General features: G+C 47.1%; 1 protein-coding gene across 3 annotated transcripts; it reads left to right on the top strand.

Annotated features, from left to right (window-relative positions):
* The first annotated feature begins 13,390 nt into the window (after positions 1-13,390).
* LOC116862997 (U3 small nucleolar RNA-associated protein 14 homolog A-like) lies at positions 13,391-32,815 on the top strand. Of its 3 annotated transcripts, none has more exons than XR_004381749.1 (15): positions 13,391-13,498; positions 14,774-14,849; positions 16,272-16,342; positions 17,451-17,515; positions 18,921-19,063; positions 19,365-19,520; positions 24,565-24,684; positions 24,783-24,877; positions 25,477-25,600; positions 25,684-25,761; positions 26,237-26,627; positions 28,504-28,910; positions 29,687-29,788; positions 30,010-30,109; positions 32,378-32,484. XR_004381749.1 is itself a non-coding variant. In XM_032850466.1 (15 exons), exons 1-15 carry the CDS (start codon positions 13,473-13,475, stop codon positions 32,648-32,650), a joined length of 2,319 nt encoding a protein of 772 aa, XP_032706357.1. In that variant the 5' UTR covers positions 13,391-13,472; the 3' UTR covers positions 32,651-32,815. The 3 variants fall into 3 exon arrangements, 2 of the variants coding, with proteins under 2 accessions (XP_032706357.1, XP_032706358.1); XM_032850466.1 differs by having other exon boundaries at positions 29,687-29,880; positions 32,378-32,815; XM_032850467.1 differs by having other exon boundaries at positions 29,687-29,792.
* The last annotated feature ends 38,267 nt before the right edge of the window (positions 32,816-71,082 follow it).

Raw genomic sequence — 71,082 nt, 5'->3', positions numbered from 1 at the left:
CAAGATGGACTGAAAGATGTTGGATTGGTATGTCCTTAATGAGTGTATTTACTGAATCTCCTTGGAGGATTATCAGTGTAATGTCATACCTTGCTCCTATAGGAAGGTGGATATAGTTAAGACCTTGTCTGTACAAACCATAAGTGACTCTTAATCTCACAAAACAAACTGAGGGTTGCTGGGGGGAAGGGGGTTGGGAGAGGAGGGGTGGGGTTATGGACATTGGGTAGGGTATGTGCTATGGTGAGTGCTGTGAAGTGTGTAAACCTGGAGATTCACAGACTTGTACCCCTGGGGGGGAAAAATATATGTTTATAAAAAATTTAAAAAAAAAAGACCTTGTCTGTAAAGATTATGTGTGATGGCACATCTGTTGAGATGTCCCATGGGTAGCCTGGAAGTGTTTGTGTCCCTTCAGAGGAAAAAGCAAACTATAGCTGAGAGGCTGTTGAAATAGATACTGAACAGAAAATGGTAGCCAAATCTATAAGAGCAAAATATTTGCCAGTTATTCACTGAACAAAATCAGTAATTTTAATAATATTGGATGTCTGGTGTAGGGGCCATAGCATAAAGATAGTAGTGATCTACCATGAGGAATACCCACCCACACACAACTCTTTTATTTTTTTTAGACTTAAGAACAGGCAAAAATGGCTATCAAAGAAGTAGTGAAGATATACACCCCTTTATTAATTAGGTTTTGTATAGTGAGTCTTAATTCTTGATCCCCCTGTTTTAACTTATATTGGGCCAGGTTAATGATTTTAACTGGGGGTCAGTGGGGTTCCATTTCATTAAGCCAATCTGTAAGCCTCAAAGACCTATTTTTTATGTTTTTTAATTTTAATTTTATTTTTTCAGTGTTCCAAGATTCGTTGTTTATTTTTTTGAAGATTTTTTATTTATTTATTTGACAGAAAGATCACAAGTAGGCAGAGAGGCAAGCAGAGAGGCAGGCAGAGAGAGAGAGGAGGAAGCAGGCTCCCCACCCCGAGCAGAGAGCCTGATGTGGGGCTCGACCCCAGGACCCTGGGATCATGACCTGAGCCAAAGGCAGAGGCTTTAACCCACTGAGTCACCCAGGTGCCCCCCAAGATTCATTGTTTATACACCACACCCAGTGCTCCATGCAATACATGCCCTCCTTAATATCCGCCACCAGGCCCTCCCAACCCTCCACTCCCTTCCCTCCAAAACCCTCAGTTTGTTTCTCAGAGACCACAGTCTCTCATGGTTCATCTACCCCTCCAATTTCCCCCAACTCACTTCTCCTCTCCTTCTCCCAAGTCCTCTTTGTTATTCCTTATGCTCCACAAGTAAGTAAAACCATATGATAATTGACTCTTTCTCTGCTTGACTCATTTCATTCAGCATAATCTCCAGTCCCACCCATGTTGATACTAAAGTTGGGTATTCATCCTTCCTGACGACTGAGTAATATTCCATTGTATATATGGACAATATCTTCCTTATCCACTTGTCTGTTGAAGGGCATCTTGGCTCTTTCCACAGTTTGGCGACTGTGGCCATTGCTGCTATGAACATTGAGGTACAGATGGCCCTTCTTTTCACTCCATCTGTATCTTTGGGGTAAATACCCAATAGTGAAATTGCAGGATCATAAGGAAGCTCTATTTTTAATTTCTTAAGAAATCTCCACACTGTTTTCCAAAGTGGCTGCACCAACTTGCATTCCCACCAACAGTATAAGAGGGTTCCCCTTTCTCCACATCCTCTCCAACACTTGCTGTTTACTGTCAAAGACCTACTTTAATTTTAAGTTACTATTTATTGTGTCAGACCACATATGTCTAAATGGAATATTTTAGGTCAATGGCTATTATAATTTTGGAAACTTAGATAAAGCTACAATTAGAGTGAAACAAACCAATTTTTTTCTTCACTTTATATTTAGTTACCTTCTTAAGATTATAGAGGACAGAATGCTGAAGTTCAGTGAGATTCCCAGATACAGCTACAATTTGAGCCCCATCTTGATTAAGTCCATAAAGGCCTTATCAATTGATGTAGTTTAGCAAATGTTAAAGTTAATTCAGAACAAAGGTTGTAGAGGCACAATAGCCAATCAGCAGTCTTTTTATCATTTACTTATACAAATTCTTTAGCATTTAATTTTGGACTTCGAACTCGATCAAATTTGGGGCTTTGTTTTAATCTAGTTTTATATATAATCACATATATGTATATATATACAATTTCTCTATTATATATTTATATTATAATCTTATATATGCATACATAATTACTTAATTACATTTCATTTTCTCCCCCTGTACCTAGAAGTTTGTTTTAAAATCAGTAAGTAATCCAGGGCTGGGGCACCTGTGTGGCTCAGCTGGTTAAATGTCTGACTTGATTTCAGCTGAGGTCATGATCACAGGTTTGTGAGATCAAGTCCTACATCAGGCTCCTCACTAGGTTTGGAGTCTGCTTAAGATTCTCTCTCCTTCTCCTTTGCCCCTCCCCTACCTCTATCTCTTAAATAAATAAATAAATCGTTAAAAGATAAAATAAGGGGCACCTGGGTGACTCAGTGGTTTAAACCTCTGTCTTCAGCTCAGGTCATGATCCCAGGGTCCTGGAATCGAACCCCGAACCCCGCATTGGGCTTTCTGCTTCCCCCCCTCCCCCTGCTTCTCCACCTACTTATGATCTCTCTCTGTCAAATAAATAAATAAAATCTTAAAAAATAAATATAAATAAATAAATAATAAAATCAATAAGGGTGCCTGGGTGGCTCAGTTGATTAAGCATCTGCCTTGGGCCCAGGTCATGATCCTGGGGTCCTGGGATCTAGTCCTGAACTGGGTTCCCCACTCCGTAGGGGTCTGATTCTCCCTCTCCCTCTGCTCCTCCTCCCTGCTTGTTCTCTCTCTCTCAAATAAATAAAAATGTTTAAAAAAATAAAATCAATAAGTAATCTAGGGCTAGCAGTATGTTTGTCAGACCTGCATTTGCTCAGTACATAAGGTGTAAAGTTCACCTTTTTCCCCCTTGTGCTTGTATCCCCATGGGCCTAAAACCATGGTCTTTTTTTTCCTCTTTTATTCCCCTGTGTTTTAGGCTTGTAGCCACCTGAAGCCACAGTCTTTAGTTTTTGTCTCCAGCTGGTAAGAGAGAAAGAGGGGAGAGAAAAAGGACCCCATGCCTCTAAGGAACCTCTCACTGGGACCATCCCTGTCCCAATTTAAGCTTTTTTTTTTTCCTTTTAAAATGGCCTATATTTCTAGGTAGCTAAAATCCCTCCCCTTTTTTTACCTTTGGAACCTACGTGTGCCAAACCAGGGAAATCAGATTTGGCCCAGTGGACCAAGCTGTCCAAGGTAAGCCAGACTAAGTGAGGAGTGCCATGGAGGCTCATGCTTTCGAGGTTCTCCTTGATTTAGCTGGAAGGTCATGGCAGCATTCAGCAGATGTATCATGAACCAGTGGCCTCCAGAGTGCCAACATGCCAAGAGCCAGCCACGCCTTCCCTGGTAGCACTCACTGTTTGGTAAAGCCAGTCAGTAAGCCAAGAGCACTCTAGAAACAAGCGCCCTCCGTTGAACCCTGAGTCACCTAGCACACTGTGCCAACCGTTCTGTGCCCAGGCCTTAATTTATAAAGGTGACTGTGTGATAAAGGAAGGATAGGTATAGTCCACTGACTTAATTGGGAAAGGCAAGACAGGCAGCGTAAACAGTTTAAGATTAGGTAGTTTAAATAATTTTGGCAGGCTCTGAACTACAGGAATGTTATCTGGTTGCCTGGTACCTGGCTCTGGGATGATTAAGGTAAAGGAATATTTTCTATTGTTTCTAGAGTAACCATAAGTAACATTAAAATGTTCTTTCAATGGCATCAATCTCTCCATGTTGCCACTCAGTAACCTTTATAAATTAAGACTGGGGCACAGAACAACTTCACACCCATTAGACTGGCTAGTATTAAAAAAAGAAAGAAAGAAAGACCAAGGAAAGAGTATTAGCAAGGATGTGGAGAAATTGGAATGCTTGTGCATTGTTGCTGAGAAGTAAACTGGTGTAGCCACTGCAGAAAATGATATGGCAATTCCTCAAAAAATTACAAATTAAAGATAGAATTACCATATAATCCAGCAATTCCACTTCTGTGTATATGCCAAAAAGAATTGAAAGCAAGGGGGGTGGGCGCCTGGGTGGCTCAGTGGGTTAAAGCCTCTGCCTTCAGCTCAGGTCGTGATCTCAGGGTCCTGGGATCGAGCCCAGCATCGGGCTCTCTGCTCAATGGGGAGCCTACTTCTCCCTCTCTCTCTGTCTGCCTCTCTGCCTACTTGTGATCTGTCAAATAAAAAAAAAAAAGAATTGAAAGCAGGGACTCCAACAGATATTTGTACACCCATGTTCACAGCAGCATTATTCACAATAGTCAAAAGGTGGTACAGTGGTCTGAATATGTCCCCCAAAATCCATACCTTGAAATCCAAATTCCCAAAGGTGATGGGCCCCAACCACGTTAGTAGGTGGGGTCTTCGGGAGATGATTAATTTATTCGGGTGGAGCTCTCATGAATGGGATCAGTGTTTTTATGAAAGAGATCCCACAGTGCTCCCTAGCCCCTTCTGCCCTGTAAGAACACAGAGAAAAGGCATTGGTTGTGAACCAGGAAGAGGGCTTTCATCTGACCATACTAGCATCTTGATCTTGGATTTCTAGCCTCTAGAAGTGTGAGAAAGAAATTTCTGCTGTTTACAGGCCCCCTAGTCTGTGGTAATCTGTTACAGCAGCCCAAATGGACAAAGAAATGTGGCAGCCACCCAAGTGTCCAGTGACAGATGAATGGATAAACAAAATATAGTGTGTGTGTGTGTGTGTGTGTGTGTGTAACACACACACACAAATGGAACATTATTCAGTCTTAGAAAGAAGGAAATTCTGACACATGTCACAATAGGGATAAACCTTGAAGACAAGTGGAAATAAGCTGGTCACAAAAGGACAAATATATGATTCCCCTTATATGAGGTACCTAGAGCAGTCAAAGTTATACAGACAGCAACTACAATAGTGGTTGTCGGGGGCTGGGAGGAGGAAATGCTTAATGGGTACAGAGTTTCAGTTTAGGAAAATGATACAGTTCTGGAGGTAGATGGTGGTAATGACTGTGCGACAATGTAAATGTACATTATACCACTGAAATATATACTTAAAATGGCTAAAATGGCAAATTTTATGTTATGTATATTTTACCACAAATAAAAACACATTCTCAGCAAAGTCAGAATGGAAGGTAAATTTCTCAAACTGATAATGGACATGAGAAAAGTCTATAGCTCACATCATAACATCATCATAGTATCAATGGTCAAAGATTGAATGCTCTCCCACTTTGACTGGAAACGGTCAAGAATGCCCACTCTTGCCACTCAAATTAAGCACTGAACTGGAGATTAGTAAGCCAGAGAAATCAGGAAAGGAAAAGAAATAAAAAGCATCCAGATTGGGAAGGAGGAAACAAAACTGGCTTTTTTGAGAGATGACAATCACCAGTATAAACTCAGATGAAATCCACAAAAAAGCACTACTAGATTAATAAGTGAGGTTAACAGGAATATGAGATAAAAGATAAATAATATAAATTTTATTTCTATATACTAGCAATGAAAAAACTGTGAGAATGAAATGAAGATAATTCTATAATACCATCAAAGAAAATAAAATACTTAAAAATATACACCAAAACATACACCAAAAATTGCTGAGGTAATTTAAAGATCTATATAAATGGAGAGAAATTCCATATCATGAACTGACTCAGTATTATTAAGATGACAATTCTCACCAAACTGATTTATAAATTAAATGAAATCTTTATAAAAATTTTGGTAGCCTTTTTTTTTCTTTTGCAAAAATAAACAAGCTGAAAAAAAATTAACAAGCTGATCCTAAAATGGATATGGAAATGCAAAGGATCCAGAATAACAAACATGACCTTGAAAGAGAGTCAATGGGAGAATTTTTGCCTCCATATTTCAAAACTTACTATGAAGTCAGTTATCAAGACTGTGATGCTAACATGAAGATATAGAGAAATCAATGGAACAGAATGGAGAGTCCAGAATGAACCTTTATATTATGGTCAGTGATTTCTAACAAGGTGCCAAGGCAATTCAATATAGAAATGACAGCCCTGGGGCATCTGGGTTGTTCAGCCGGTTAAGCATCTGTCTTCAAGTCAGGTCATGGTCTCAGGGTCCTGGGATTGAGCCCAGCATTGGGCTCCCTGCTCTGTGGGGAGCCTGCTTTTCCCTCTCTCTCTGCCTGCTGCTCCCTGTGCTTGTGTTCTCTCTCTCTGTGTCAAATACATAAATAAAATCTTTAAAAATTCTTTTAAAAAAGAAATGACAGTCCTTTCAACAAATGCTGCTAGGACAACTGGACATCCATAAGCAAAAAGATACATTTAGACCTTTATCTTACACCACACACCATCGATGAACTCGAAGGGCGCCTGGGTGGCTGGGTTGATCATCTGACTCTCAATTTCAGATCAGGTCATGATCTCAGGGTTGTGGGATTGAGCCACACGCCGGGCTCTGTGCTCAGCATGGAGTCTCCTTATCCCTCTCCCTCTGCTCCTCCCCCCACTCTCTCTCTCTCTCTCTCTAATAAATAAGTAAAATCTTTTTTTTTTTTTTAGATTTTATTTATTTGACGAGAGATAGAGAGCACAAGCAGGCAGAGGGAGAGGGAGAAGCAGGCTCTCCGCTGAGCAGGGAGCCCGATATGGGACTCGATCCTAGGACGTTGGGCTCATGACCCGAGCCGAGGAAGCCGCTTAACAGACTGAGCCACCCAGGCACCTAAATAAGTAAAATCTTTTTAAAAAAATGAACTCAAAATGAATCAGAACTAAAATGAAAGCTAAAACTATAAAAATTCTAGAAGTAACAGAAAAGTCTTTGTGACTTTGGGGTTTATTTCCTTGTATGACTGAGGGCCATACCAATTTCGCCTACCAACCAACTAAATCAAATTGACATTTATACAACACTCCAATCAACAATAGCATAATACACATATATTTCAAGTGCACATAGAACATTTACCTGTATATACCCTATTTTGAGCCATAAAAAGAATCTCAATATATTGTAAAGGATTTCCATTATAAAAAGTATGTTCTCCAATCACAATTAAACTCAAATGCAGTAACAGAAAGAATATTTGTAAACCAAATAGCACATTGCTAAATAACCCAGGAAATGAAAGAAGAAATCAAATGGAAAATTATACAACTTTTTAACTGAAAGAAAAATTTTAAACAGTATATGAAAATTTGTGAGATGCTGAGAAAGCAGCACTTGAAGGGGATTTATAGCACTAAATGCTTCTATATGAGAAGAGAAGAAGTATTTCCAATCAATGAACTCTGATCTCCAGCCCATCTCCCCTCCCCAGAGGTAAGGGCAAAGGCCTGAGAGCTCCAACCCATTAATCATGGTTGGTTCCCTGGCAACTAGCCCCCACCCTTAGGGTACTTAGGGGCTTTTCGGAAGTCACCTCATTAATATAAACTCAGGTGTGATAAAACGAAGAATGATGAAAAACACTCTAATCACTCAGAAAATTCCAAGGGTGCTGGGAGTTTTTTGCCAGGATCCAGGGACGAAGACCAAATGCATTTCCTATTATATCACAGAGGGAGATGGCTAAAGAAGGTATAAGGTTTGTTCTTGGGGTGATGAAACTTCTAAAATTGATTGTGGTGGTGGTGGCACAACTGTGTGAATATACTAAGAACCACTGAATTGTACACTTAAAAAAAAAAAGAAAGAAACTATTGCTATACACAATAATCTGAGTGAATCCCCGGTGAGAAAATCCAATCCCAAGAAATTGCATCGTGTATGATTCTATTTATGTGACATTCTTGAAGTGACAGAATTACAGAAATGAAGAGATCAGTGGTTGCCAGGGTTGTTAAGGGGGCAGTGGTGGGAGCGAAGTGGGTGTATATAAAAGGGCGACATGACTGATTCTTGCCCTGATGGAATTTTTGTGTGTCTTGACTGTATCTCAATATCAATATCCTGATTGTAAATTAGAGTTTTGCAAGATGTTACCATTAGGGTAAACTAGGTAAAAGATACATAGCATCTTTGTATTTTTCCTACAACTTGTGTGTGAATCTACAGTTATCTCAAAATAAAAAGCTTAGGGGCACCTGGGTGGCTCAGTTGGTTAAGCGACTGCCTTCAGCTCAGGTCATGATCCCGGGGTCCTGGGATCGAGTCCCATATCAGGCTCCCAGCTCCATGGGGAGTCTGCTTCTCCCTCTGATCTCCCCTCTCATGCTCGCTTACTCTGTCTCTCTCTCAAATAAATAAATAAAATAAAATAAAAATTAAAAAAATAAAAAGCTTAATAAAATATTTAATTAAAATGCCACAATGGATGTAAAAGTACTTAATCTGTTCAGGCCGCTATAACGAAATACCACTGATTAGATGGCTTATAAACAACACAAATATATTCCTCACAGTTCTGAAGGCTGGTAGTCCAAGATCAAGATGCCAGCCTGGCTGGGTGAGAGCCCTCTTCCTGATTCATAGCCTTCTTGCTGTGTCCTTACACTGCAGAAAGGGCAAAGGAACTCTCCGAGGGTTCTTATAAAGTCATTAATCTCATTCATGAAAGCTCTACCCTCAAGACCTGTTTACCTCCAAATGGCCCCACCTCTTAATACCATCACCTCAGGGATTAGAGTATCAACATATGAATTCACACCACAGTAGGCACCCTGCAAAGTCTAAAATTATATACAGGCATACTTTGTTTTTATTGTGCTTCACTTTATTGCACTTGGCAGATACCATGTTTTTGACAAATTGAAAGTCTGAGGCATCCCTGTGTTGAGCAATTCTACTGGCACCATTTTCCCCACAGCATTTGCTCACTTGGTATCTCTGCCACATTTTGGAAATTCATGGCAATATTTCAAACTTTTTAATTATTGTTATGGTGATCAGTGATTGGTGGATTCTTGAGAAGGAAACTATTCCTGGTGTAGATGCTGTGAAGATTGTTGATGTGACACAAATGATTTAGAACATTACATCAACTTAGTTGATAAAGCAGGGGCAGGGTTTGGGAGGACTGGGTCCAATTTTGAAAGTTTGGCTGTGGGTAAAATGCTATCAAACTGCATCACGTGCTACAGAGAAATCATTTGTGAAAGAGTCAATCGATGCAGCAAACTTCATTGTCTTATTTTGGGAAACAGCCAGAGCCATCCCAACCTTCAGCAACCACCACCCTGATCAGTCAGCAGCCATCAACATTGAGGCAAGACCCTCCAACAGTAAAAAGATTATGACTCACTGAAAGTTCAGACGATAGTTAGCATGTTGTAGTCCAAGTGTCTTTTAATCAAGGTATTTACACTTTCAGACATAATGCTATTTGTATACTTAATAGACTACGGTATAGTGTAAACATAACTCTTATGTGCACCAAGGAACCAAAACATTCATTTGACTCACTTTATTGTAATACCCACCTTATTGCAGTGATCGGGAACCGAACCCGCAATATCTCTGCCTAAACAAATAGTTATTACTATGCATCTTTTATGAGAGTGAATAGCATAGAACTATAATGGCTTTATTCAATCATTAATTTAAAAAAACACTTATTGAGTCCCTTATTATTGTTCAAGGACTAGGTTAGATGCTGCAGAGCATACAACAGCATGAATTTATGGTAAAATCACAATTGCCATTGTGCAAGTTTTGGCTGAGCCTGGGTCTTTTTTGTGAAATGTAAGTCAGGTAATATATAAACGTGCTTGTAAGGAGAAAACATTATTTTTATTTACTGATAATCACTAATAGCTGTTGTTGAGATCAAAGGCTCTTAACTAATTATCTTTCACAACTCCTATAGCCAACTACATACGGGGTATCTCCACTTAGGTATCTTACATTCAAACCTCAAAAGTACTAAACTGAACTTGTGATCTCACTCCCCAAATCTGTTCCCTCCATCATTAATCTTCTACATCTTAACAAATAGTCTACTTACTATACTTGTTCAGGCCAGTGATTTAAGCATAATCTTTCTCATTCCCTTACCTCCCACCTTCCTCTGATGGGTCCATCAGTGACACTATCTCCTATTGCAAACCATCACTATCTCCTGCTGTATACTACACCATAGTAGCTTCCCGACTGGTATCCCTGCTTCCACTTTTGCCCAGCCCCAACTCCCAATGCATTCTCCACACAAAAGCCAAAGCAATTTTAGTAAAATTTACATTATATCACTCTTCTACATAACCCCTATATAACAAATAAATTGTGGCCCATTTTATGTAAAATCCGAATTCTACCATGGCCTACATGGCCCTGCAAGACCTGAATCCTGCCCTTCTCTCCATCCCTCTCCATTATATTTACTTTCTTGTTCACCACCATTCAGCCACACTGGCCTTTCAGTTGCTAAAATATAGCAAGCTCTTCCCAGCCCAGACCGCCCTCTAAGTATACATTGTTTCCGTTGCCCAAAACACTCTTTCCCATTCTCCACAGTGCTGGTTCCTTTTCTTCCTTTAGGTCTCAGCTGAAATGCTGCATTGCCGTTTCATAATTCTACGTAAAAGGGGAATGGGGCAGCAATCCAGTTAGAGCTGGAAAAGGGGACTACCTAGGGAACTTGCCTCAAAGCTGCATTTGCATAGCAAACACACAGTCTTTACTTAGATTAAGTATAGATCAATAAAAAATGTCAATGTTTTCTTAAAATGCTTTTATTCATACTTCCTATAAGATTAAGAGAACATCATCTGTCCATAAAAATCTAATTTGGAGTGCCTTGGGGGAAGTAGCAAGCAATTCCAAAGAGATTAGGGAGGTAGACAAGGACCAAAGAGATTTTTATAATTTGATCTTAAAGGTGATGAGGGTCTATTTGCATCTTTTTGGTTAGGGGTGCGACATGATCAGACTTACAGGATTGAAGGAGGAGAGACTAAAGACTGAGAAGTCGGTACAAAATGATTATTATAACTAACATTCATTGAGCAGTTAGTGTATGACAGGTATTATACTAAGGGCTTTCCATTTATTTGAGTGCTTTATGTGTATTAATTCATTTAGTCCTCACAACTACCCAGTGTACTATCATAGTACACTGTGAAGAAACAAATAAATGGAGAAGTGATTTACTCAAGAATTACAAAGCTAATAAGTGGCAGAGATAAGAGTCAAATCCAGACAGTCCAGTTCACAACTCATCCTATAAAGGCTATAATGCCCCCCTTCGCTTTAACAGTCTTCAGTAGTACCACAGGCTTGAAATTGCAAGGGTCTGACGGATGATGATGGAAAGGTGGGAAGATATTCGAGAGATTCAGGAAGTAAAACCAACAATGTGAGGATCGGGGGTACCTGGGTGGCTCAGTCTGTTAAGCAGCCGACTCTTGGACTCTGGATTTCAGCTAGAGTCATGATCTCAGCATCGTGAGTTGGAGTCTCCGGTCAGGGTCCTCAGTTAGCGGGGAGTCAGCTTGAGATTCTCTCTCCCTCTCCCACTAGCCCTCCCCCTGTGCTTGTGTGCTCTAAAATAAACAAACAAATCTTTTTAAAAAAACACAATGTGAGGGGCGTCTAGGTGGCTCAGTCGTTAAGCATCTGCCTTTGGCTCAAGTCATTATGACCCCGGCTCAGGTCATTATGATCCTGCATCATCGGGCTCCCTACACAGCAGGAAGCCTGCTTCTCCCTCTCCCACTCCCCCTGCTTGTGTTCCCTCTCTTGTTGTCTCTCTCTCTGTCAAATAAATTAATAGAAAATCTTGAAAAAAAAACACACAATGTGAGGAGCAACTGTGAAGCATAAGGTAGAGAGCAATCAAGGATGATTCTCAGACTTTCGACTTGACCAACTAGCAGTTGATGGTGCCAGTCATATAGATGTAAAGTACGGAACCCTGGTGAAAAAGACAGAAGTTTATTAGATACTTCATGTCTGATGTGCCTGTGGGACAAAAAGGACTGCCAGGAAACCATCAGTGATACTAGTCTGGAACTCAAGAAAAAGATCTGGGCTAGACATACGGATTTTGGAATTCTCATACAAGTGTTAAAAGCTTAAGAAGAGCATGTGGAGGGTCACCTGGCTGGTTCAGTCAGTGGAGCATGTGACTCTTAATCTCGGGGTGATGAGTTCAAGCCCCACATTGCATGTAGAGATTACGAAAATAAATAAATAACTTTTTTTTTTTTTTTTAAAGAAGAGCATGTGGAATAGACAAACAGGCTGAGAACAGAGCCTGGGGAACATCATCATTTAAGGAATAAGTACAGGAAAAGTATCCAGCAGTGAAGACTGAGGAAGACGGCCATGAAGCTAAGATGCCAGGAGAGAGTGTTGTCATGCAAGCCCAGGATGGAGTTTCAATACCGACAAATTATCTATAATCCCACGGGAAAGTCAGTCCTATGAAGCCATGGAACATGTCTGTTTTGTGCACCAGTGTATCCCCTGTGCCGAGAGGCCTGGCACACAGTAAATGTCAAAAACATTTCCTGAGTATGAATAACGAAAACCAATCAACAGTATCAAATACCACACAAAGTTCTGGGAAGACAAACACTGAGTGAGAAGTGTCCGTTTTATTTTGCAACCTAGTGTGTCGCTGAGGATCTTGTTCAGAGCAGTTTCAGCGGAATAGTGGGGCAAAAGCAAAATGGAACCGGGTTAAAATAGAGGATGAGTGTGTTTTCGTATGTTACTTTTCCGCTTTTTAATTTAAAAAGAAAAGTCAACACTGGATGTGAAGTGAGGAAGTTGCAGCCACCAACACAGCCCATTCTTGGAAGAAGCTCTGTTACCTAGGGTAGGTGGAACTGGAGCTGCAATGACCAGGGAGCACAAGACGAAAGCGGATTTTCCTTAGGAGGGGAGGAAACTTGCTTCGTTCACCGACGAATCTCGGGGGCCTAACACAATGCTGGCCATTTCCCTGGCGTTCTAGAAAGCCTCGAGCTGGCCGGTGCCGGACTCGAAGGACGCTGTGGAACACGGACGGGCGTGGGAGCCTTTCCTTTCGGATCAGGCAGCGACAACCAAGGCTTGGCCGGTCCCCGACAGCGCAGCGCCCTCGCCCTAAGCTCACCCACCTTGGGCCACGAGGAAACCACAAGCTGGGAGCGCGGACATCGGCGCTCCCCAGAGATGACGGGGAGTAGGCGGGGGTGGGGGGGGGAGCAAAGCTCCGCCCGCTGCCAGGCTTTATAACTCCAGTGTCCCTGTCTCCAGCAGGCCCCTCCCCAAGCGTCTCCAGCCTCTCGTGTGCCTTGGGGCGGGGCGGAAGTGACGCTACACGCAGCGCGTGATTGGCGGAAGCAGAAATTGCTTTGCGGCCGGCACGGAAATTGCTTTCCTTTCGGCTTCCGCTCCTGGCCCATGTGAGAGACAGGCTGCTGAGATGAGCGAGGTCGGGGCTGCAGAAAGGTGAGGAATAAAGATCGGAGCGGGGGGGTCTGGGTGTCGTTGGGGCTGGGTCCCCCGACTTTTGAAAATTGGAAGCCGCCTTTTAACAGACGACAGTTTTTCCTCTTCCAAGACCTCACCATTCATTACAATTTCCGCGATAACATCCTTGAAAAGTCCTTCTGATTTAATTTAATTCACTCCCTCCGCTTCCCAGTTTTTTAGCCTCATCCCTGTTGGTCCTGATGCGGACTCTCCCTCTCCAACTAATTTGTTGCACTTTCCTCATCACGTGACTCCGTTTGCTGCTGCTGCCACCGAGGCGCATTTAACTCTCTGCACTGGGAGTGCACGTTATAAATTCCCCTTCTCTTGGAAACCTTTGCTAACTGGAGTCATTCGTGACATTTTCTCCTCTGATGTTTTATCCCCTCCCCCTGATAGGGGAACTAAATATAATCCGTTTAGTAAGGGTTGACTTGCAAAGATTGGTACATACTGTTAGGTAATAGAGTCTATAATTTGGTTCAGGGTACCAGTCTCCTTAGTTAAGTACCTACTTTGCCGAGGAAGCCCCAAGAAACACTGTTAACTCAGCTGCTTTCGTCCAATTCTTCCTTTCCCCATTCCTGGGAACAAGTGATCAACATGTCACTTTGGAGTAAGCTGCACCTGTAAAGTTGTCTTCCATTTGGAGGATGCTTAGAAATCTTAATGGAGAAGCGCCTGGGTGGCTCAGTTGGTTAAGCGGCTGCCTTCAGCCCAGGTCATGATCCCAGGGTCTTAGCATGGAGCCCCACATCGAGCCCCCTGCTCAGTGGAGAGCCTGCTTCTCCCTCTCCCTTTGTCTGCTGCTCTGCCTACTTGTACTCTCTATCTCTGTATCAAATAAGTAAAACCTTTAAAAAATTACCTAGAAATATGAATGGTAAAACTGCATGGCCTCAAGGGCCAGCAACAGTGCCTTCTATCACCTTACCTAGAGTCTGAGATTTTTACAGCCTCCCAGAAGTCAGTGGAAAATGCAGTACCAATCACTGAAGAGAGTTAGCTCTTTTTCATTCCATGCAGTTCTGTAGGGAGGTTACCACCTACTGCTCACCCCATGGGGATGATGCCTGACTTCATTCCAAATTTAATGTTTTGGCAAATTTCTGAAATGCCCATACTGCTTGGTTTGTACCTCTTCCAGGGGATGGGCCCATTCTGTGCTTAAATACTGAAGTTATGTTTTAGAGATTGTTGTAATAGAAGTTATTTCAATTGATAATATTTCTCTTTTATCTCCTTTAACAGCCTTCTGGCTTTAAGCCAGCAGGAAGAAGTAGAGGATTTGCCCAAAGACTACGCCTTGAGCCCCAGTGAAGATGAGGTGGGTGACAGCTGCTAAACTGCCTTCTCTGGTTCCCCTTCTGCCTCACAGGGTAGACAGCACATTCCTCAACAAAAAAATGGTGGCAACATTGTTTCTATTTTTCAGGTCTTGCAAATAAATTACAAATGGTTATTTAGTGTTTCACGTGTAAGATATTGTATTAAGTGCTATGGAAACTTGAAGACTGCATAACATACACTGTTTCCAAGTTGCCTAAGTATAGTTGAGTATATAAGACCAAAATACATGGCCTTCATTTTATGATTTCCCTATTACCCAAGCTTAGATTTTTGTAGAGGTATTTAATTACGGATCTTCCTCAATTTAAGATAGCATTACATCCTGACAAATGTATCATAAATTGAAAATATTATAAGTTGAAAATGCATTTAATGCATTTAACTACTGAACATCATAGCTTAGCCTAGCCCACCTTAAACTTGCTCTGAACACTTATATTAACCTACAGTTGGGCAGAATCATGTAACACAATGTCTATTTGATAATAAAGTGGTGAATATCTCATGTAATGTATTGGATACTGTACTGAAAATAAAAAACAGAGTGGTTGTTTGGGTGTAGAAAGGTTCTAAGTATATCAGTTATTTACCTTTATGATCGTGTGGTTGACCAGGAGCTGCAGCTCATTGCCACTGGCCAGCATCACAAGAATTATATCCCTTGTTGCTAACCTGGGAAAAGATCAAAATTCACATTTAAAATACGGTTTCTAGGGGTGCCTGGGTGGCTCAGTGGGTTAAAGCCTCTGCCTTTGGCTCAGGTCATGATCTCAGGGTCCTGGGATCGAGCCCCACATTGGGCTCTCTGCTCAGCGGGGATCCTGCTTTCCCCTTTCTCTCTGCCTACTTGTGATCTCTGTCTATCAAATACATTTTTTAAAAAAGTTTAAAAAATAAATAAATAAAATACAATTTCTCCTAAACGTGTGTCACTTTCTCACCATCACAAAGTCAAAAAATTGTAAATCAAACCATCATAAGTAATGGACTGTCTGTTTCTGACTGGAATATACATATATGTGATTAAGCTGGCTCTCCAGCAGATGCTCTAGGAATTCCAACTCTCTATTCTTTTGACAAAACTACTTAAAATGTGTTTTTTAAAAATGTTTCTGGGTCAGACCATGCTATATATTCTATAGAGAAGCATTCTCATAGCACTTTTCTTCTCAAGACTGATTAAGACAGAGGCATGACATTAGTTACAGATCACTAGGCACTATGGTCCTTATAATGAAGGAGTTTGGCTTTTAAAGCAGTTCTTTGTTTGAGCTTGAATGCCTGTACACTAGACCTCATCTGATTCCCCAATCCTCCACTGACCAGAAGAACAAGACATTTCCATGCTGTCTTTTCCTTTCCCTTATTGTTCTGGTGGTTTTTCCTTTTCTGTGTCTAGGTGGACATTGATGGAGAGAGAAAGCATCAAAAGCTTCTGGAAGCAATCAGTTCCCTTGATGGAAAGAATAGGTAACATTCTCATCCGTTTGGACAGGTTATAACTAGCTGATTTGAGCATCTGGCTCAGTCATTTGAGCGTCTGACTCTTGGTTTCAGCTCAGATCATGATCTCAGGGTCCTGGGATCAAGCCCAAGTTGGGCTCTGCCCCCAGCATAGAGTCTGCTTGTCCCTCTCCCTCCCCTCTGCTTCCCCCCCCCCTTGCTGTGCTCCTGCTGCATCCTCTCTCTCTCTCAAATAAAAATTTTTAAATAAATAAAGTCTTAAAAAAACATTTATTGAGTGCCTAAGACAATGAAGACAAAAGTGTCAGCATATTATTAAGAGCATATACTTTAGAAACAGATTGTGTAACCAAATTTTTATCCCCTCTGCACCTAAATTTCTTCAACTAGAAAATAAGATTAAAAACATTACCTACCTCAGAGGGTCGTGACATTTAAATGAGTAAGTGTAAAGATCTTAAACCAATGCCCAGCATATAATAAGCATTATGTAATTGATAGCAATTATTGTGTTAGGCCTTTGTGCATTTGAATTCTTAATCCATACTTAGAGTCTTTTGAAGTATTGACTAGGAACTACTCATTCCCATTAGAAAAGCTAATTGACTTGTCCTAAAGTCATTCTGCTCATAAGTGGCAGATCCAGGATTCAGATCTAGGTATGTTTGAAACCACGTCCAATGCCTTTTACACTCTGCCTACTTCATATTGCCTTGTGTTTTTGAGTGGCTGAGTCTACATTAAGAGATGGTTAGACGGGGCGCCTGGGTGGCTCGGTGGGTTAAAGCCTTCAGCTCAGGTCATGATTCCCAGGGTCCTGGGATCGAGCCCCGCATCGGGCTCTCTGCTCCGTGAGGAGCCTGCTTCCCCCTCCTCTCTGCCTGCCTCTCTGCCTACTTGTGATCTCTGTCAAATAAATAAATAAAATCGTTAAAAAAAAAGAGAGAGATGGTTAGGCAACCAAGTCTAGACTAGGAACAGATTTCCTGGTTTCTTTGTGACAAAACCTGATTCTAGAAGAGAAATACATGAAACCAAACCCTTGTTTGAAAAGAAGTGCTTTCCCCAGCAAAATGTGGGGAAATGTACTATATTCTGTTTTGCCTAATTTCAGGTGGAAATTGGCTGAGAGATCTGAAGCTAGTCTGAAGGTGTCAGAGTTCAGTGTCACTTCTGAAGGTAAGTTAACAAAGGAAGCAATTTATTCATGGAGCTTGTGAAGTTAAAAGCATAGTGGTCATTTCACCCCCACCCCCTGGAACTGTTTTTGTTATGGTTAATGGATCATACCATAAATACTTAACTGAGGGGGTGAAGAAAGATGGGCGTGAGTTTCTTCCATTTCTAGAAGAAAGATGTGAAGACCACAGTCAAGGTCTCCCACTCATGAGCTACTTCTGCAGTACAGGGACATGACTGAAGGCAGCTGCTTCTCACTAGCTTAATCACATTCATGATTTTATTTTTCAGTTCTTACAGTGCTTTGATTTTAGACAGGCAGATAATCTGCTGGAGCTCAGAGAAGTCAAGTTACTTACTCAAGGACCTTCACCTAGTACAATGTTTCTCAACCTCTTTTGTTTATTTTTCCCTGAGAAGCCTTTTTAGACTTTTTTTTTTTCATTGACTCTCCTCCACCCCACTCCCACCCGCCCACAGCCAGGAAATCAGATAAGGATTTAGGAATAAGTTTTGTTGGGTAGGGTTGAGCTTTGGAGGAACACAGAAGCTGGGAATATCTAGGATTTTTTTCACCACTCCCCCACCTCCAAAACCAATTTTCATCCCTTCCGTGGGTGAGAGATTTCACCCCTAATGTGAATACACAATCTAGTAAATTGCAGAGTTGGGATTTTAACCTGGATACGAAGTCTAGATGCCATATCTTTTTCACCATATTCACAATTTAGGCAGCTCCAGTGAGTTCTAGGTTTCTAGTAACCACTAATGTAACCCCTCGGAACAAATAACAATGTATTCTTCAAACTTGTTCATTCAACAAATACTTAACATATTTCTACCATGTATCAGTTTCAGGATAGCTTAGATACTGGGGCTACAATGAAGAATAAGATGGGAGAAACGCTTCATGGAGTCTAACATTCTAAGGGAACATCAAGGGGAAGATATAAAACATTGTGATGAAGTAAAGTGACTAAGTGGCCACTTTAGTTTGACTGGGCTGTGTCCTTTAGAATGATGTGGTTCTAAGTCTAAAGGGGAGCCATTGGAAGATTTTCAGCAGGATCCTGACAGCCTGTGATTTACAGTTTCAAAATACCACTTTGGCTGCTGTGTGAAGGATGAAGTACAGCGAGGCAAAAGTAGAAGCAGAAAGACCAAGAGAAAAGCAAATGTATTTTTAAAATAAATAATTTTCTCCTCTCTTCCACCCGTCAACACATTTGGGAATGTAGGAAAGTGATGGTGTCACTATGGCTGGTGGTTAAAGTAAGGGAATTATTCCTGCTTCCCTACACATTGGCCTGTCTACCAGCATTTTCTACTGAGGTGTCTCCCTATGTTATGTGGAGATTTTTGCCTCTCTTCTCAGTCTGACCAGAAAGTTTGGCCTTTTCTGCAGGATCAGGAGAAAAGCTAGTCCTTTCAGATCTGCTTGGGCCTGTTAAAACTTCATCCTCATTGGCTGTTGTGAAAAAGCAACTGAATAGAGTCAAATCAAAGAAGACTGTGGAGTTACCCCTTAACAAAGAAGAGGTTGAGAGGGTGAGTTCTAGAGAAAGTGGTCCATTAAGGGGAAGAAATCGGACTGACAAGGAAAAATAGGGTAAGAAGGGAAGGTGGGGGGAAGCCTGGAACATGGTCGGGGTGGGGGGCTGTGACTGCGACGGAAAAGATTAAAATGCACCTCCGAGGGAATGTGTCCTTAGATGTAAGCAAGAGCTACTCTCTAATGTGCTGACTCTTTCTTGGGCTAAGAACCGTTGGCTCCTGATTCCCTGCTGGGCCTTAGAGTTCAGTGCTTAATTTTGTGGCTCTTTCCTTTCGTGTACTTTGCCTGCTTCAGATCCACAGGGAAGTGGCATTCAATAAAACCTCACAAGCCCTCTCCAAATGGGATCCCATCGTCCTGAAGAACCGGCAAGCAGAGCAGCTGGTTTTCCCCCTGAAGAAGGAGCAGTCAGCCTTTGCTCCCATTGAACATGTGCTCAGTGGCTGGAAGGTGAGTGCCACACCAGGAAACTGCACTTTGGCAGGTGAGATTGATATGACTGGACCTGGTAAACCAAAACCCCAGCGCAGTCTTTAGCAGTCAAGGAAGGGAGAGAGGGGTTAGAAAGACTCATGGTCAGTCCTGCAATACGCAGAATCACCCTGTAGTCGCCCTTCATCCACTTGTAGCACACAGCGCATGGTTATTTCCATGTTTTTGTGTGAAAGCATCTGATTGCCTATAGAGAGGGAACAGGGTCATGGTTTCTTTTTCACACCCCAGTTTTCAAAAATCTTTTACAGCCACATTCTGATCTGTGGAAAATCAGGAACTCAGCAGTGTTACTGAGCCTTAGGAGGACTACATATGAACAGAGGAACCAAAGTTTGCTTATAAAGGACTACCACATTAACATATAATATATCGTGGGGCATGACTAGCAGTTTAGCAAGTAACTCATGACTCTGAGCTACAGAAAATAAAAAAGTTATCTCAGAGCTGGATTGTCCAAACACTAATCCCTGGCAAATTTTTTATTTGTCTGAACTAAAAAGGATAATTGTGAGTATGGGAGATTTAAGGTTACCAGCTCTTCTTTACTGTGAGGTTAAGCTTTCCATTTTAATAGCATCAAAATAGCTTTTATGAAATGATGGTGGTAGTAAATGATGGCACTGGCGGTGGAATGGTAGTTATGCCTTTGTTGGTAATCCTGTGTTGGTCACCAAAGTCTCAGTTTTTAGTCTGTGAACAACTTCAATTAGATTTCCTTTTCCAATATGCTATTGCTTATGGAGTCTATAACAGGATATTCTTTCTTAAGTAGGAATAATCAAGAACAGCAATGCCTTGGGGCGCCTGGGTGGCTCAGTGAGTTAAGCCTCTGCCTTTGGCTCAGGTCATGATCTCAGGGTCCTGGGATCCAGCCCTGCATCAGGCTCTCTGCTCAGCGGGGAGCCTGCTTCCCCCTTTTTCTCTGCCTGCCTCTCTGCCTACTTGTGACTTCTCTCTGTGTCAAATAAATAAATAAGTAAATAAAATCTTAAAAAAAAAAAGCAATGCCCAAACTATGGATAGATGCCATCTTCATACTTCTTCTTTGAATCTTCTATGCTTTCTAAGAATCCAGAGATAATAATGTTCTGTGTGTCAGGAACTTGAGCTAATTAGCGCTAATCAAAGTAAATGTGGCTTGCTGTCATAGCTAGACATTGAGCAAGTTGTTGCGTATTACAGGGCTAAGCTCTGTTTCAGATATTGTTGTTGAAGTCGCTATCATTCTCTTTATAGGATGCTTCCTTTTCCACATGAAAAAGAGATCAGGTTTAAAGTGGCTGCAGGATGGAAGGGAGACTTTAGGAAAAAAATTAAGAGGTAATACAATCTAGGATTCAAAAATAAAAAGTACAGAAGATATATTGTGAAAAGTCTTTCCCCACCCCTGTCCCCCATCTGCTCATTTTTACCCCCATACTCACTCAGAAATAACCACTTTTGTTTTTTGTTGTTGTTAACCTAAAAGTTTCGTTGCTATTCTTTTTTTTTTAATCAAAAGAGTAGTAGTGCACTACTGCACATTCTTCTGTACCTTTTTCCAAATGACAGTGTCATCTTGGAGATAGGTGGAAAATGCCTAGTTGGTTGTTAAACATGAGATGGTGGAGGAGTAGGTTGCATTAAGAATGGCAAAACCTGTGTTCTCCAGGAACTCCCTGTGCAAGACAGTGGAGCCCCCCCCAAAATGCTATACATAAAACTACTGTACCACTTATTCTAAGATTCATTTTTTTTAAAGATTCCATTTCTTTTTGCGAGGGGGGGGAGAGATCATGAGCAGAGAGGAGGGGCAAATGGAGAAGGAGACCCCCCACTGAGCAGGGAGCCCAATGCAGGACTCGATCCTAGGACTGTGGGATCATGACCTGAGCCAGAGGCAGACACTTAACCAACTGAGCCACCTAAGTGCCCTCTAAGATTCATTTTTGAGAAATTAGGCCAGTATGGCGCAGAGCAGTAAGGAAATGGTTAGGTTGGGGAGTGCTTTCTGGTTAGCAACTGAGTTATCTTCTTATAACTTAGAATGCAAAGTACCAAGGACTCTGGAGATTAAGAATCCAGAAAGTCTACAGTATAGTTTTGGCCCAGCTTCCTAAAATTCCATTTCACTCCAAGAATATTTAAATGGGATAATGCATGAGAAAGCATTTGTAAACTGCAAAGTACTAGAAAACGATGTAAGGTACCTTCCCAGCCCCTAGCAGCCTACACTGGCTTTACCCAAAGTGTTCTCAAAAACGCTAGTCTCTCAATATGCCCCCCAAAAGGCAGGGTTCCATTGCTAGAAAACATTGCATGCCCCTGCTGGAAATTGGCAGTTCATAATATACACTAGCATTTTAAAGGCTATGAGAAGACACTAAAGAAACCTCTTTGACTTACTCTAACCCAGAGTGTACAAATAAAAATCAAATAAATTTAATTTTAAACCTTAAAAAAAATAAAGTACATCTAGTTAGCTGATGAAGAACATGCTTTGGGAAGAGCTGGTCTCCACTACTGCCTCTCTACTCTTACCTTCTTTCCCTAACTGAATCTTGTCTCAGCGGGCTTTAGTGAGAGGCCTCTGAAATGCCAAATCCCAAGCCCTCTGAGGCTTCAGCCTGTCGGACACTATTGACACATCACATTGGTTTAAAAAAAAAAAAACCCTCTCCTCCCTTAGCGTCTGTGATGACCTGCTCTGGTTTTTTTTTTTCTTCCCCCTTATCTATCAGACTTTTCCTTAGTTCCTTTTATTATTGCTCTGTAAATTCCATGGCTTTGGCTGTCACCCGTATATACTACACGTCAGTCTAGATGCCTTCTTCTGAGCTCCAGTCCCATATTCCATGCAACCAGTAGTAGGCCTCGTCTGGGTCTCCCGTATGCACCTTAAACTTCACACACAACAAAGTAAGCTTGGCATTTTCCTTCATTCTGTATTTGAGTCAACAGCATAACTCACTGCCCCAGTCCCTTAAGTTGGAAACCTCAGCCATCTGATTCTTCCTCTTTCTACCCCTCCTTCACCTTCCCCTTTCCCCCCTTAACTGCCACCCCTCCCCAGCCCACATAGTGGGCTATTCGTGTAAGTTTTCTCCATAATAGCTCTCAGATCCCTGGTTCCTCTTCTCATTTTCACCTGTCATTTGGCCTTTACATATAAATCCTTACATGATCACCAGGATTTTTTTCTTTCCAAAACACAAAACTGATTGTCACTCCCCTGCTTAAAATCCTTCAAAAGGCTCTCTACTTAGAGAATGAAACAGAAGCGCCTAGTGTTTTAACTACACTGGACAAAACATTTTCCCTTACATATCTCTCTGTATATCTGTTTTTATTTACACTCCCCTCCATTTGCCCCCTGCCACCCTTACAGAATTGTACTTAATGCCTCAAAACCTAAATCAAAAAGTCCTTCCCCAAGCCTAACCCACCTCCTAATTAAAATTACTGTTCACGGGGCCACTTGCGTGGCTCAGTGGGTTAAGCCTCTGCCTTCCCTGCATCGGGCTTTCTGCTCAGTGGGGAGCCTGCTTCCCCCGCTTTCTCTGCCTGCCTCTCTGCCTACTTGTGATCTCTCTCTCTGTCAGAGAAATTTTTAAAAATAATAAAAAAAATTATTGTTCACTTACTTTGTGATAGCTCCTATGGACTAACATGTGGCCTGTTATATTGCCAGGGGTACATGTGTCTTCCCTCTGAAAGGCTACGAGCTCTATGAGGACACGAACAATCTTAATCAATTGTGTATTCCTAGCACCCTGCACAAGTGCCTGAAATGTAGCTGCAATCAATAAATGTTTGCAAATTGAATTGGAGGGAGATTACAACATTGTAATATAAATCATTTTGTAGCCTGTGATTGATCACTACTGCAGATACTAAAAATGGAAGAACGTGCATCTTTTCCATTCAGTAGAATAGGTTTATGGTTAAATCAATAACACCGTGTAACATGTGGTGATCTGTGTTTGTGCATTTGTCCAGATATTTGTAAATTTAATACCCACCATGATGTATTTGGCTGTTGAAGAAAACCACGTATAATACATTTGTGAGGTTTGAAAATGGCTCTGTTGCCTAGGGGTATCTTTGTGCCTTGCCAAAGTGGACCATGGCATGATCAACCTGATTGTTTTAACCATGTTCACAGTGTCAGTCAAGCAGTAACCAGCATCTTTTGCTGACGTGTGAAGTAACTGGTTCAGTCCATTCATTTCATATATATATATAGACCACCTAGCATGCAAAGTTAACTGGAAACTAAGGGATTAGAACCAAAATTAGAAAATGACTAGAGTTAAATTTGAACTGTCAGGAAGCTAAGACCTAACCGCCCCCTTTTTTCTAGAAGTATTCTTTAAAGGAAGCTTATAAGAGTCTTAAATTCCTTTTTTTAAATGATTTTATTTATTTATTTGATAGAGAGAGTGAGCAAGGGGAGGGAAGAGGAAGAAGCAGACTCCCCGCTAAGCTCAGAGCCTAATGCGGGACCCCATCCCAGGACCCTGAGATCGTGGCCTGAGATGAAGGCAGACGCTTAACCAACTGGGCCACCCAGGCACCCCCCAAGTCTTAAATTCCTGACTATACAGTAATGCACATACATACTTCAAATATACGTAATATGGGGACCATTTTGTTTTTTCCACTATCAAAACTAACAGTATGGTACTGTTGTTCCTCCATCCTGCCAGCATTTACCTGCTTTGATATTTAAGAGAATGGTATTCTGTTTTACATATTTTGATAATCTGAACAGAGTGATCCCCTTGATGATAGAGAGTAGCTTTAGAAGCCCCTTGCTGAAGTTGTCTTAAATCAGAAGAAAAGTGAGGTTTTATCTACACCGCTGAACAACGAGACTGGAACCCATTCTCTTGCTGTAACAGCCAATCCTTTCCAGTTTGTGATTCCCATTATAGTATAAAGTAGATGGTCATAGGATTGTAAACAGGGAGGCTAGGAGCATGGCTTAAGACTTGGAATGTTCTGTTACCTCCTTAAGGCAAGAACTCCCCTGGAGCAGGAAGTTTTTAACCTCCTCCATAAGAACAAGCAGCCGATGACAGACCCTTTACTGACTCCCGTGGAAAAGGCCTCTCTCAAAGCCATGAGCCTGGAAGAGGTAAGTGTAACAGGCCCTTTGATACATCCAGATGTGCTCTATTCCTCCCATCATTTGCACTCAAGCCCAGGAGTCACTGTGAATGTCATTCATTGTAGGCTAAGATGCGCCGAGCAGAGCTTCAGAGGGCCCGGGCCCTGCAGTCCTACTATGAGGCCAGGGCTCGAAGAGAAAAGAAAATCAAGAGCAAAAAGTAAGGAGGCCCCTATTGACGTGGCCGTGCGTGCGCCCTGGAAGAAAGTGATGTGGCTAATCATGAGTTCGTAGGAAAGAACCTTGGACGTAGCAACTGGGGTCATGTGGAAGAGGTCCCAAATAGGAGTGACTAGCATTTTTTTTTTCTCAGTCCAACCTCATAGTTTTGCCTGCTTCGGTAGTGCCCTCTCCTCTGGCTTTGGCTTTCAATCTTGGTTTTGCTAAAAAGAGGACTGTTCAATTACTTTCTCTCCCTTCCAGGACATCATGGAGTGGTTCTGCAGAATGAGCTCTGAATTCTACAGCTGTTGAGGCCAGTAGGGCTTCCTTCCTGCCTTTTGGCCTCTTTGGAACTTCTTCTACTCTTGCCTTGCGCTCTAGAAGCAGAGGGGACTCTTTGCTCTGCAGAGGTGTGCCCCTGGGGGCTGCAGGGACGGAGAGGCTTGCCAGTCCTCTCAGGCCCCAAACTGGTTCCCTATAGTCAGCCAGCTCTGTGATGTCCATTCTAGCCCCTGCATAGGGAAACCCCTTGGGGAGCGGGGACACTTTTGTGTGTGGCATCAGTGTTGCAGCTAAATCTGCCCTCTCACCCTGTAGGTATCACAAGGTCCTAAAGAAAGGAAAGGCCAGGAAAGCCCTCAAGGACTTTGAGAAGCTGCGGAAGGTCAATCCTACTGCAGCATTGGAAGAACTGGAAAAGATCGAAAAGGCCAGAATGATGGTGAGGCTGCCTCTCGCCCCCACCCCTTGAATCGGCTTTCCCCCCAAAAGTGGTAAGGATCTCACTCTGCCCTTTCTTTCCAGGAGCGAATGAGCCTTAAGCACCAGAACAGTGGGAAATGGGCCAAGTCAAAGGCAATTATGGCCAAATATGACCTGGAGGTAAGAGATCCTCGGGGTGAGAGAAGAGATGGAATTGGAGGACAGAAAGGAAAATCAGTCCATAAGGATGCTAGCAGAAGCAGAGTTGGGGAAGAGCCCTGAGGAAGAATGGAAAACCAGGATTCTAAAAAGGCATCAGAAAAATCTCTAAGGCAGAGAGGAAAAGAACCAGGAACAAGGTGGAAAAGGAGAGATGAAAGGGAAACAGCATTGAAGGCAAGTCCAGTTAAAGGGGAGAGGAGCTTTTTTTTTTTTTAACCTTGTTTCACGTGTTGATTTTCTTGAGGACAAAGAATTTGTCTCCCATTTTATTCCATAGCTGTTAACACAGTGGTATATGTGCAGTTTAAACAGTAGGCACCGGTAAGAAATACTTAAGTCAAATTGAGAGGAGCCAGCTTTATGAAATGAACCAGGAAAGGTGTCGTTGCAGTCACTAATGACAAGGAGCTCGTGCTGTGACTTCTTCCTCCAGGCTCGCCAGGCTATGCAGGAACAATTGGCCAGGAACAAAGAACTGACGCAGAAGCTCCAGGTGGCCTCCAACAGTGAGGAAGAGGAGGAGGGTGTGGAGGAAGAGGGTGACCTTGTCCCTGAAGCAGTGAATGAGATCCAGATGGACGCCGACGGACCGAACCCCTGGATGCTCAGGAATCACTCCAGAGGCACGAAAGAGGCCAAAGGCCAGGACCCTGAGCAACTTCCAGAACCTGTGGCCCATGAGGCTTCTGAAAGTGAGGAAGAAGAAGACAGACCAGGGGCGGAAGAAGAAACTTTGTTGAATGAATTTGAGGAAAGGCGATCACTGCGGAGGAAGTCTGGGCTCAACCAGGACGCGGAGCCAGTGAGCAGACAAGAGCCCAAAGGTAAGTTGTGGTGGACCAGAATGGAGAACTGCTCAGTGCTAGTGTTTTGGATGGACCAAGAGAGGAAAACTGTCCATGCATACGTGCAGCAGAGTCATGAGGCTTTAGGGACTTTCCAGAGAATACTGTGAGCCCCTGAAGAGAAGACAGATTAATAGTAACCGGTTTTCTTCAAAGGCATTTAATACACGGGCATCTGCATGGCTGTACAAGGTGTATCTGGACATGTTTTTGCTCTTGAGGGCCTATGGTCATCAGAGACAGAACCACTCCATCCTTGAAGTAAGGGAAGAAGCTAACATGACCGGTGCCCACAAACCAGACCCAGCTGCATGTGGTACCAGTGAGTCTGGAAGGCCGTTCGCACCCACAGAGGCCGATTTTGAGGCATTATGAAATTTCTTCGAAATACTGCTGCAGTTTTCGGTTTTGTTTGTAAAGTAGGGGTGGCATTTTTAGCACTTAATGATGTCGGTTGATATGTGCCAATGTGGGGTGAGACTTTTCTTGACAGGAATGAAGGACTCCACAGGCTACATGACAAATGAGAATTGTCACCCCGTGCTCAGACTCAATTTGTGTATTATATTTTCTGTTATCTTCAAGAGATTTTATATTAACAACCTTAGCACCCTTGAGACAGGTCAGAAAGTTCCCATTCTGGAGAGAAAATCTGCTTAGGGAACTACATTCAGAAATCGCTTGGCTGTCTGGGCAGATTTTTGGGTCTGATTTTATTCCCTATAAAAATAATGGATTCAGATGATGGCAAGATTCTGTTTTTCCGTGAAAACGATTTTGAAAGAACTGTCATTTAGAATGTATTATAGGACCTTTACTTAGGGTTCTCAGCTGGAGAGTTCTGGGATTAATAGTTACAGGCAGTCACTTCCAAGAGACCTTTGGAAAGCAGCATTGTAAGCCAAGATCGTGGGAGCAGTCTTTATACGACCCCGGGATGCAAGCCAAATCATCCTGGGCTTCCTCAAAAGCTAGTTCTCTTGCTAAATGTGTAGAGCAGTTGGTTGTGGCATGAAAGGTGGATTTGGACTGCCTTGGATGATAAATTAATAGAATATTCCCAAACGTTCAGGCAAATAGTGTCCTAAAATAGTGGGAAGTTGTGGACCCCAAATAAAATGAGCCAAGGACCTTGATCTTTGCAGAATATACGTACATGTGTCCAAAGGGCACATTTAAGTTGCTTTTCAGAGGCTTCAAGCCAAAGCTAGGGAGCAGGATGAACTTGGGAATGGAAGCAACTCAGGTCAAGCAAAGAAGAGTTTAGAAGTGTGTCACTGCCATATTTCCCTCAGGGCTGTCAGAGCCTAGTGGTATTTGCTCAGATGTTGCCGGTGACGGGAAAATGCCAAGCAACCTGACTTGGACACAGCAGATTATGAAATGCTGCCTTCAGATAAAACAGTGCTGGATTTGGTTGGGACAAAGAGGAAATGACAGTGTAAATTACAAATAATAAATTACAGCAATGTTGTGTTCAGAGGCTACCTGTTAAAACAGCTTTTTTAAAAATTTGGAACTTGGGGCCATCTCTCCAGGCGGGGTTTACTGCAGGGGGAAATGAAACCACAGTTCCAGTTATGCAGTGAGTCGCTGGCATAGCTGGGACTAGGACCCAGGACATCTGCTTCCCAACGTGCTGCTTTTAACTACTAAACTCTATTGCCTGCTACTTGATAGGCAATGATTAGTGAACTCTCCAGGAGATGTAGTGAATGGAATCTTCTCTTCCCCGTGGTGCCGAGCCCCATGAATGGGAGCACCTAAATGCTCGCTGTTGAGTGTGCTCAGTAAATGCTGCGTGACAAGGCAACTTCCAGCCTCCTTTTCTGACAGCTTTCCTTTCTTCCCCCAGATTCTAGCAGTCAGGAGGTGCTGTCTGAACTGAGGGCACTGGCTCAGAAACTCAACAAGGAAAAAAATCAGTCTGGGAAGCAGAATATGAGTTCCACGAGGACAGTTCCAGTGGTCCAGAGGGAGGGACCTCCCAAAGCAGAAGAGGAACCCCTGTTGCTGCAGAGGCCAGAGAGAGCACACACTGTGCAGGAGCTAGAAGAGCTGGCCAAAGAAGGATGTTTTCAAAATGAGGAGGTCCCCAGGCCTGGCAGGGAAGGGCAGCAGACAGAGAGGAACCCAAATACTCAGCCTGGTGTTCCCAAGGAAAAGAAAAGGAAGGAGCAAATGATTGATCTGCAGAACCTCCTGACCACAAAATCTCCTTCTGTGAAGTCTTTGGCCATTCCCACGACAGTGGAGGAGTTGGTGAGCAGAGCTGGGGGCATGGGCCATTGTGGGGGATCAGAGCTGGTGCAGAAAGTTTCCTTCTTGCACGAGGAGGAGAATCAGTGAAGTTTTGTGGTGCTGGGGCACGTGTCAGTAGTTGAAAGGCCCAGAGCAGCACGCGGCCAGGCTGGTCCCATGACCGTTCAGTAGACACCACTATGTGAGTGCCGCTGAGACTCCCACATCTTAAATCCTGAGCTACCAAACCCTCCCTGGGGCGATTCTAAACCTGCCCTCAGAGGAAAGAGAACGGCACTCAGAGCTCTGACCAGATCCCAGGCAGGACAATTCAAAAGGTGAATCACTGAGCTGTTGCCAAGGTTGTGCTCTATTCACTGGGACCTGAAATGGTCCGAGACTGTCTGATTAAGTAATTGAAACTGCTCCATTGAAGAGCCCTGGCGCCTGTGTTTTCAGGGATATAAGCTGGAGGACACCCACGTTCTGGCCAGGCCCCTTGGAGCTTCTCCTCCTAACACAGGCCACTCCTTCCTCTATGCTGCAGCTTCCTTACTGAAAGTTTAAAATTGTGTCATATGATAATGAGTTAGGGATATTTACCCTAGAGGAAAGAAAATTGGAGCATGATTGGCTACTGATCCATTTATATTGCAAGACCATCATTGTTCAGCACTTTCCCCCTAGGGGGCGCTAAAATGTCACAACCCAAAATTCAGGTGTTCTTCCTAGGAACCACCGCGGTTCCTCCGTGGCTCTTAAGGCAAGCTGTAGCTCTCATTCTTGCTTTTTCCTAGGAAGATGAAGAGGAGAGGGATCAAAAGCAGATGATAAAGGAAGCTTTTGCCGGGGATGATGTCATCAGAGACTTCTTGAAAGAGAAGAGGGAAGCTGTGGAGGCGAGTAAGCCAAAGGACGTGGACCTGACTCTGCCTGGCTGGGGCGAGTGGGGTGGTATGGGCTTAAAGCCCAGTGCCAAGAAGAGACGCCGGTAAGAACAGGGAAGAAAGCCTGTCAGAAGTGCACCAGGTTCTTCCACTTTACCCTCATGCGTCCTCCCTGCCCTTTTGACTGAGTCCTTAATGTTCTTAGTCAGACATCCTGCCGTTCTGCTTTCCAGGTTTCTCATTAAAACCCCTGAGGGTCCTCCAAGAAAAGACAAGAATTTGCCAAATGTGATTATCAATGAGAAGCGAAATGTCCATGCAGCAGCTCATCAGGTGAGGGAGAGAGAAACCCTTTGCTGCCTAACTCTCTTGCTTGAGAGGAATATTCTAGTGCTCTGTGGTCAAGAGGGATGTGTGATCTTGACCACAGAAACAAAGCTGTTCTCTTTACCACTGACTGGCTCTGAGATGGATAACTCCAGATCAATTCTGGCATTTTAATTTCTGACTGGGAAGAGGTTGAGATTTAAAGGAAAATCTTGGCAGCAATGGCGAAGCCCCCAGATTTGAGATTTTAGCTAGCACCCCAGACAATTCCAGTGCAGACAGGTCTCACCAAGCTAAGAATTACCATTCCTCAGGCTTGTATTTGTAGTCAGGATAATGTTGAGAGGTCATAGGTTTGAGCTGCATCTTAAGAAAAATGAAGACAAACCCGTACTCGTTCAGGACAGCAAGTGGAATTAAAATTGTGTTCAGTGACAAGCCAGGGATATTTACCCAAGCGAGAAGCAAACTGGAGCAAGATCGTGGTCTTCAGGTATATTGCAGGCTGTCCTGTGGTGTATAGTCACATAAAGTAGCAGTTGGGAAAAACGGAGTTCAGCTTGAGGAGAAACTTGCTGGCTCTCAGTCGGTAGAGCATGCAGCTCTTGATCTCAGGGTCACCAGTTCAAGCCCCACACTGGGCATGGAGTCTACTTTAAGAAAAAGAAAAAGAAAGAAAAGAAAAACTTTCTGCCGGTCCAAAGGGCGAATGGGTTGCCCCGGGGATATGAGCATGTGTAGAGGGGACTCAGGAGTAAGACTGGCCTCGATGACTTTTATGTTCCCTTCAGTTCTGAAAGTCTGTGACCCTGAGACCTGTCCCCAGCCAGTATAATATTGAAATGAGTTGTAGTTTTTCTTCTGAAAAAGAGGGGGAACTGTTTAGTAGGTACAAAAGAGAAGTAAGAAATGACCATTCCAGTAAACACTTTACTGATCGATCTTTGTGAACCAATCCCTGCGGAAACTGAATTGTAACCGGTGTAATTCCAGTTGTAGATCTATAACCACAAAATAGGCAATGATCACTAGGATAAAAGAGAGAGAAAAGGGTTAAAAGGGTGCTTCACCAGGACAGGAAGGGCAGTGTAGACCTCAGTAAAATCAGGAGTCTTGCCTTTGAAAAAAAAATTACAGTCACAATAAACTGACAGTTTTCCAAGAATCTCCCTGATTTTCCTCATCTTTTTAATAAGCTATAGACTGCAGGTCCCAGCATGCAGTAAAGTACGCTTCAAGCTGAAGGAAAAAAAAATCCGCCCAAGACTGAATATTTTGCCCAGGTGTTGTTGTTTTTTTTTTCCTCTTACTTTACATGACATGCACAGATCTAGGTAGCAACCCCACTAAGACATAAGACATCCCTTAACCTAAAGAAAACTGCTTCCTTCACTACCACCAGGACTGCCTGGTAGTGCTCAGCTTCTCGAGTGTTCCACTGAATATCTCCAAAGACTACTGATTGTAACTTTCTGGTTTTTCTGCTTGCCTTTTTTTTTTTTCTTTCCTCTTCTTTGGCCTTCAGGGGAAGTGTTTTAAAGATTATTACATAAATGTCTGAAGGTACAATTTTTGGAGTGGAAAAGAGTACTAAACAAGGAAAGGAGCCCTGGGTTCTATTCTCGCTCACTGCTCATAATTTACTTGGGTAAATCACTTCCCCTCTCTAAGCCAAATTCTGGGGCCCAGGGAGATGACCTTTGTCATTATGTAGGGCCTTCCAGCTCAGACATTCTGTGATGCCAAAAGAGGGTGAAGCTAACTAAGCATCAAAGCCTGGTGTAGTTCAGGATTCATGGTCAACCTCTGGGTTCCTTAAAATGTCAGTCCTGTGTATCAAGGAGAAGAAAGCAAGGAATAAAGAGCTTGAAGAGGGTAAGAGGGTCACAACGTTGACAGGGACCCACAAGTGCCCAGACATGTCTTTCAGTCACAGTTTGGTATAGGAAGACCCACTTAGGGCCAGCTGCAGTTGTCCAGCTCCCCCTGGAGCTGCGGTAGTGTTCCTACACTACAGGGCAGTGTCAGGGTGGGTTTTCAATTCCTAGATTGTTGGGGAAGCCTGGGAGGGGGGCGGCAGATGTTCTCAAGCAGATTGGAACTTCTAAGGTTAGACTGGGGGTGTTGGGGATGCCTTGACACCTCAGGAGCTTCGCTCACCACAGCCACATAGAACTGTGACTTGGGCACTAAACTCCTGGCCAGTTGCCATTAGAGTTCACCAGCTGCACTCGAGGCCTGGCTCGTGACAAGTCATTCTGCCTTCCTTTCCAGGTGCGGGTGCTTCCATATCCATTCACACACCATCAGCAATTTGAAAGGACCATCCAGACCCCTATAGGATCTACATGGAACACGCAGAGGGCCTTCCAAAAGCTGACTACGCCGAAGGTTGTCACCAAGCCAGGTCACATCATTAAGCCTATAAAAGCAGAGGATGTGGGCTACCGGTCTTCCTCAAGGTCGGACCTCTCTGTTGTACAGAGGAATCCAAAACAACTCTCCATACGTCACAAAAAACAGCTGAAGAAAAACTCTGTAGATTGAGTTGCTGGAGGAGCGACATCTTGGTTCCCAGAACTAGGAGCCCTGACCGCTCCTCCATTGGCCTGATTTGACTCCGAGCTGCAGGATCAATTACGAGACTGGCTTAGCACACTGTAAGTGTAGTTAAGCCGCATTTTAGAAATAAATGCATTTTTACCTATTTAACTAGAATGTATTCTGTGTTGTTACAAGTCAGACAGGATACCTTTGGGTGATCCCCATGGCATTTCTCCAGTCACATTTGTCAGGGAAACCTCACTTTCTCACCAAGGATTATGTAGTTAGTCCTAATTTAAAGTAGAGAGAAGTTACCAGAGCCTATGATCTGAAATACGTATCAGACACAATCCCCTAGAACACACTCAAAGAGTCAGGGATAGTGACTAAATACCGTACACTCTTACCCTCTGAACCTAAAAACTGCATGCACGAACCACGCAATTGGATCGCGCCCTGGGCTGGTCCTCCGGCGCTGCTAAAGCTGGTGTTAGCTTTAGTCCAGGCTCTTCTGTCGTTCTCGAGCCTGAGCCGCCCAGCTCTCGGGCGTTGCTATCTAGACTAGTTGGCACTTCCTTTCTCATTCTGAAGACAGTTTTTACCTTTATCTTACAGATGAGGTAGATGAGCTTCCAAAAGTAAAGCTCTGTTCCCTTTCCTTCCTCACTCAGGACCAGCACTCGAGTCCAACTGCTCTGTGGCAGTTCCCCGGGGCTTCTCAGCTCTGAAGAACCTGCCTGTCTTTGGTTGGCAAATATGTATCTATATGGAAAGAGCCCCTGCACCCGAGATTTCTAACAAGGAGAGACTTCTTAAGACTTCATAAGGACGTAACCATTACTGTGCTATACTCCCTGGCCCTTTTAGTCCAAGATGTGGGTTCATTTTGTGTTCATTTGTGTGTCTACAGAGCCCTCTGAGAATTTGATGGGAGTTAATGAACCCTCCCCAGAAAACTGCACATACATGCACACTATTTTACGTACAGTTTGAGGAACTTCACAGACATTTGGAATCCCTGGGCCAAAGGCTCTGCAACCCCACAGAGTTGTCTTTTGCAGCCCTCCCCAAATCGGTGTGGCCCTGGTTTCCAAGCACATCACTCTCCAGGTCCCTTCCACAATGTTTAGACCTCAAAGGTAACTAGTAACTACTAGTAACTACAGGTGGAAGAATGAAGAGTAGTGATCCAGGGCTACACAGTACTGACTGAGTAGGCACTAGGAACCGAGACTAAACTCCAAAGCCAAAAGGCACACCATAAATTTCTATGAAACTCCGGATGGTACCACTGCAATCCTCTCAAGAGCCAGCCCGGGGCTGGAAAGGGAAATGAGTGTGTTGTGTTTAGAGCCCAGGGTGTATTTTTAAGTTCTCCATTGGTTTGAGATCATCATCCATCTACTTGCTGGTTGACACTTAAGTAACCAGTGGGGGGATGGGGGACCTGTGCCCACTCGTGGCTCCGTTTAAGAGACCATAACCTTATCCTCACTCTTCTGTGCACAAAGCTGCCACCTCTGTCCGACCCACCCACCCCCCCAAATTGAAGCGCCCAATCAAGTGCCCCCAGTAAATGGCCAATCTTCATCTACTTTCCCGGGACCCTCCTCAGCTCCGTGTGCTCCCCGCAGCCCAGGAGTGATGCAAACGACCCCATCCTTCAAAAGGGAGGGCAGGCGCTGGAACGTGCTATAAACGACGCCCACTCCCAGCCTTTCAAGCCCCCAAACGGATTCGATTGTTGTTTCGCGGAGCTTTTTTTTTCTTTTCTTCCTCCGAACCTCCGAAGTGTTCTCCCTTCCCATTGGCCAAAGCTGCCCCTTGACGCCACCCTGGCCTTGCTCGCTGATTGGTCCATTCTGGATGTGCCCAAGCCTTTTTCCCAGGGTGTGGCCCCCCCGCCCCCAACAGGGTTCTGACCCCTGGCTCCTCCCTTCCCCCCCAAGCCCCCCTCTCTGTTCCGAATGGTACCGCCCTGGCTCGGCTCCCCCAAGGCCCAGGCCGCTGCCCTTAGGGCCCCCGGACGGGGCGGGGCACGCTGGGGACGGGCAGAGGGCGGTGGTGGCGCCTTCCTGCCGAGCCCGAGGCCGCCCCCGCCACCCTTCTTCAGGCCTCGTAGGTCCCACTTTCCCCTGGGCAGTTTTCGTCCTGCTATAAGAGCCCCGTCCCGTCTGTGCGGGTCCCCACCGTGGTCTTTTGGTCATCCCGATCAGTATTGTTAAATCCCTGCCCTCGGCGCTCCACACACGCCCATCCGCCTCCACCCTCGGGTTCCCGCAGCACTCCCCTCCCGAGCCTGCCGAAGCCCCGGCCCCCCTTCCCAGAGGACTGTCCATCCCCAGGATCCCCCTCCCTGCGTGTGGCCGTTCCTCCCAACGGCCTCCCCTTCGCGGCCTCCCCTCCCCTTCGTGGCCAGCGTGGTGGAGCACTCCTGGCCCACCCCCTCCCTTTCTCCGTACCCCCGCACTCCCTTCTTATGTTGTCCCTTCACGTCCCTCTCTAAGTCCCTCCCACACCATACCCCCCCATACACTCATACCCCTCCCTCCGAGGCGTCCCCCGGCGCCCCTCCCCTATCCCCGCTTGTGTATGCCCCTCCCACCCACCCCGTCCTTTTGTCTCCTCTTTGGTCTCTAAGTCCCCCGCCCCTCCCTCACTCCCGCCCTCTCTCTCTACGAACACGCTCTTATCTTCCCCGGGTCCCAGCGCCCCGCCCCCTGGCCGCGCCCCGCCGGCCCCCTCCCTCCCGCGGCCCCCTCTCCGCCTTCCGTGCTCCGCCCCCCCACCCCCGCCCCGCGCGGCTCCGGCCCGCCGGCCGGGCAGACCTCCCGGGCTCCGGGATCGCTCCTCCCGCCGCCGCCGCCGCTACCCGACCCTCCCTTCCCGGGCCGGCGGCTCGCGCTTCCGCGCGCTATCCGCCGCACACGCGCTCCCTCCGCCCCGCCTCGCTCGCTGGTTCGCCCGCCCAGGCCCTGCAGCGGCCGGTCCCGGAGCTGCACGCCGCCCGCCCTCGGGGGAGCCTCGGCGCACCGGGGCCACGGGCACTTCGCGGGCGGGTGAACGACCCGGGAACGCAAAACCGGGCTGGGTCGCCCCTGCCCAGCCCAGCCCGCGGAAGCCGCCCGGAACGCAGGCGCCCGTCGGAAGTGTTTCGGCTATGGGCCGGCCGCGGCGCCTCCCGCAGCCCAGGCCTGGCTGGAGCGCGCGGGGAGATGCCGGGAGCCGACCGCCCCGGGATGGTTTTACGCGAGCGTGCTCCCGACTCCCTCCCCAAACCTGTGTCACCAAGGCGCTAAGAGCTTACCTGGGACTCGAGGCCTGAGGGACGGGGTTGGGGGCGAGGGGGCTCTCCCGATAATTCCGCAAGGGACCTCAACTGCGGACTGTGAGGCCCAACGGGGCGAGGGCCGGTGACACGCCCGCCTGGCCACCCAGGCAGAAAAGGCGAGCCCGCGCCAAGTATCTGGGCCCTCGCCACCAGGCCCAGGTCTCCCTATCACGCCGCACAGACAGATGTTACCTCTGGGCCTTTGTACTGACCCGCGTGGAGGACTGGCATAAACCCTCAGTCCGGGGTTGGGGACACCGCTCGGGTAGGCAGAAAACCCAGCCATGTGCCAATAGGCACTTTAAAGAAATGTGTGTTCGATGATGCCCACGTTGACCATGTTTCTCTGCTGAACCTCTTCTGGGCCCTCGCTTAGTCTTACATATTTACCCACCAGACTAGAAGCTCTTTGAAGGGGGCCCTGTTAGTCGCTGTGGTTCAATCAATGGATCCCTTGTGACTGGCGGACAAATGTATGTGTTTGTTAACCGCTGCCTTTGGGATCTGTGTCGTTATTGTGTGCCCTAAGGTTGTAAACTTGGGAGGGCCAGGACGGGGTAGGGATTATTAGCTCGTGCCAGGCACAGCATGATGCCCAAAGAGATGGGCCATGAATGTTTTTTGACTGGTGGAGCTAATTATGCAGGAGGCAGATGCTTACCTCCTCCTGGTCCCCAGAACTCCCAGTTCCAGAGCTGGTTGTCCTGAGTGAGGAAGAAACTAAGGACCTGCCTCAGCTCACTCCCAATCTGAGACTGATTTGCTGGGGCCAGATCCTGTCGCATTCACGATCAGGACATATGGCATGATGTGACCTTCTAGTACCAGGAATGGGTTTGCAGGGAGCCATAAACTCTCCACTTTCACTCCCATCAGTTTGCAACTGGATCTGGAAGGAAGGAAGTAGCCAGTTTTTTTCTGTGTGAAACAAACTGTCCCATATAAGGATCAAACCTGTAGTTCTCTCATCCATTTCCCTCAAGGCCAGGCTAAACCCCAATCTGTCTGAGGCAGGAGGCTGCAAACAACTGGACACCATCAACAGCAGTTCACTCGGGGGGAGGAGGGGCAGTGGAAGTACCCCTTCCTCCCATTTATGGATGCAAGATTCACCCTGTACTTTGCAGTGCCTCATTTGTAACCTGGTCACTTTGAGAGTTATTCCAGCTCCCTGCCCACCTCATAGCCTGTCCCCCAGGCAGACAGGTCCTCTCTGTCTTTACTCAGCCCTACACTGTCTTCACCCAAGCCAGCCTGCTCTAAATGGACATGGTCAGTGATCCAAGCAGAAACTGAAACAGTAACAATCGGACAGTGTCAAGAGACTCGGGCAGAGATGCCTCGGAGCGCCCGGCCTCCTCCTCTGCCTTGGCACAGATGTTCTTATTGTCCTGGAAAGAAATAGGAAATTCCCTCCCCAAGCGTGGAAGGGGGGGTGCTCCAGGGCTTAGCCCCCAAGAACAGAGTTGCTGGCCCAGCCCAGCCTCTCTGCCTCCTCATTATTCAGAATAGGACTGTCACCATTCCTCTTCCTCTTCCTAGCCAAGACTGGTTCCCTGGGCCATTTGTCCCCCTCACCGAGGACATTAAGGGGAGTGGGACTAGAGCTGCATGAGATTACTAAAATCTGGGTGGTTCTCTTTAGGGACCGTTAGGACATCAAAATACATATTTGGAAAATGCTCACAATTAACACTGGGAGAAAAACAGTAAACACAGTGTCACTTTGCCAGGCTCAACAGTTTTGTTTTGTTTTGTTTTGTTTTGTTTAAATGCTAATGGCCTCAAATGGGGAGCAGCATCCATCAGTTAAATAAACAAGCCATTAGACTGAGACTAGAAGTGTCAACACATGACTAATCTACTAATTGTGAGCTGGTGAGGAGCGAGGCAGCAAAGCACGCTGGAGACTGTGGAGTAGGCAGCTGAAACACCCAGTATGTGGGTTTGCGAGCTAATAAGATCTGAGTTTGAATCCTGCCTCTACCAGTTGTTCGCTGTGTGGCCTTCTGTTTCTCATTCTGTACAATGGGGGACACCAGCAGTACCTGCATTGCGGGGCTGTTGTGTGGATGAACCAAGAGACTACAAATCAAGTTCATCGTAAGTGTTCCACGCCTATTAAGTGTTATTGATAACGACAAAGTACCTAGTAAATGGTAGACATTCAAAAACCATCAGCAATAAAGATGAAAAGCAAATGACTTGCTAGATATGAGCCAAGAAAGGTGAATGTGGACTCTCAGTGGGACTCCTGGTGTCTCCACACCCTCCCAAACACACCTGGCAAAGGGATGCTTTTGGTTGGTTAATTCCAACTTCGTAAGGCCATGCCTTTAACCTAGGATTAGCCCCAGCTCTTAAGGCCCACTGTCCTGTGCCAGAGTTGCTGGATTCTGGGGCCTTCTCTCCTGACACCTATCTGAGAAGCTTGGGTTAAGCTGGTCCTTGCAGGTGAAGAGCAGCCTGGCAGCATCCTGGGCACCCTTCCCCAGCCTGCCAGACCTGTCCTGTAAAGAATATTCTGGGGTGTTCTTGACTGCCTCTTTCCTGTTGTGTGTGGACACAGGTGGGAATCACATATTCAGAGGGGTCAGAGTGAGGAAGAAGGAAGGCAGAGAGGGGTACACAGGACTCCCAAGAGAGTACCTTGACCTGGACAAAGTGGTTGGTTTTTGCTTCCTTGCCCCACCCTCTCCTTTTGAAGCCCACTGCCTTCCCCACCACCTGCCAAGAGGGTCGGTCCTCAGCCAAATGGACTCTTGCTATTCGCTTGCCAGCCCTGTTCTCTTTCACTGACACTCCCCTCTCCCCTCATCCCTTCCTGTTCAGAGTCTTGCTCTCCCCCTGGAGGACTGGTAAGTCCTAGTGTGGATAAGCTTCTCCCCACAGGGAAAGAGTTAACAGTGGCTTCACATGCCACCTCTTCCCTGGGGCCTGTAACAACATAGTGGCCTCTTTAACCTGGAAAAAAAAAATCCTCAGGGTGCCTAGAAAAGAATGAAAACGGACCATGGGGGCTTTCTGGGCCTTCCATAGGCTGAGGTGGCTTGGGCTGGAGAAAACTTCCACCCTTCTTTGTCCATCATGCTCTATTTTGCCTGCTTGTAAGTTCTGTCTTGAACTCAGGCCCCTGATCGGACTAACCAGACCCCACTAGGCCCTCTCCTCTGCAGTTCTGCACCTGCGGTGCCCCTCCCAACACCCCCCACAAAGAGGTTCATTCTCAAGTTCCATTCTCCACCACCGACATCTCTCAGCTGAGCCCTGAAACAGTCCCCTTCCTGGCCCTGCACTTAACCAGCAGAGAGCAGGTTAACTTCATCCATGAAGCCCTCTCCACACCTGCTTAGTGAGGGCTAAGGGGTTAAAATGTGTTCTCTCTCCTGCCACGCCCAAATGGACTGCAGCTCTCAAAGCACACCAGTCACTTTCTGTCCAAGGTCTGTGTGGCTGGCACCTGTCTGTCCTCTGAGCCTGGACCACTATAACCAGCCCCCCATTCTCTGCAAAGCCCCCCTCTTTCTCAAAGGATGGGTTGAACCATGCCCCTGCCTCCAGGAAGTGGCCCACCCGAGCTGCAGGTGAGGTCACCTTTCTCTCCACCAGGGGTGCGCTGGCACCTTCTAGTCGGCTTCCAGGACATCCTTGCCGGTTTGGCCAGACATAAAAATTAGTTGCTGGCTTGCTTCTCTCCTCTGAGATAAATGTAACCTTCTTGGCCAAGGAGTGCTTCTGCTTTCTCTTATAGTTTCTTCCAATTTCCAAGCTACACAAAGAAATGGATCATGTAATGAACCCCCACACCTGGATTCCACAACTGTCAAGGTTTTGCCACATGTTTTTCCACTTCATGTTTGTGGCCCCCTCCCACACCCACAGTGCCTAGCCCTGCCTTGAACAGCACTTTCAACAAAGGAGCTGGGACTTGTTGGGAAATGGGAATTCAGGCTCCCAGGGCAGGCTCCTGGGGATGACATGGGCTGGGGGAGTGGGCAACTCCCATTAAAAAGTTGTCCCTTCTTCAGTACCTATTATGAGCCGGGTGCTTTACAGTTGATCTCATTTCACCCTCAGCACAACCTTATGGGGCAGGTACAGTGATCCCCATTGGACAGATGAGGCAATGAGGCTCAGAGAGGTGAAGGGTCCCCCAGATGGGCAGTGACAGAGCTAGGATTTGAATCCAAGTCCTGTGCCATTCTTGCTTTGCCATGCAGCCTCCCTCAAAGGGTGCCAAGCGGGCAGCCACCTGCTCTGCTTCCGTTTTACAGAGTACAAGACATGCTTTGTGTGTGCCCTTCCAGAGTAGTATGCGTGCACACACGCACGCACACCCACGCAGAGAGCCGCATGTTCACAGTAGGATTGTAAAATAATACACTGAGTTTTATCTGTGGGATCAGTCTGCTCATTTTAGAAGTCGCCCTTTAGCCCTGCAAGCATGAAGGGGGAAGTACAAGGGAGCAGAAGGCCGAGCCCTGTGTGTGTGTGTGTGTGTGTGTGTGTGTGTGTGTGTATAGCGCCCAGGGGTTGAGGGAATTGGGGAAGCCTCCCCCACAATCAGTGGGCCCCTCCAGCCCCCGTCCTTCTCAAAAGGGAAACAAAGTCTCTTTCCTCGCTCCCACCAGTGCAGTACATTCTCTTCAGATCTCCACAATGACCTTGTACCAGCACCCTCCTCTACAACCAGGCTGCCTCCCTCAACAAACATTGCTCTTTGCAGCCTTTGTTCTTCTGCACAACCCCCCACCCCACATAGATGGCTTCATGGTGTTCCTCCAGCCAGGGCTACCCTCTCCACCATTCTCCACACTGAAATTCTCTAAGTCAAGTTTCAATACTCACCTCCTCCCAGAAGTCTTCCCTGATTCTGAACACCATTCATCAACTTTTCCATCTAGTCTGATTTTTTTTTTTACCTGAATCTCCATGCTCTGGTCTCCCACCTTGTTCTCTGGTTGTTTCTTGTAAGCTGTTTCCTTGACCACACTTTAAGCCCTCTGAGCTCAGGGTTTCAGCTACAGAGAAATAAAGGAAAGTCTTTCAAGGAAGACATGTGGTATGCTTCCTTTTTCTTCCCATGGTCCTCTTGCTTCCTCCATGTTGCTGCTTGGGTTTCCAGCTTTGCTGCCACTGGCATCTTCTCTACAAAGATCATGAGGCAAAAAGGAGATTCCCGTGTTTACCTTGATCTCTCCTTTGTATATTTTTCCTTCTTGTCTTTCATTTGCCCAGGTGGGTAGAGGGCTAACTGGGGTCTGAAAAGCCTTAAACCACAGAAAATTCACCCTGAAGCTACTCTCCAGCTTTGCAGGTCTTTTTTCCTCAGCATTTGTGGGAAGGAAAGCAAAATCTATTAGGCATGTTGATGCCTGCAACACTACCTTCCACTTCCCTCCCCTGTATCTACTTCACCTCCCCCAGCTCCATTTCCTTACCTCCTTCCTGCAAAACAAACAAAAAACAACCCCACAAACAAAACAAAACAAAAACAACCTCTGCCACACACACAATTACAGCTAGAAAGACACAGCCCACTTTCCAGATTTCAGGAGCACTGAGCAGGGAAATGTTGGAGGACAATGTCCTACAGACCGTGAGATGAGGCCACCTTACGCCACCAAAGGAATTCTTTCCACTTAGCAAACTGCAGGGCATTGAGTGCTCACCTTAATCTTTGAGTGGTGTTTGAGTTGGGATAGTCACTCCTGCCAGGCCTGGGAGGACTGAGAGGCAAAAGTTGAGCTCCCTTCTCCCAGCCTAAGCTGGGGTGGTGGTGAGCAGTGTCCTGGCCCTTAAAATGGTCTAGACTAAATGCCCGGGGTCTCATCTTCTTCCCCCCTCCCCATATTTTCTGGCACCTCTCCAGCCCCTCTCAATTCCTCCCCACCCCTGAGCCCTGCCCCTGTTTCCCAAAGGCCTTTCTAAGAACAGCCCAAGGCAGGGCCACTCCCTCCCCTGGGCTAACTTGGGGACCCAGGGAAAAGCCCTGGGTATTGCCCTTTTGAGCCAACTGGTTGAGAGCCTCAGATAGCTGCATGGACTAGTGAGAGAGCTGTTCTCAAGAGAAGCCAGACTCTCCCTAAGTCAGAACGCTAGCTCTGAGCACCCTCCGTTGGTGCCATTGACTTGCCCTTGCCCTTGCCTCCCTTGACTCTTCATGTAAGGAGGTTATACTGATTCACAAATATTCTTCCCATCCCCCTTTAGAACATACAGGGTTGTATGATGGAGGATGTGAGGATGGAGTGGAGAAAAAGGCTCAATGTACAACACAGATCAGAATTCAGGTTCTGGCCAGGGTTGGAGAGATTGGTCTATGTGTGAAGTTAGGGCCTCCATGGGGGCCTGGATTAAACTGGGAGAGGGTTCAGCCTGTGGTCAGGGTTAGAACCAGTATTAGAAGTCAGAGCAGTTGTCTCATCTCTGAGGCATCATATTTAAGAATGTCCTGTGCCTGTCAGAAACTGAGATTAACTGGGATACCTTGTTCTGAGAGGCAGTGTAAGGTCCCTAGAGTGGGCCTGGTGTCAAGCAAGTCACTTCCTCTCTTTGATCCTCAACTGCTTCATCTAAACAATGGAGGAATCAGTTTTAATCTCCAGGGTTCCATCTAGTTCTGAGAATATGCTACTTCGGGTCTGTGGGAATATTAAAAAAGTTGTTCTATTGATCTTGTAGTGTTAAAAATAAGACAATGCAAGGGAAAAGAATCTGAAAACACGCAAAGTACCAAAAATAAATGAAATACTGCCTTTCCTCCATTAAAAATATTATCAAAGTATCCCATGCCCATTGTAGAAATTTGGAAGATACAGGAAACTATAAAGTTCATAAAAAATCATTTGTAATCCCACCACATAACTTACCATCATTAACATTCCAGTATTTTATTTATATTTATTATATATTTTAAATAAACATGGAAGCATACTGTGTATAACTGATCTGTAACTTGCATTTTTCATATAAAATGTACATTGCATTTTTTAATGTCAGTAACTGTTTTTTGAAAACGTGATTTTTAGAGACACCATACTATCATTCCATCCAATGAGTGTGTCATAACTTATTTACCCTATCTTTTGTTGGGTGTTTAGGTTGTTTTCCCATTTGCATTATTATAAATATAATTCCTTGTGAACATCCTTTGTGCATATCTGATTTTAGGAACAACTGGATCAAGATGTATACATATTAAAATTTTATGATGGAACCTTTCAAACATGTACAAAAATAAAATAGTATGACAAACCCCCGACTCCTAGTTTCAATAATTATCAACCAGTGGTTAATCTTGTTCCACCTCCACCCTTACCCTTTTCTTCCCACCAATGGATTATTTTTGAAGCAGATCCTGGACCTTATGTAATTTTAGTATATGTATTTTAAATATTTTGAAACACAGTACCGAACTGACTTATTTTATTTTTTTTAAAGATTTTATTTATTTATTTGACAGAGAGAGACAGAGATCACAAGTAGCAGAGAGGCAGATAGAGGGAGGGGGAAGCAGGCTCCCTGCTAAGCAGAGAGCCCGACGCGGGGCTCGATCCCAGGACTCTGGGATGATGACCGGAGCAGAAGGCAGAGGCTTAACCCACTGAGCCACCCAGGCGCCCCCCGAACTGACTTATTAAAAGATCTTGCTAGTTTACACACCCAGCAGAATACTCATACCAGCTTTATTCACAGTATACCAGTCACCACAAACTGGAAACCAACCCAAATGATGATCACCAGGTGAATGAATTTTTAAACATGGTGTATTCATTACAACAGAACATCCCTCAGTTATGGAAAGGAACAAACTACTGATACACGCAACGACATGGGTGAATCTCGAAAGCGTGATGCTAAGTGAGAGAAAGCAGACCGAAATATTACGCAGCACATAACCCTATTATATAAACTTGCAGAAGATACTAATGAAACCATAATAACAGAAAGCAGATCATTGGTTACCTGGGGTCAGAGGTGGAAGAAGACATGGACTATACAGGGGAATGAGCATAGTTTTGGGGGTGATGGAAATGTCCTGTATCTTGATTGTGGTACTGCTTTTATGGGGGGATATATATGTCAAACCTGATTCAACTGTACCGTTTAAGTGGATGTAGCTAAATATCCCTCAATAAAGTTGAGTCCCTAAACTGACAGAATATTATTTAAATAAATAATTTTTTTAAAGATTTAATTTATTTATTTGACAGAGAGACCACAAGTAGTCAGAGGGGTAGGCAGAGAGAGAGAGAAGCAGGCTCCCTGCTGGGCAGAGAGCTCTAAATAAATAAATAAATAAATATGATTAAAACAAATAAAAATATATACATATATGGGACGCCTGGGTGGCTCAGTGGGTTACAGCCTCTGCCTTCAGCTCAGGTCATGATCCCGGGGTCCTGGGATCGAGCCCTGCATCAGGCTCTCTGCTCTTCCGGGAGCCTGCTTCCCCCTCTCTCTCTGCCTGCCTCTCTGCCTACTTGTGATCTCTGTCTGTCAAGTAAATAAATAATCTTTTTAAAAACTGGTGTTTAAATATATATATATATATATATATTTGTCACCTTGATGAGCAAAAAAGTGCATGTCGAGGGGCACCTGGCTGGCTCAGTCCGTAGGGCATGCCACTCTTGATCTCGGGGTAGTGAGTTTGAGCTCCATGTGAGATGTAGAGATTATTTTTTAAAAAATGTATCTCAATATGTGATTTGTGCTTCTGTAATACTGAATATTTTTCCTAGTTCGATGCCATTGATATTTCTTGTTTTGTGAATTGCCAATTCCTGTCCTTTGCCTGGTTTTCTAATGAGATGTTGGTCTTTCTCTTGTAGATTTTAAAAAAGATTTTATTTATTTATTTATTTATTTATTTGACAGAGAGAGAGAGAGAGAGAGAATGGTGAGAGAGGGAACACAGCAGGGGGAGTGGGAGAGGGAAAAGCAAGCTTCTCTCCGAGCAGGGAGCATGCTGTGGGGCTCATGTGGGGCTCCATCTCAGGACCACGGGATCATGACCTGAGTTGAAGGCAAATGCTTAAGGACTGAACCACCCAGGCGACCCTCTCTTGTAGATTTGTAAAACTTCTTTATATCTCAAAGCTACCACAATTTTGTCATATATTTCAAGTACTCCTTGACTTTAGCCCTTCTAATTGTGCTTGTGGCATTATCATTTTTAAAATACAGAAGATATTTTTCCTCAAGCTAGACAGGGAAAGACAAAATCTCTCTTACATGTTGAATCTAAAAACAAAACAAGCTCATAGATACAGAGAACAGATAAATAGTTGCTAGAGGTGTAAGGGGTAAGGGGAGTGAGGGGTAGGAGAAGTGGGTGAAGGGGATTAAAATGCAGAAGTTTTACATTTTTACATGGCCAAAAGTATATTTTTGTGTCCTTTATTGTTTCTTGGTTTATCTCTATGCCTAGAAAGACTTTCCCTACACTCTGGATCAAAGGAATATTCATTCACCTAATTTCTTCTAGGCTGCTTATGGTCTTATGTTTTATCTTTTTTTTTTTTTTTTTTTTTTTTTTGGCCATTCTTGACCAATCTGGAGCATAGTGCATAAACACAAATTCCCACTCTGGGACCATACCTCAGCTCCATCCCTTACTTACTAGCTGTGTGACCAAGGGCATCTTCAGATTCCTCCTCTATAAAGTGGGCATAAATAATAGTTTCCAACTTGCAGGGTTGTTTTCAGGATTAAATTAAACAATATATGTAAGGCAATCAGCCCAACACCTAGCACACAGCTAGTGCTCAAGAAACACTAGCGACTGTAATCATTCACTTTTGGTTTTGGTTGCTCAGTTTCCAAACACCCTGATGATTTGAAACAAATCTCGAGAGACAAGGAAGGTAAATACATATTCCCTCTCCCTATCCACTGACAGCTAAGGTAATGGGGATGTGGCCCAGGGTCTGCCAGTCAGATGCTCTCTCTCCCTTTGGACTTTGGTACTTCAGCATACAGCACTGAAGGGGAGAGCAGTAATTATTCCTGAAGGTCTTGGCAGCCTGGCCTCTAGAAGGGCAACAGCAAGTCACTGGAGGGGACCACACACTTCTGACATCCTGAGCAAGGTTGCCTGTGCTGTGGCATGATCCTGACTGTGCCTGCTTCCCTTGTTTCCTACCCTTTTCCTGAGGCTGGTTCTTTCTGTTTCCACTCACAGTGAAATCTCCAATAGCCTTCCAACAAAATCCTTTTCTGCTTCAGTTACTATTGGTTTCTGTGGTTTGCAACCAAGAACCTGACTGATCAAGTTACCAAGATTTAACTCTGGAATTTACTTTGGTGGATGGCATGAGGTGCTAACTTCCCCCACCACACTCCAAATCATCAGATAGCCACAAATCATTAATTAAATAACCAATTCTTTCCCCCACTGATTTGAAATGGGTGACATTCTCTATTGAGTGAGCTCTTGCCCTTGGGACTGTCCTATTGACTAGAATCCCACACCTCTCCTAGAACCCCAGACGGTTTTCTATTCTCTTCCCTCCAAGAAAAGTGTCATGTTCTAGGACCCCAGGCTGCCTGCTCAATACGGAACCCTCCGGACAGGTAATGATGTCCCTGCCTTAAAAGCTGGAAGACTGTGTTGGGAGACGTCTGCTGGCTTTGGGTCTCCCTGCAGCAAGCCATGCCATCTATTTGACAAGTTCCGTTCCACTTTGGAGAAACTCAAAAAGGCTACAGTGATTTACCTAATGAGAAAAAGAAATGGCGCAAGACAAACACCCATTCTCAGCCCATCCCCTCCCTGGCTCCCTATTCTGTAATTCTCATTCTCACCTGGGGCAAGACTGAGGTGAGAAAGGACCTATTAACCTTCCTCCTGACACAGGAGAGCTTGATTCAGCTCTCCAGAAGCCTGCCAGTGGCAACATTGCTTGCCTTCTGGCCTACTTTCTTGGTGACATCAAAACTGAGTTTGTAGGGTAGTGGAGGTGCCCTCTCTGGCTGCAAAGGTGGAAACGGGACTGGCATCCAGAGAGTCCTCGAGGAACATCCAGTCGAGGCAGGCTGGGGAGTGGGGAGAGGCAATGATGTTGAAAGGAGAGAGCAGGGGGCGCCTGGGTGGCTCAGTGGGTTAAAGCCTCTGCCTTTGGCTCAGGTTATGATCTCAATGTCCTGGGATCGAGCCCCACGTAGGGCTCTCTGCTCTGCAGGGAGCCTGCTTCCTCCTCCCTCTCTCTCTCTCTCTCTGCCTCTCTGCCTACTTGTGATCTTGGTCTGTCAAATAAATAAAATAAAATTATAAAAAAAAAAAGAAAGGAGAGAGCAGGAGTCCTCCAAGGCAGTGGTTGTATCCAGTTACAACAGGGTACCTCAAGGTCTGAGACTGTCTTGTCTCAGGAGTGTATGATAGGGCAGAAATGCCCAAATGAAAGGACCAATCCCAATCAATGTCTCAAGAAATAACTGGATCTGAATGGGAGTGGGGGTGGGAAACATGTTCCATAACTGTCTTCAGTAAAGGCCTGGCCTGGCTAGGGTGGTGACGAGTAAAGGATAAAGGAGAGAGCAGGCTGGAAAGCTCTCCTTCTTTGTTTTCCAGCTTTATTGAAATATAACTGACATATAACCTGGGAGCTTTTAGAAAGGGACCAGAATCTAAACAATGGACATGACCACTAAGATGATGTTTTCAGGGACCCTTTGTGATAACATGGGGGAAATTCTTGTTATAACTTCAAGTAAAACTAAAGAGGCGAGCTATAAAATGGTAACCTGAGTTGAACCACAAACTGCATGGAAAAATGCATTTAAAAAACGGGAGGGAAATGTACCCAAAATGCTAGCAGCATTTGATTCTTTTGGACGGTAGCTACGTAACGCTACTACCTGCTAAATACGAAGAGCCTCTTATGTACCAGGTTCCGTCTTGGCATTTAACTTACTTAAATTATCACACGCTTTTGCACAGCAGCCCTGGGTGGCAATTTACAGCAGGGAGAACTGAGGCTCCCAGAGGCCATCTTGCTAAAATCCACACAGCTCAGAAGTGGCATCGTTAAAAATTATTGATTAAATTCTCTATTTTCCAAAATGTGACAATGAACATGTCATTTTTCTACCTTTTCCCAACCGTCCCTTTCTTCATCTAATTAACCCTTCCCGGATTAGGAACAAAGGGTAGCCTTCTCTCTTGCTCCATAGAACCTGTGATCTCTTTCTCAGCAGAGCAGGAGCTAATGGTGGGGAGGGACTAAGTCCCGGGTTCTGAGCACAGAGGGGTACACAGTGGTGCTGAACAGATAGATGTCTGTGAGATAAAAGACTGAATGAAGGAATACATGAGAACCAGTCATGAACAAGTTAACGGTGATGATGTTAAGCCTTGTATGTACAGGCTGCTTGGGGAGGATTCAGCCCTTTCATTAGAATGTTGAGAAGAGTACCATTAGGCTGAAAGTTTTCCTGTGAGGCTTGGGTCCCCTTGCTTTGAGCAACTTAGCCAGCTGGCCAGCCGTATCTCAAGTGATATCCCTAGCCTTGGGAACTCCATGTACTGGGCCTGCTATCCAAGGCTTATTGCTACCAGGTCCCTCCCCACGCTGAACACTGAAATACCCCTTTGTTTCTTAGGCCCCAGCTCCTAGCAAGCTGGAGGGGAAAGAGGTTTAAGGTCAGGGAGATGCTGGAATCTTAGCGCACCCCTGGAAAGCCCTGTAGATAACAGGAAGTTGACTGTGTTTTGCAAGCTAAAAAGGATAACAGATAAAGGAATTCACATGATTAATATGCCAAGAAGAAAGGACCAGAATGGCCAAAGAATACCTGACCTGCTTACCGGTACTTGGAACCTGGATTTAGAATCCCTGCTTAGTGACTCCACCCGATGAGGCCAAGCACATGATGAGAGGAAAGGGCAAGGCTAAGGCAAACCTCTGGGTGCCCCTGTTCTCTACTCACCAAGTGGGTGGCCACCTCCGATCTCTGTGGGACAGGGGAACAGGGGACAAGATAATGACTTCATTTCCTCCTGGCCTGAGCTTTCCCAATGCAAAAAGTGGAGTGAGGAAAGTTTTCATTGAACTGGTAGCACTTTGGAAAATTATAGCCAATTCCCAGTAATCAGCACCAACAAGAGGCCAGCAGGAGGGTCTGCAATTAAAGAAAAATAGTGATGTTTACAATTCAATTTGTTTTAAAACAGTAGATTTACCTTTACCAGAAGGAACTGGCCAGGGCCCAGCCCTTCCGCTCAGAATAAGCCCTCCACCTGCACCCATATCCCCCAGAATCCAGAGCTCTCCTCAGCCCTCAAGGCCTCATTCAAATCCTACTTCCTCCAAGAGGCCTTGGAGTTCTTCAGTCCTTTCTCTTCCTTCCATACTCCCTCTAGCACTTTCCTGGCATTGGGTAGAGCCCCTTTCACAGTTAGTCATTTCTGTCTGTGACCTCCTCTCCCTGGAAAGGAGAAGCTTCGTGAAGGGAGGCCACGGCCTTTCCGATGTTGTTCATCTCAGCAGCCCCCTGGACCTAGCACAGTGCTTGACTCAGTGGGCTCCTAGCCCTTGCCTCATTTGTTCTTGCCCAATGGGATGGACTCATGGACTCAGAGGTTGGGGCATCTCTATGGTCTGGGAGATTCCAGGTTCCCAGGACCCTGGGAGAGCTCCTGTGGATAACAGGGAGTTGTCCTTCTTTTGCAAGCTAGAAAGGAGTATTTACCAGGCCTAGTGATAGCTGATTTTGTCTTTCCAGGAGTGAGGAAGCCTCAAACCTATCTGCAGGGGCAGTGAGACAGCGGAGCAACAAGGGGCCCCTTTGGCAGGAGGACAGGTTCTCCTGTCCCCATTCAGTCACTAGGCCCCCCAAGTGTGTGATCAGAGAGTTGAGGCTGGGGAGGAGACGGAAAGGGAGGGGAAGGACTGGGCGCGCCGCCCTTCTCCCTCCCGCTCCTCTTTTCTCTCGTGGTCCCCGCCGGCCTCCCTTTCGGGCTCTTTGTCTGTCGGTCGGTCTGTCTGTCGGCTTTCTCTCGCGCTGGCTCTCCGGAGCTCTCTCGCTCTCTCTCGCTCTCTCTCTCCCTCTTCGGTTCACGTGACTGCCTGCTCTCAACGGCTCCGATCACCTCTTCCTGAGGCTGCACCTTTCGGTTGGTAACAGGAGACACTCGGGTGTTGGGGGCAGGATGGGTTTCCTTCCTCCGCTTTTTCCTCCTCGCCTTCTCGGGCAGCTCCGGCCGCTTCTCTCCGCAGGGCCTCTGGCCCTCCACCCCTCCAGCCTCTCCCAGCCCCCATAGTGCTCCCTCCCTCTCCCTCCGCCCCCCCCCCCGCCCTGCGCCGGGCCTCCCTCCTCTCCTGCTGCCAGCCCTCTTTGGGGAGGGGGGCTTCGGCGCGGGGGACAGACAAAAGGGCCGAGACAGACTCGGGGGCACCCTACTGCAGCTCTCCCCACGAGGCCCCCTCCCTCCGGGGGCGAGTGCAGCTCTCCCTTCCTCTCTCCAGCCAGAGGTCCCGGGAGTTCACCCCTTTTCGCCGCCCCCCCACCCCTGCACCATCCTTTCCCGGCCTTGTTCGCGCCAATCTCTCTGCTGCGGGTGCTGAGCCTCCGGGGCATCTGGAATACCAAGGAATGCACTGGTCACGGATCGGGGAGAAGCTCAGAGGATGCGAGGCAGCTCTCTCTGTTCCTAGGCTGGGGAACGGGCAGCTAAGTGGGGGGGTGGGAGGGGGAGGCTCGGCCCAGCCGTCGGAAGGTTCCTGGTATGTGGCGGGTGACAAGGTCTGCAACCTAAGGGAGCTTGAGTTTCATGGGAGAGACAAACTCTTTACAATACAAACTCAATAAAAACGGATGAATCTCAAAGTGTGATGAAAGTGCCAGGTAAAAGCAGAGCTGGACCTGCATCTTCCTGAACTTCTGGCAGAAATAGATCGCGTTTCCTTGCCCACCTTGCTTAGCCCTTAGTACTTATCCCAGCACGACTGCTCCCCATCCAACCAACCCCCACTGCCAAAATTTGGAATTAAACGTGAAAACTCTCATTCCACACCAGGGTAAAATTTTAAACAAAAGCCATTTAAGATGGAAGTTATCAAGCATATCAGACCAGACATTTTCAAAGCTGACTCATTGTAGAAGAACACTTAGCTGGTGGCAAGAGCCATGGTACTGTCCTGGCCCTAGATACCCCAAGTATGCATGTTAGACCCCATGGAGAGACAGTTGCCCTGAGCCCCCCAAATGACCACCTAAAACCATTCCAGTCAATAAAACTAAATCCCCTTAGAGGATAGTGCTTGTGGCCAGAGCCACACCAGCTGTGCCTTAGGCATATCCTAGGCTAGCCCCAATAACAAATTACCCAAATGTTGGGAGAGGATGGGTGCCAGAAGGAATCCTATCTTTCCAGGATTTTAGGGAGGGACTTGAGCTGAGAAATACCCCAGGTTTGACTGGCACCAAGAACAGTACTTGCGGGCAATAAAACCTAGCAAGAATGGTTACCACATCTACAATTTATTGAGCACCTACAAAGTGCCAAGTACATAGTACGCATCATATATAATCCCAGTAACAGTCTCAGGTGGGAGGCACTATAATTATCCCAGTTTAACAGATAAGGACACTAAGGCTCAGAGAAGGTAACTTGAAGAGGCCACACACCTGGTTAGTGGCAGAGATGGGTTTGGAATCCAGGTCTGGCCAATGTACAAGCCCAGGCCCTTAACCACTAGACTATTCCATCTCTTTTCCCACAAGGAGTGACTTTAAAACTCTCCCAGAAGGAACAAGGACAATCATGGGCCAGGGCACAACCTTGCTGAAATTGGCTACTTAACCAAAAAGTGGGTCAACGGGGGCCCAAAGTCATCCTGCTGGCTTCGTAAATGCTCCAGCCTCCCAAATAAAAGTCTAGATCCTAGATTTCTAACAGAACCCGAAGGACCCATCCTATCTGATCATCCCCATAGAAATCATCCCACTTCCGGTTTCTGTCTTTCTTGGGTAATGGTGAGATTTGCAGGATGCCAGCCCAAGAGTGAGCTTCTTGGAAGCAGTCTTATGGGGGGTGGGGGTGGGCTTGATAATGGACCCCCACTGCCCTACCCCCAGTCCTCCCTGGAGGGAGGACAAATAGGCCCATTGATTCGAAACTCTCCCAGAGGGCATTAGAGTAATGACTCTGGACTGTGCGATGCCTACACCCCCGTTGACCTCCTGACTGACCCCTGCCCTGGGAGGTTCCAAAGGCCACAAATCTCTGTTTCTTGTGGGCCATGTGGTTTGTGGCTGTTTGTAGTTTTGGAAGGGAGGGGGAAACGACAGGGGTAGGGGACACTGCTTCTCACTGTGCCCGGCTTCCCAAGAGAGAAATAGCAAGCGGCGGGCAAGGCCCCTTCTAAACCCTGCCAAGACACACTGCAACTACTGATATGGGCTCCATCACTTATTTTTGAAAGCAGCAGAGCTTTTGGTTCATTTGCATAAATGTTTGCACTGCCTGCTATATTTTGGTTCTGGAGGAGGGCACCAGGGCACCGAATATAACATACATAACAGATTTGTAACTGGGCAGCTTGAGGCTGCCCCCGGCTGGGTGAACTAACCAGCCAGCCCAAGATGGCCCTTCACCTTCTGTGCCTACTTTTGAAAGCCCCTCTAAGTGCAGAATCAAGCACCAGCCATATGTAGTAATAGAAATATCTTGTCCCTAAAGGGGTACTTCTAAGCCAGGTGTGTAAGTGGATGAGTGGATAAGGAGCACTTTGACTTGAAAAGGGCCAGATTCTGGACTCCTGATTTCTTTTTTTTTTTTAAGATTTTATTTATTTATTCGACAGAGAGAGAGATAAAGAGGGAATATGAGCAGGGGGAGTGGGAGAGGGAGAAGCAGGCTGAACAGGGAGCCCAATGTGGGGGGGAGGTGCTGCAGGACTCGATCCCAGGACACTGGGATCATGACCAGAGCCAAAGGCAGATGCTTAAGGACCGAGCCACCCAGGCATCCCTGGACTCCTGAATTCTGTTGTTCAGTAAAGAAATACTTATTGAATACATTCTGTATGCCAGACACTTTACTAGGCAATGAGAGAACATAATAAGTATTAAGACCCTATCTCCAGGGGCACCTGGGTGGCTCAGCCATTAAGCGTCTGCCTTCAGCTTAGGTCATGATCCCAGTGTCCTGGGATGGAGCCCTGCATCTGGCTCCCTACTCCGTGGGAAGCCTGTTCTCCCTCTCCCACTCTCCCTGCTTGTGTTCCCTTTCTCTACTGTGTCTCTCTCTGTCAAAAAAATAAACAAAATCTTAAAAAAAAAAATAAGACCCTGTCTCTATCATTGAGGTACTCCTAGTTGAGCATGGGTGAAAGAAACATAATCAAAGAACTCTGACTTGGTGTCCCATCAGAGGGAGGATAAGAGAAGACTGCTAAGGTAGTATTCATCTAGTAGTGGGAAGGGAGTCTGGAGAGACTTAGTGGGGGGTGTGATTGCTTAATGAGTTTTAAGCATCAACCCCCCCCACCATCTCCAAGCTGTGTTTTAACCTCTATTACTAACTCCCTGTGTGAGCTCAGCAAATGTTTAAGCTCTCTGGGCTGCCTCAGTTTCTTCATCTTCAAAATGGGAGCCATAATGTGTGAAGTGGGCCCCTGTGACAGTGTCCTGTGTGCCCTACTTCCCACCTTGCCTGGTCCTATATGAAACATCGACCCCAGAGTGAGATCATAACTGCGTCTTCCAGATGCATGCAGACATCTGGCAGAGCTGGGGAGAGTGGAGAAAATCCAGAGGGGGTGGGAGTGGGAGATGCGCGTTGCCCACAAGGGGTGCGGGCCCCAAAGGAAGGTGAGAGTAGAGGTGAAGGTTAACCTTCTATTCTGACTTAATCTTCTTTATGTATCTAACCGTCTTTCCACAGCCCCTCTTCTCCCCCACCATTCTAAAGCGGGAGCAACGCCGGGGGAGGAAAGCGGGTTGTTGGGGAGAAGGCACCTCAAGAACAGCAGTCAGGTGTCGCCTGCTTCAGCCCCTCCCGCCCCATGCGGTCCATCTTGAGGACGGAGACACTGAGGGATCGGTTGTCTGTCCCGACCTCCACCCGTCAATGATTGAGATCGCCTTAGCTTCTCTCCGGAGCCGAGCATTTGCCTGCACTATTTTTTTTTTTAAATGCTCAGTGTGGTCCGCATTTGGGATGGGGGTCAACAGTTCCGTTAAGTTTTCTCCCCGCTGTGCAAAGAAGGGCTTCTTTCTACTCCTCCTAAACGATCCCCTTAGGGCTTCAGGGGGTCGCGAGAACTCGGGGCCGGCCGGGGCCGAGCAGGCTGCGCTGCCCCTCCAGGATTTCCTGCACTCCGCGCCGCGAGGTCTGCTCGAACTTCGGCCTCCGACGAAGGCAACTCTGCTTCCCTTGAAAATGCAGAAACTCCCGGCCCACACCCCCGCCCCTAGGGCCGCCCCCTCCCCCTTCCCCCTCCACCCCCGCCCCCGCCCGGGCGAAGGCTCCGCCCCGGGCCCTCGGCGTGGGGGCCTCCCTGCCACCTGCCCGCTGCCCATCCCACATGCAAAGCGTGACCGCCGGGGAAGGAAGCCGAGCGCGCGCCCACACCGGCCCGGCGCCGCGGCGACAGCAAGCTGCTCGCCTACTCCGTCCGTCTGCGCTTACCCAGCATGCACTTCCAAGCCCCGAGCTATCTCGGAGCTGCAGCCCCGGGGTCAGAGCGGCCGGAAGAAACAGGAAGTTTGGGACTGTCCTAGTCGTGGGGCCGGGAGTCCTAAACGGCAGGCCCTTAACTCCGCGCTGCCTCTTCCTTCCCCCGCCCCCTCCCTCTGGCGCACTCCCCTGGGGTCCGTTTCGGGGGCTGGCCTGAACTCCAAAAATCCAGATGTGTTTGGGGGTCATTCAAGACACACTCCCAGGGTTCCCTTCGCCGTAGCATCTCTGAGGGGTGGGAGGAGGAAGGGAGTGCTCCCTGCCGGCCCGATGGGGTGGTAGGCCCCTAGGGTGTTCACCTTCTGCCCGCTGAGAGGGAGAAAGACACTAGATTGGGTGGAGGTGGAGGGCTGGAGCTTAGCCTCCTACGGCCATCTCTTGGGCAGGTAGGGCAGAGGGTGGAACCTGGTCCAGTTACTGTCTCCTCTCCCTCTGCTAGATAGCTTCGCTCTAACCTGCCCTCTCCACAAAGGCTGCCCCATTATCCTCAGCAACCATCTCATAAACGGGCACTGCGGTTCAGCAGGGGAACTGGACAAGGGAGAGGGGGATGCCTGATGCGGCCCATTGCGCGGCAGAAAACGCAAAGGGCATGTATTTTTGCATGATCTCTCCTCCCTTTCTGCACACCCCTTGGCCAGGCAGGAAGGACTGAATTCTCAGTTCTCTTGGCCTCCAACTTCATGCCCAGATGAGCTACACCAGTGCCACAGGCAGCCTCAGCTAGCCCCGCTTGAGCCTCTCTTGGCCTGTGGCTGAAAGGGATACAGGTCAGGTTGGATCCCAGTGGGCCCTATGGATCTTAGTATGCCACCCCACCTGGCCAGTCCTTTCCAGGTGCTGAAGACATCTTCTTAGACTTCCTGAGAGAAAGGGAGGCGAGGAGAACAGAAAGAATAGTTTGGAAGTAGGAAGGGGAAGGTAAAACTCACTAGCTGTGGAGTGCTTGTGAGACTGTCCCAGACAGTTTCACCCCTGGGCAGAATTAATTAGTCTTTCTTCTCTACTCCCACAGCATAGTAGGTGTATACTACTATTGTCACATCGTATTGTAATTTTTTTTTCCATGTTTCTCTCCCTTGCTAGACTGAGCTCCTGGAGGGCAGAAGATACACCTTATTTAACATGCACCCAGAGATGCCCTCACACATGTGTAAACACACAACCAGAGCAAAGAGACAAACACATTCCTGCCGCAGTCTCGGTGTCAGTCTGAGACCACTACTTGGAAAATGAACAGATGTTACATGATGCCAAGTAACTGGCCTTTTGAAAATTGAATCTCCAAACCTAAACATCTAAAGTGTCGACAGCCAACATCACAACTGGTTCGGCTGATTTTTTTTTTTTTTCTGCCCTGACTTTTTTAAGCAGCCATAGCCCTATGTGAAGAAACAGTGAATGTTCGGGCTGAGAGGGCCCTCTGAGATGCTCTGGTACAACACTCTCCATTTTCCAGATAAGAAGGTCCAAAGTCACGCAGCAGCAGAAATCTGTCCCACCTTCTCACCACTTGGAGCACGCACATGTATGACACGTGTGTGTACACAGACAACTGTCTGGATCTGCACAAGTGGCTGCTGACATGCATAGACGTGGGTGCATCCTCGTAACATGTGCCACCACTGCAGCAGGGCACACCCTCCCCCAACATCCACCTAGCAAATGAGGATCCCCCCCCCTTGTGGCTGCTGATCTGGGAAGGGAGGGCAGGGGTCACCCTGGGCCTGGGCGGCCCTTCGGGGGGGCCAGAAAGGGACGGAGAAGCCTACAGTTTTGCAGCTGTCATTTAATGTGGTCAACTCGCCCCGGCTCCCCTTGGTTTTCCTCCGTCTGCAGAGGGCGAGGAGAGGAGACATTCCGGGCTCATTCCAGGGAGCTGTGTGCACGCTGCAGGCGTGGTATGTAAGTAAGCGGCGCGCTTCCAGCTGCTGCCTTACACTTCGAGGGCTGACAGGCAGCCCCCTCCCCCCAAACAGAACATATTACCCACCGCTGGCCTCTCTTCACTGGGCATGATGCAGACAACCCGGACCATTCAAGCCCTTCTCAAAAGGAGAGAAATTACAGCTTTTTCTGCCTGCCTGCCTTTCCTTGGGGGGGATCTCCTCTCTCAGACCCACCTCTAACTAGAAGCCGAGGCACACTTAAGCCCCCACCCGCCTCTGGCAGCCCCATTACAGCGTGCTCCTTTAACACTCTCGTGGATAGTTTGCACCCTAGTTTTGGTGCCTACCCATTTTCCCCCATCACGGTCCTCCCTCCCACCTCCACCCCCACTTACCATGAGCATCCCTTCCTTGCCTTGTAGAGTGCTTTATAGCTTTCAAACCGCTTTCCCGTATGTGCCTGACTTTATCGCTACCGCAACCTTGTAAGTCAAGTGTTAGTACCTTCATTTCACACACGGGGAGACTGAAGCTCAGAGAAGATAAGCAAGCCGCCCAAGGTCACACAGCTAATACCACAATCGCCATCTTTGACTACAGAGTGCACACTTTACCCACTCGCCACTTTAGTGCCCAGTTGATGTCCAGCTCACCAAAGGGAGAGAGCCGCCTTTCTACCTCTTTTGTACCTCCAGGCTACCTGCTGTAGAACTGGCACTGTACACAATGGGCATTCCAAGGCCTGGGTAGACAGACCGATGATACAAACAGCAAATCCTGGGGTCTCTAGGAAGCGAGAGGCATTTTCCCACTCCGGTGTTGCGTACCACCAGGGTCTTTTCAGCAGCCCCCACCCCTAATGTCTTCTCTCTGTCCTCACTTCCTCAGAGCAGTGCCAAAGCCAGAGTGGAGATCATCCCTAGGGGTGTAGACCCCAGCTCTCCCCTCCCCCTCTCCTTTGGGGCTTTGGAGTGTTCGGATCTCATGAATAAAGCTAATATTGGAACTGGTCTTATACCAGTCGGAAAGGAACTGTTCTCTGGATCCTCCTTTGCAGGGACGTATTGTGCCAATAGAATGCCCCGAGGCCCCGGCCCTTTCCAGCAGCCTGGCTGGAACCGAGGGCACCCCCTCCCTTTAAGAGTCTCAGCTGATTTCCCTTGAGAGCCGCCCTGCTCCGCAGCCCCCCCACCACCAATCGGACTCCCTCACTGTACCTGGGCCCCGCCCCGACTGTCCTCAGGGGCGGGGCCAGCCCTAGGGCAAGCTGGGGCAGGAAGTGGTTGCAATTACACACTCCCGACCCCGAGCTGGCTGCCACTGCCGGAGTGACAGTACTAACTCGGCTGGCCCCAGACGTCAGCGTCGGGGCTGCAAGAGGGCTCAGCCAGGGCTCACGGGCCCGAATGAAGCTCTTTCCCTGATGGAAGGGAGTTTCCAAGGCTGAGGGGAGGCTGGAAACCTCAACTGTCTGCCAGTCACAGCTAGGGATAAATGGAGGGGTTCCGCGGTCCCAGCACAGCATGGCAGCCACTCAGCACCACCATCTCTTTTTAACCCGGCCGCCCGCTAAAAGCAGCTTTCCCCAGCTGTTTGGCCCCTGTGCTTGCGATGGCCAGGACAGCCCTGACCCCTCCTACCAAGGAGGATAGGCTTTGATCTGCTGCAAACCACCAGAGCACAGTGGCTTTACACCCCCTATTACTCTCTAGTTTCTCAGGCATTCCCATGTGGGGCCAGCTCCTGGCTAGGAGGAGGGTGTGACTGGTGTGGCCATTGCTATGGGCTAAGTACCTTGTAGAGAGAGGTATAGGGGAGTTTGAGAATGTTTGAGAACTCTCAGGAGTGGACTTTCACTGAAAGCATCTTTAGCTCAGAAAATCGTGGCTGCATTAGAGGAATGAGGTGGAAGGAGGAATGAAGAAGATAGCAAAGTATGGGAGGTAATGGAGATGAATGAAATAGGTTTTTAAAAAAGGGTCTACAAGCCCAGTGGATACAATGGGGGCTCCTCTTTGCCCTTCACTAGAATCTTCTCTTGCAAGCCCAGGTTCCTTTGGTATGTCTGCACCCAGCAAAGCAATATTTCACAACCTACTAAAAGCTTCATGGCACACTCCTTTCCTTGTTCTTATGAAACTCTCCCCTTCCCCGGGGCCTGCCTAATCTCCTGAGGTGGGTTGGTGCTCACTTTGGGGCTGCCCAAAGTAGAAAGTCTTCCCTCCCCGTGGTACTGATTCTGGCAGAAGCCAAAGGCTTGGTAGCCCAGCTTGGGGGGGCTACTGATCAGCAGCCCTTTTCCCTGGGGTTCCAGCTTCCCGGGAGGCTGGGAAGTCAGAGGCAACTTCCACAGATAGCACATGAAGAGAGAGAGAGAAGAGAAAGGAAAAAGTACAAAAAACAAACCAGGGGGCAGGACTCTTAGCCCTGCCTTTGCGTTGTTTCACTCACAGATGGAGATCACAATCAGAAGATCGTCTTTGGGCTTTTTGTTGTCTTTGTTTTAAATATTCTATTTATTTATTTATTTATTTGACAGAGGGAGTAGAGAGAGAGTACAAGCAGGGGGAGCTGCAGGCAGAGGGAGAGAGAGAAGCAGGCTCCCCACTGAGCAGAGAACCCTGGCCCCCACAGGCCTCCATCGGATCCTAGGACCCCAGGATCATGACCTGAGCCTAGGACTTCAGGACCATGACCTGAGAGGAAGGCTGTTGCTCAACAGACTGAGCCAGACAGGTGCCCCCACAAGATTGTCTTTGAATATGAAATGATGACAGGACATGGGATCAAATGAGTAGGAATGAAAGGTTTCATAAACTATTAAGTTCTATAGAGATGTGAGGGATTACAATTATTATTACTATGAATTACAAATTTTCATTTTGCTTCCATGGATCCGATGTATTCAATATTCTCCTTAATGGAGGTATGTGACACACACAGGTTAGCCTTGGGGTGTTTGAGGCCCTGAGTGAAGCATCGTGTACACACACAGCTTGTGTACAAGAGAGTGAGAGAGAGAGAGAGAGAAGGAAATGAGAGGGAATGATTAGGTGGAACCCCTTCCTTCAACATTTGTCCCCTGGCAAAATGGGCTATAATGAACAAGAAGAGACTTGAAGGGGAGACCTCATGAATCATATGGCCAGAGAGGTCTAGGAGACAAGTCTTGTTTGTCTCTGTACCCTCAATAGCCCAAACAAGCTGGGGGAAGGAGCTCAAGCATCCAATGTCTGCCCATTTAATGACTGCTGGAAGGAAATGAGGGAGGGGTGCTCCAAGTCTTCTGCCTTTTTTGCTGCCACTATAGTTTTGATAACGTGCATCTCAGCTCCTTTCAGCGGCAGGAGTCCCGTCCCACCAGCCCAGTCCGCCCAAGTGCTGGTACATCCTTGCAAGTCTGTAGCAGCGAGTCACCGTACCCCGATGTCTCTGCCACAACAAGAAGCCTGGTGTTCAGAGGCCCAACACACAGCCAAGGTTACTCACACTACATATGTCATTACTGTTTGATTCCTCACAAGGCTTTCCAGGCTCTTACAAAGCCTCAGGACCATTCTGAACATCAATCAACAACACCAACAGAAAAAACGGGGTCATGGATGGGGAAGCACTTTGTGTCCAGCAAAACCCCGCACAAATGTAGGGGATTATTGCACTGTATTCCAAAAAGAACATTCTGATTCTCTGACAGTTGTGGTTATTTAGATTTTGGCAAACAGGAGTTGACTGTATTATAATATATGTGTTGGGGGGGATGTCTGCATATGTTTGTGTTCAGTGGTAAGACCCATAGATAGAAAGCTACTTGGCCAAATGGCACAAAGACTCATTTAGATCATGCAAAGCCAGTACAGCTAAGTTAATAAGAATTCCCTAGCTCTCCATCTTTTTCAGTATGCTTTTATATAGGTGCTCTCATCAGATTCTCCCCACAACACTATGCCACTATTAAGTCACTCTGACTTGACTTCAGTAGAATAAAGCACACAGTGAGCTCAGAGGAATCTACTTTTGAGACTTGCAGGCTCTGAGAACTTTGCCTGGGAGAAATTTTCAGGCAGAGAAAAACATGATCTGTGTAGGTCCTGGCAGGGCCTTTCAGACACAGGCCAACCTTGCTCCATTCTCTGTCCCCACAGAGTAGCTCCACAATGCCTCCGTAATGACATCCAGACCAAGAAGAAGTTTCTCTTTCAGTCATTCAATCAACAAACATGTTTTGAGTGCTTTCTCATCTGTGCCAGGACTTCTGCTAGGCCCTGGGGCAATAAAAATGAGGAAGCCTTCATCGCTCATCATTCTCCTCTCACTTCTCAAGCAAGGTGTTTCGTGGCATTTTTTTCCCCTTCAAGACTCTCATTGATGTTCGTTTTAGTCTGCTGAGTGAAGCCAGGACTAACGGTTTTGAATCTAGTCTGGTTGCTTCAATCTCTGATGGGGCAACGAAGGATCCCTTTGGAGAGAGAAGTGCTCAGAACATCAAATGGGGCTCTCGGACATAGAGCACAGGTGTTACAAACTCCAGAAGAGACAGGTTTTTTGTTTTTTTTTTTTTTTTTTTTTTGTCCACACACTTGAAAAGTCAGGAGAAAAATCATGTGATCAGTGTTGTGTTGGAATAACATTCTCACCTCAGGTTCTGTCAGAACAGATGCTTTGGATCTGGAAGGCCTCACTGGTAAGTCCAACTTGGGCTGTCACCATTCTGGGGGGTCAGTTAAAGGGCTGTCTTATTGGTCCTCAGTATATGGCCATGTGTTTCCTTGGTGGGAGAACTCTGGTGAGTTAAATAGAACATTCAGGCAGAATGACTTCCTGGACTTGGGAGTCTTCTAGTTTAGTCAAAGCTAACCTCCATCTCCTTTCTTGTTTAGCTTCTTGGTGTGGAAAATCTTTCTAACATGCATGAGCCCACTTTCTAAATTGTTAGTAGAGTTCACTGAGCAACTTGATGGAGCCTCTAATTGTTGACTGGGCATCTTGCAGGGATTTGTCATCAGTGGCTTCCAAATCAGTATCTCCAACCCACAAAAGCCTGGGAGAGTCTCTGACTTATGTTTGTATTTCATAAAGTCTAGTGAAACGTACCTTCATGATGCTGCAGAGGTTAACTACAACATCAAGTGTTGTTGGCTTTAACTGGAATTGAATGACCTCAATGTGACTATTTGGGATGATCAGAAGTTCTGACATAGCTTTATTTGTATCTGATACATGTTAATTTTTTTTACTTTTTAAAAGTTTTTCATTTCTTTAAGTCATCTCTTTACCCAAAGTGGGGCTTGAATTCATGACCCCAAGATCAAGAGCTCTAGGCCCTCCTGACAGAGCTAGCCAGGCACCCCATATCTGATACACTTTTAAAAGGCAAATTATTACTTGAAAATACATCCCGTTTAAGTAGATAAGTATTTTGAACACACAGGGTTAAGAGTCCAGACTCTGGAACCAGACTGCCTGGATTCAGATCCTAACTCTATTTTTTTTTTAAAAGATTTTATTTATTTATGAGAGAGAGAGAGAGAGAGAGCGAGCACAGGCAGACAGAATGGCAGGCAGAGGCAGAGGGAGAAGCAGGCTCCCTGCAGAGCAAGGAGCCCGATGTGGGACTCGATCCCAGGACGCTGGGATCATGACCTGAGCGGAAGGCAGCTGCTTAACCAACTGAGCCACCCAGGTGTCCCTAACTCTATTTTTTTTAAAAGATTTTATTTATTTATTTGACAGACAGAGATCACAAGCAGACAGAGAGGCAGGCAGAGAGAGAGGGGGAAGCAGGCTCCCTGCCGAGCAGAGAGCCCGATGTGGGGCTCCATCCCAGGACCCTGGGATTATGACCTGAGCCGAAGGCAGAGGCTTTAACCCACTGAGCCACCCAGGCACCCCGATAGGTATGAAGTTTTATTTTGGGGTCATGAAAATATTTTGGATCTAGGTAGAGGCAGTGGTTGCACCGAGTTGTGAATGTACTAAATGATAGTGAATCTTACACTTTAAAATGGTAGTTTTTAATTTATATTACGTGAGTGAATCTGACTTCAATTTTTAAAAAACTTAGTCGTTGGACAACTTTGGGTAAGTCACTGAAACTCTGTGTACTTCAATTTGTTCATCCGTAAAAGGGGCAAACGATAGTGCTTAGCTTATGAGTACTTCTGAGTACTCATAAGTACTCATGAGTGCTTATGAGTGTTAGGAGATTGTTATGAGTATTAAATGAGTTACTATTTGTAAAATCCTCAGAACAGTTTCTGGTACATACTAAGTAATGTATAACTATGTTTAATGGGATCTACAAGAGGAAAGACATAGTCAGACCCTTGGCAGTAACAAGTTTGGGGATCTCTGGTGAAGATGAAAGTGGAAAAGTGCTCCATGTATTTCAATGTGTAGCCCAAGAGACCCCTGTTTTCTAATTCCCAGTAGACACCGGAAATTCCGAGTATGAGGTACCACCCTAGACCTATTCAGGAAGACCCTGCATGGGAGGGTGCCTTGGAATTTGAATTTTAACAAGCTCCTCCCAGTGATTTTTATGTATATTAAAGTTTGAGAAAATTTTGCGTGAGAGTTTAGGTTGAATGTATGTGGAAGGCAGAAAATTGTTCTCTGGATTATTTTTTAAGCTTTTATTTCCTTATTTGACAGAGAGAGAGAGAGAGAGAGAGAGAGAATGAGCAGGGAGAGTGGGAGAGGGAGAAGCAGGTTCCCTGCCAAGCACGGAGCCCAGTGAGGGACTCAATCCCAGGACCTTGGGATCATGATCTGAGCCAGAGGCAGACACTCAATTGACTAAGCCACCCAGGTGCCCCTGTTCTCTGGATTTTTTAAAAAATCAAAATCCCAGGTCTCAACTTATTTTTTTGATCATCTTGTGACTTTCTTCCCAATTCTCCCTGCAGAGCCCCTAGGACAATTCTTCCTCTAGAGCCGCTTGTAGCTTCATGAGCAAGAACAGACAGACAAGAATACATATAAACACACACACACCCAGATTAAGAATGGTATATTTACCAAGTTATCTATAGCGGCAAAACGACATGCTTACTCCATTCGGTGAATGTTGGAAGTGCTATGCTGGGCTCTGTGGAGGACACAGTAAAATGTGGCCCTTTCCTTCCAGGTGCTGACAAGTTCTACGAGACAAGATGGCTACTGAAAAGGCTAGGCATCATGTGAGTGGTGGATTTGAGAAGTGGTGTGCATGTGGGGAATGGGGGTTTGGCAAACTGCATGCTGGGCAGTACTTGAGGGGACCCATGCCCCCATTGAACGCCTACTATCAGTCAGTCTCCAATATTCATGGAGTGCATTGTAGGGGATGCTGCTTTCTATGGCAAAGTGCCTGCCCTCAGATGGGGAAGGAGAACTAAGTCACAGAGCATGGAAAATCACTAAGCGCTAAGCAGTACTTACTGACAGGGCCAAGAATGCAGAGGCAAAAGCATTCAGAGGGAGCTCCGTAGAAGTGGGGCTTGAAGGATTGGCCAGGTGGAAAGGAACTCGAGTGTAGGCACGTGGACAGGAGTGGGCATAGAGATGTGTAAGTTCAGTAAGGTAGCTTAGTCCCATGCCAACATCTCTGAGCCTGCACAACATCACCACCACAGCCAGAGGAAGTGAAATGGGGTGAGCACCCACTGAATGTGGGCCACTGAACTGGGTACTAGTCTCAATATTCTTTAGCCTCTTCGGGGGAAGAGATAATAGTTTTGCTGAAAGGTCTTGCTAAATTTTATTCCATTTTCCTTGCCAAAAATGCACCTTTCTTTTTCTTTATGTTTGTGTTGTGCTTTGACCGCAGGCTTGAATTAAGCAGGTGCTCCCAAGTTCTGAACTCTAAAAACTCATACTTGGGATGCCTGGCTGGCTCAGTCGGTAGAGCATGTGACTCCTGACCTCAGGTCGGTGAGTTCGAGCCCCACATTGGATGTGGAGCCTACTTAAAATAAAAATTAAAAAATAAATAAAAATAAAAATTCCTCATACTTAAAAAAGAACTACTGCTATGGGGTATCTACTAGGTGCCAAGCACTGTTAAGTGCCTAACATCCAATAATTCATTTGATCTTTGTAACATTTTCAGGAAGTATTTTATTAGCACCCATTTTATAAGAGAAGACTGAGGCTCAGACAGAAATTAAGGGTCTCTTTTTGGAAAGATTTTATTTATTTATTTGACAGAGAGAGAGAGACAGCTAGAAAGGGAACAGAAGCAGGGGGAGTGGGAGAGCAGAGAGCATGATGCGGGGCTCAATCCCAGGGCCCTGGGATCATGACCTGAGCTGAAGGCAGACGCTTAAGGAGCCACCCAGGCACCCCAGAAATTAAGGGTCTAAAGTGATATCGCTAGGAAGTGGCAGAGTTAGGATTCAAACCATATCTGTGTAAATTGTGAGACTGTGTAGGCGCTAAATGGGAAGAGAAAGACTCAAGGAGGCTAAAACTTAAAACTGAGTCTTCCTCGGGCAAGAAGGGAAGCCAGGTGTGGGCCTCCGTTTCCCGACTATGAAATAAAAGGATTAGATTCTTTCATTCATTTAACAAATAGTTGTAGAAGGCCTACTCCATGTCATGGTAGGGGATGTTGCAGGGAGAGAAAGGAGGCTGTGATACACAGCTGGGAAATCCAAGGAAGTGGAAATCTAGCTGGAGAGACAGAGGGTAGAAGTGCCCAATAAAGGAACAGCCAAGCTCAGTAGGGTGGGGGAAACCCCTGAGGAGCAGTTAACTTCCATGAGGAGGGAGTCGGGGTCCGGGAAAGTGGAATAAAGAACCAGCATGAGTAATGGTTGAGTGGGATTTCAACAAGCCCAGAAGGGCATAGAAGAAGATGCTGAAGGAGCAGTCAAGAAAGAGCTTGTCTTGTCAAGGAATGGTGAGAAGGTTGGTTTCGTGAGAACAGAGGCTTTGTGAGCGACATGGATGGGAGGGAGGCTGGAACAAGAACAGGGAGGGCCGTGGAAGCTAGGTGAAGGCTTATGGAGCTGATTTTGTTGGCAGTGGGCAGCCATCGCCAGTTTTTCAGGAGGGCAGATCATTTCTTAGTTTCTTCCAGCTTAAAAACTTTGTTAAGTGCCTAGGAGTCTTAGGTAAGTGGGGAGGCTTGACCTTGAGAGGCCTCTGGGGGTGATTTTAGCCCCCTACCTCATTTTCCCCCCTTTGGCTATAAAATCCAGAAAGGCTGTTAGTTGTTTACAAAGTTAAGTCTAACCAGACATGCTGTGTCCCCATCTAGACCCAGGGCTCTTAGAGGGCAGAGAATAGGCCTTCCTCAGCATGCAGTGGGCTGTTGGAATGCATTTCCAGCAGCAACCTGCTGCAATAGGTTAGTGCATTTGAGATACATGAAGAGCAAACAGGGGAGATAAATTCTCCCCCACGGCCCCTCCCAGGGCACAAAGGGAAGCATTATAGAGCACATAACATATGTAACTCCTGGTCAACCCTGATGACCTAGTACCAGCCTCACTCTTTCTTTCCTGAATTTGCAAGGCTCTTTCTGTACCTTTCTCTCCCCAGTCTGCTTCCAGCTGCAGTGGCTTAAAATGAGCTCTTTGACGGTCCTGAGACTCTGAGTTCCAGATCTGACTTCACTTTCAACTGACCAGGGGTGGGCGGACTAGGGATGAAGAGATGACCAAAAGCATCAAATTCGCTTCCTTCTGACACTCCGACAATCTAAGCCACTGAAATTATTGTCATTGTTGTCATCATCGCTGTTACAGGACTGGGCTGTTTTACCAGAAACACAAGGAAGACCTCTGATTGCAGAACAAAGCAGAGCATTGGAACAATTATGTTATGAATTAAGTCGGAGGTTGGTTTGAGGCTAAATTACCCCCATGAGCCTTAAATGCCCTATTTTGTCTGGTCAGCTCCAGGAGAACAGAGCCCAGGCCCATGTCACCCCTAGGTCTCTGTGTTAGGGAGGCCGGTGATGCCAATGCTGATAATAGTAACACTGGTATGAGTCCAGTAATATACAGTGCACAAAATTCTTTCCTATCCACTATCTCATTTGATGCTCAGGGGTGTGCTTGTGAGAGAGGAAGGATAGGTGCATTGATTTCCATATTTTAGAATTGGGAGGAAGACCCAAAACACAGTGCCTGGCACTGGGTGGGCCCTACTCAAATGTTAGGGCTTGCTTGAGGTTCCACTGCTAGCCATCGATGGGACAGAACTAGGATCTGGTTCTTAGAACTCTCCAAACAATCCTTTTTCCATCACACCAAGCCGACTCTCTGAGAGTCCAACCCCAAGCTGGTAGCTGTTATTGATCTAAGAAACAATTATTTAAAAAACTGTATGAAAAGGAACATTTTGGCATTAAATGGAGATGCTAGACCATGTTGAAAAGAACTCTGGATGTGGGGTCAGGATTACTGGGGTTCAGTCTTGGTTCAAGAACTCACTAGCCATGTGACTTTGAGCAAGCCTTTCATATATGCTCATAGACTCAGTTTCCTCAATTACAAAATTGAGGATTGTAGCGAGAAAACAAATGAAAGAACACAAGTGAAAGGGCTTTGTAGACATCCTGAGATTGTACAAAGGTATTATTATTTATTATGTTGTTGTTATGGTGGTGGTGGTTCTAGCCTCAAATATAATAATCATTAATCTGTACTCTTTACAATGTTTCCCACAGCTCTCCCCACCCTGCTCCTTGATTTCCCATCACCTCCTGTAGGGCAGGAAGCATGGCCCCCAACAGGAAGGGCTCAGAGAAACTAGAGCTTCAGCCAGGAAATAACCATCTTGCCCCAATCTTCATTTCGCCAGATAAACGATGCAGCCAAATGATGAGATACAGATGAGTGGGGAACAGAGGTGTCCATAATCCATTTCAGCCTCAAACCGAAGAGCAAAGTAGTCCCAAGGCCCCAAGGCCCTTAAAAGAAGTAGAAATTTAGTAATTACCAGAAGAATTAAAATCAGTGAAGACAGCATATTTAAATCAAAGCTGAATTGGTGGGGCCTGCATTATCAGGCCCAATAGAGGTGATCCCTCACTGTAGAATTTGTATGCTGGTTAGTTTAAAGGAATCATTTCAGATTTTCACTTTCCCTTGGTGCAACTTAGGCCAAACATTCTCTAAAGTGTGTGTGTGTGTGTGTGTGTGTGTGTGTGTGTGTATGGTGGGGGGTTGCACAGAAGGGTGGGAATGGCCGGCTGCGTAAGACAGCTAGTGAAGAAGTTCCCAAAGTAAAATGAAATGGTAAGTGTTAAGGCCACATCGCTGGCGGTAGATTTTGAGACTGGTGAGGACAAGCCAGCGAGGTCACAGAACACCAGGCCTTAGACAACGGCAATGCCACTACTGCTACCTTAGCGGCTTACCTTCATCTGCAATACTCCTCCTTTAAACCAGGTGAGGGAGACATACCAGGCAAGTCTCAGCTGCCATCTCTAAAGTCCTTCCAAATGAGAGAAGACACCCCTTAGCTTAGAGATGGAACCTCTCTGGGCCTGGGACAAAGGAGGGGGGCAGGGAGGAGGAGGAGGAAAACAGCAATCTGTCAGGGCTTCCTTCTAGTCCAAATGACCCTCCCGCTTCCTTAGTGTAGATAAATACATAATAAATAATATCAATATATCTGCACATAAAGATTTTTTTCCCCAAATTCCTGCTTTTCATTTCACATTCCGTGTTTACAAAGCCATGAACCCTCCAGGAACTGCTGGGCACCTCCCCTAATACCCTCTAGGCTGAGGCGATGCCTTTGAAGTCCCAACCGCGGGCTCAGGGTTGGAGCTGCTAAGAAACACCCTAAGACTGGAAGCAAGTCTGCCGGCAGCTTCAGCTCCTTCGCAAGCTGCTCTCCTCCTCGGAGTTAATGTAAAGTCATCAGAGTTCCAGCGTGGACCGCAGGCTTCTCAGCCCTTCAGTCCTGGGGATGGCGGGATGGCCTGGGATGTAAACACATATGAGGATTTATTCCTTTAGCCAGGCGGGGAGTCGTTAGGGTAAAGAGTAAGGGTCAAGGGGGCTCGGTTTGGTGACTGAGGAGCCCGGGGTCGCGGGGCGGGGGGCGGTGGCGAGCAGAAGCCGAGTTTTTCTCCAGCCAGGTTTTCAGCCCCAAGTCTTGCAGGCTTCCCCCAGTACAGACCTTTCGTTCCCTCCCCTCCTCCCTCAGGCCTCTCGCTCCAGGAACACCCCCCCCCCCAAAGGTGCCTCCACGCCCAGGCCAGGGGCTGTCCTTTGAAGGCGGCCCAGGGAGTTTGCAGCACGGAAGGTTGCCACGAAGGGTGAGCCACCCGGGAGACGCGAGACGAAGCAGCGAGCCCCGGCATTTTCCCTTCCCCAGCACCTGTCCCACTTCGGCGCCGGGGCTGGGGCTGCGCCCGCGGGCGGCCTCGGGGCCGGAGCGCCAGAGCCCTGCACCGAAGTCGCCGGGTTAGGGAAGTGGGGGGCCAGGGAAGGGGCGGGGCGTCCGGCGGGGGCACCCCCCGCAGGCAAGACCCCACGCCCCCCCCATACTCGGAGACTAAACAGAGATACAGAGTCACACATAAAGCATGAGCGAAAACGCTCGCTCTCCGACCCCGAGCAGCGTTGCTTGCCCCCCCCTTCCTGGAGCCTGGGGCTGGCCGGGGAAGGTGGCTCCGTTCTTCCCCCGTGGCCAGTGCGGGGTCTGCGGCTGCCCGGAGAGGTTCCGGCTTCCCCGGGACTGGCAGGGGGAGCCCCGAGAACTGCAGGCCCGCCCCCCCTTCCTCCTCCTCCTTCCCCTCCTCCCCCACGTGTCCTCCCGGAGCCCAGCGGCCTGATCCCAGCACCCCCCGCCACCTCCCTCCTCCTCTCGCTTCGCCCGCTTCCCCGGCGGCGTGGAGAAGAGCAAAGTTGCGACAGCGGCCGGGGGGCTCTGCCCAGGTGAAGGGGGCGCCGTGGGGGTGGGGGATGGCGCGGCCCTGCGGCGGGGGCGGAGGGAAGATAAAGAAACTTGCTTTCCGTGGCCCCCACCCCGCGCGGGTTCGGATCTTGCGTGGACCGAGCCCTCGTGGCGAGACGCGGCAACGCCGCTGGGACCGAGGCCGGCACCGGGACCCAGACCCGGACCGCGCGCCTGGGCCGGCTCGGCGGGCGCAGGCAGCGGGCCAGGCCGGCACCCAGGCAAGGGCGGGGTGGGTGGCCGCACACCGGACCGAACCGGAGACTCCGATGGCCTGGGCGCGGGCCGAACCCGGACCGGGCCGAGTTGGGTGGTGAAGTAGGACGTGGATTCGGGGGCGGGGCGCGGCGGGAGGGGGAAACCAGGCCCCGCGGGACTGGCCTGGGTGTGGGGGCGGGGGGCGAGTTCGGGGCACTTGCTGGGCTCGGGACCGAGCGGTAGGGCGGGGCGGCGCTAGGGGCTGGGCCGGACCCGCGGGGAGAGGGCGAAGGGGGGAGCCGGGGGTGGAGTAGGGGCGTGGAGTTGCGAGCGGGGTCTGGCCTCGGCCGGGGGCGAAGGTAGATCGGCGGGGCCGCCAGCGGAGGGAGGGAGGCCCGCGGCAGCGCGGCGGCAGCGAAGGCCAGCTTCCGCGGAGTTTGTGCCCGGGCTTCCCGGGCTCCGGCCGCCTCACGCGCACAAATGGGGCTAGGGGACTGACTGGTAAGCAACTGCGAGTGTTAGACGGTGTTCGGCGGCGATTCCGGGAAAAGCAAGGAAAGACACCGTCTGCAATTATTCCGCACCCCCCACCCACCTCTTAGCATCTGGATTTTGCTCTCAGGGGGCCGTGGACCCTCCCCGCCACAACCCTTTCACTCTCCTGCACTCCCACCGCCCCCCCCCTTCCTAGGCCATCTGACTCTCCTAGGGGTTTGTGTTTAGGGGTGGACGACGGCCTGGGGGTGGGGGTGGCGATATACTCTCCCTCCCGCGGCAGCAGCCTAGTTAGTATCTTATTCCTACATGTAGCGTCGCTTTGAGTCTTGTGGACACTGGGGTTTAGATAACCTACCCCCACACCCACCCCCACCAAGCGATTTGATGGCTTTTAAGGAAAGGGAGGAATCCCTGGATTTCCACGCCTAGAACGAGGTTTGAGGATTGAAATTCACCCCCAGCTCACTTCCACTACCAACCCCTCTTTCCTTGTAAGCCATTTCCATGGGGACCCGAACTTTGGGGGGCGGTATTAATTTGCTTCTCTATCTCTACACAGGGTCGTCGTGGCCAAGGACGGCTAGTCTCTGAGGGAAAGTAGCCACCAGTCCAACTCGGGTCGCCCCCACTATTACTTCGGTGAGGGGGGCAACGCTAAGGAGATACTGGTGGGTAGGGACCCAGTATAAAGGAGGGGGCTGGGTGGTCGCCCCCGGAGGGACTCCGTTTCTTGTAAGGTAGGGAGAAGCGAGCCCAGGCTTCAGGGGAGGGGTTCTGGGGAGGGACATGGGGATTGGTGACGACGAGGGGGGGCGGGAAGAAGGGGGGAGTCACACCCTGCCAGCACGGGGGGGTTTTCCCTCAGGCCCCTGGGAGAAGGGGACTGAATGTGTCTGTTCTGTGCTGCCGGGGAGGGGAGATCTGGGGT

The sequence above is a fragment of the Lontra canadensis genome, unplaced genomic scaffold (genome assembly GCF_010015895.1).
Source record: "Lontra canadensis isolate GAN:19392208 unplaced genomic scaffold, GSC_riverotter_1.0 scaffold437, whole genome shotgun sequence".
Lineage (NCBI taxonomy): Eukaryota > Metazoa > Chordata > Mammalia > Carnivora > Mustelidae > Lontra > Lontra canadensis.
Note: the sequence above shows the minus strand (reverse complement) of the source record. Positions and strands in the feature narration are given on the sequence as shown.

Coding starts and splice junctions, on each gene's coding strand:
- LOC116862997 (XM_032850466.1), top strand. CDS start 13,473: ATGAGCGAGGTCGGGGCTGCAGAAAG. Junction 14,850..16,271: donor TGAGCCCCAGTGAAGATGAG/GTGGGTGACAGC, acceptor TTCTGTGTCTAG/GTGGACATTGATGGAGAGAG. Junction 19,521..24,564: donor ATGTGCTCAGTGGCTGGAAG/GTGAGTGCCACA, acceptor TACCTCCTTAAG/GCAAGAACTCCCCTGGAGCA.